Consider the following 72,089-nt stretch of genomic DNA (forward strand, 5'->3'; position numbering starts at 1 on the left):
TTTAGTTATAAATCTAACAAAATATTTATAACATCTATATGAGGAAAATTATAAAACCCAAAGGTAATATGTCAGAAAAGCTAAATAAATGAAGAGATATTCCATGTTTATGGATAGGAAGACTCAATATTGTCACAATGTCTATAGACTCAACAAAATCCCAATAAAAGTTCCAAAAATTTATTTTGTGGATATCAACAAACTGATTCTATATTTCATGTAAAGATGTCAAAGACTCAGAAAAACCAACACAATACTGAAGAAGAGCAAAGTCTTACTGATAAAAATCAACTTTAAGACTTACTACAAAGCTATCAAGACAGTACGATTGGCAAAAAATAGACGAGTAGATCAATGAAACAGAATAAACAGCTCATAAATATACCTACATAAATATAGTCATATAGTCAACTGATCTTTGACAAAGAAGCAAAAATATTCTTTTCAACAAATGGTGCTGGAACAACTGGATAACCACATATATTTAAAAAGAAAAATCTAGGGGCACCTTGGTGGCTCAATGGGTTAAGCCTCTGCCTTCAGCTCAGGTCATGATCTCAAGGTCCTGGGATCGAGCATCAGGCTCTCTGCTCGGCAGGGAGTCTGCTTCCCCCTCTCTCTCTGTCTGCCTCTGCCTACTTGTGATCTCTCTCTCTCTCTGTCAAATAAATAAATAGAATCTTAAAAAAAGTAATCTAGACAGAGCCCTTACACCCTTCAAAATTAACTCAAAATGGATCATAGTCCTAAATATAAATCCAATCATGAAACGATGACAACATTGGAGAAAACCTAAATGACCTTGGATATGACAAAGATGTTTTTTGTTTCTTTTAGATATACACCAAAGGCACACTCCATGAAAGAAAATATCAATAAGCTGGGCTTCGTTAAAACTGAAGGCTTCTGCTTCACAAAAGAGATTGCCAAGAAGATAAAAAGATAAGCCACACACTGGGAGAAAAAAAAATTTGCAAAAGACATACCTGATAGTGGACTGTTATTAAAAATATATACGAGATTGGGGAGGAGTCAAGATGGTGGAGAAGTAGCAGGCTGAGACTTCTTCAGCTAGCAGGAGATGAGCTAGATAGCTTATCTAAAGATTGTAAACACCTACAAATCCAATGAGAGATCCAAGAGAAGAAGAACAGCAATTCTAGAAACAGAAAATCAACCACTTTCTGAAAGGTAGGACTGGCAGAGAAGTGAATCCAAAGCGACGGGAAGATTGACCACGGGGGGAGGGGCCAGCTCCCAGCAAGCGGTGGAGCAACGGAGCACAAAATCAGGACTTTTAAAAGTCTGTTCCGCTGGGGGACATCGCTCCAGAGGCTAAACCGGGGTGAAGCCCACGCGGGGTCAGCATGGCCTCAGGTCCCGCAGGGTCACAGAAGGATTGGGGGAGTCTGAGTGTCACAGAGCTTGCAGGTATTAGAACAGGGAAGCCGGCTACAGAGACAGAGCCGAGGAGTGAGCGCTCAGCTCGGTGTTACCTTGAACCGGTCGCAGGCTGGGTGAGCTCGGAGTGCAGCCAGAGGCCAGGGAAACAGGAGTAATTGGGCGCTGTTCTCTGAGGGTGCACTGAGGAGTGGGGCCCCGGGCTCTCAGCTCCTCCAGGCAGGGGACCAAGAGGCCGCCATTTTCATTCCCGACCTCTGGAACTGTATGGAAAGCGCTCAGGGAACAAAAGCTCCCGAAAGCAAACCCAAGCGGATTACTCAGCCCGGTGCCTGGCAAGGGTGGTGCAATTCCGCCTGGGGCAAAGACACTTGCAAATCACTACAACAGGCCCCCTCCCCAGAATATCAACAAGAAATCCAGCCACGACCAAGTTCACCTACCAAGGAGTGCAGTTTCAATACCAAGGAGAGCATCGGAATTCCAGAAGAGGAGAAAGCAAAGCACGAAATTCTTGGCTTTATGCCATGATTCTTTAGTCTTGCAGTTAATTTAATTTTTTATTCTTTTTCAATTTTTTTCCCCTCTGCTAAATTTTTTTTACCTTTTACCCTTTTCTTTTTTAACGTTTTTTTAACTAGTTTATCTAATATATATATATATATATATATATATATATATATATACTTTTTTATATTTTTTCTTCATTCGTTTTCTTTTTTTAATTGTTTTTTCTTTTCTTTCTGAACCTCTTTTTACCCACTTTCTCCCCGCTCATGATTTGGCATCTCTTCTGATTTGGTTAAAGTATATTTTCCTGGGGTTGTTGCCACCCTTTTAGTATTTTACTTGCTCCTTCATAAATGCTTTCTTTTTTAAGATTTTTATTTATTTATTTGAGAGAGAGTGAGAGAGCGTGAGCGAGGAGAAGGTCAGAGGGAGAACAAGACTCCCCGTGGAGCTGGGAGCCCGATGTGGGACTCGATCCCGGGACTCCGGGATCATGACCTGAGCCGAAGGAAGTTGCCCAACCAACTGAGCCACCAGGCGTCCCTCCTTCATATACTCTTATCTAGACAAAATGACAAGGTGGAAAAATTCACCACAAAAAAAAAAGAACAAGAGGCAGCACCAAAGGCTAGGGACCTAATCAATACAGACATTGGTAATATGTCAGATCTAGAGTTCAGAATGACAATTCTCAAGGTTCTAGCCGGGCTTGAAAAAGGCATGGAAGATATTAGGGAAACCCTCTCGGGAGATATAAAAGCCTTTTCTGGAGAAATAAAAGAACTAAGTTGAAATCAAAAAAGCTATTAATGAGGTGCAATAAAAAATTGAGGCTCTCACTGCTAGGATAAATGAGGCAGAAGAAAGAATTAGCGATATAGAGGACCAAATGACAGAGAATAAAGAAGCTGAGCAAAAGAGGGACAAACAGCTACTGGACCACGAGGGGAGAATTCGAGAGATAAGTGACACCGTAAGACGAAACAGCATTAGAATAATTAGGATTCCAGAAGTAGAAGAAAGAGAGAGGAGTGCAGAAGGTATATTGGAGAGAATTATTGGAGAGAATTTCCCCAATATGGCAAATGGAACAAGCATCAAAATCCAGGAGGTGCAGAGAACCCACCTCAAAATCAATAAGAATAGGCCCACACCCCATCACCTAATAGTAAAATTTACAAGTCATAGTGACAAAGAGAAAATCCTGAAAGCAGCCCGGGAAAAGAAGTCTGTTACATACAATGGTAAAAATATTAGATTGGCAGCAGACTTACCGACAGAGACCTGGCAGGCCAGAAAGAGCTGGCATGATATATTCAGAGCACTAAACGAGTAAAACATGCAGCCAAGAATGCTATATCCAGCTAGGCTATCATTGAAAATAGAAGGAGAGATTAAAAGCTTCCAGGACAAACAAAAACTGAAAGTATTTGAAAACACCAAACCAGCTCTACGGGTAATATTGAAAGGGGTCCCCTAAGCAAAGAGAAAGCCTAAAAGTAGTAGCTCAGAAAGGAACAGAGACAATATACAGGAACAGTCACCTTACAGGCAATACAATAGCACTAAATTCATATCTCTCAATAGTTACCCTGAATGTTAATGGGCTAAATGCCCCAGTAAAAAGACACAGGGTATCAGAATGGATTAAAAAAAAAAAAAAGCAAAACTCATCTATATGTTGCCTACAGGAAACTCATTTTAAACCCGAAGACACCTCCAGATTTAAAGTGAGGGGGTGGAAAAGAATTTAGCCTGCTAATGGACATCAGAAGAAAGCAGGAGTGGCAATCCTTATATCAGATCAATTAGATTTTAATCCAAAGACTATAATAAGAGATGAGGAAGGACACTATATCATACTCAAAGGATCTGTCCAACAAGAAGATCTAACAATTTTAAATATCTATGCCCCTAATCTGGGAGCAGCCAACTATATAAACCTATTAAAAACAAAATCAAGGATACACATCAACAATAATACAATAATAGTAGGGGACTTTAACACTCCCCTCACTGAAATGGACAGATCATCCAAGCAAAAGATCAACAAGGAAATAAAGGCCTTATGCGACACACTAGACCAGATGGACATCACAGATATCTTCAGAACATTGCATCCCAAAGCAACAATACACATTCTTCTCTAGTACACATGGAACATTGTCCAGAATAGATCACATCCTTGGTCCTAAATCAGGCCTCAACTGGTATCTAAAGATTGGGATCATTCCCTGCATATTTTCAGACCAGACTGCTCTGAAGCTAGAACTCGATCACAAGAGGAAATTTGGAAAAAACCCAAATACATGGAGACTAAACAGCATCTTTCTAAAGAATGAATCAGTCAACCAGGAAATTAAAGAAGAATTGAAAAAAATTAATGGAAACAAATGATAATGAAAACACAACAGTTCAAAATCTGTGGGACATAACAAAGGCAGTCCTGAGAGGAAAATATATAGCAGTTCAAGCCTTTCTCATGAAACAATAAAGGTCTCAGGTACACAACCTAACCCTACACCTAAAGGAGCTGGAGATAGAACAAGAAATAAACCCTAATCCCAGCAGGAGAAGAGAAATCATAAAGATCAGAGCAGAAATCAATGAGAAAAAAAAAAATAGAACAAATCAACAACACTAGGAGCTGGTTCTTTGAAAGAATTACTAAGATTGACAAACCCCTGGCCGGACTTATCAAAAAGAAAAGAGAAAGGACCCAAATAAATAAAATCATGAATGAAAGAGGATAGATCACAACTAACACCAAGGAAATACAGACAAGTATAAGAACATATTATGAGCAACTCTATACGAACAAATTTGACAATCTGGGAGAAATGGATGCATTCCTAGAGACATATAAACTACCACAGCTGAACCAGGAAGAAGAAGAATTAGAATGCATGAACAGACCCATAACCAGTAAGGAGATTGAAACAGTCATCAAAAATCTCCAAACAAAGAAAAGCCCAGGGCCAGACAGCTTCCTGGGGGAATTCTACCAAACATTTAAAGAACTAATTCCTATTCCCCTAAAACTGTTCCCAAACAATAGAAATGGAAGGAAAACTTCCAAAGTCATTTTATGTGGCCAGCATCACCTTGATCCCAAAGCCAGACAAGGATCCCATCAAAAAAGAGAACTACAGACCAATATCCTTGATGAACACAGATGCAAAAATTCTCACCAAAATACTAGCCAATAGGATTCAACAGTACATTAAAAGGATTATTCACCACGACCAAGTGGGATTTATTCCAGGGCTGCAAAATTGGTACAACATCTGCAAATCAATCAATGTCATACAACACATTAATAAAGAACAAGAACCATATGATACTCTCAATAGATGCTGAAAAAGCATTTGGCAAAGTACAGCATCCCTTCCTGCTCAAAACTCTTCAACGTGCAGGGATAGAAGGCACATATCATCAATATATCATCAATATCATCAATATCATCAAAGCCATTTATGAAAACCCACTGCAAATATCATTCTCAATGGAAAAAAACTGAAAGCTTTTCTGCTAAGGTCAGGAACGCGGCAGGGATGTCCGTTATCACCTCTGCTATTCAACATAGTACTAGAAGTCCTAGCCTCAGCAATCAGACAACAAAAGGAAATTAAAGGCATCCAAATCAGCAAAGAAGAAGTCAAACTATCGCTCTTTGCAGATGATATGATACTATATGTAAAAAAACCAAAAGACTCCACTCCAAAACTGCTAGAACTTGTACAGGAATTTAGTCAAGTATCAGGTTATAAAATCAATGCACAGAAATCAGTTGCATTTCTCTACACCAACAACACGACAGAAGAAAGAGAAATTAAGGAATCAATCCCATTTACAATTGCACCCAAAACTATAAGATACCTAGGAATAAACCTAACCAAAAAGGCTAAGAATCTATAGTCGGAAAACTATAGCGTACTCATAAAGAAATTTAGGAAGACACAAAGAAATGGGAAATGTTCCATGCTCCTGGATGGGAAGAATAAATATTGTGAAAATGTCTATGCTACCTAAAGCAATCTACATATTTAATGCAATTCCTACCAAAATACCATCCATTTTCTTCAAAGAAGTGGAACAAATAATCCTAAAATTTATATGGAACCAGAAAAGACATCGAATAGCCAAAGGAATATTGAAAAAGAAAGCCAAAGTCGGTGGCATCACAATTCCAGACTTCAAGCTCTATTACAAAGCTGTCATCATCAAGACAGCATGGTATTGGCACAAAAACAAACACATAGATTAATGGAACAGAATAGAGAGCCCAGAAATAGACCCTCAACTCTATGGTCAACTAATCTTCTACAAAGCAGGAAAGAATGACCAATGGACAAAAGACAGCGTCTTCAATAAATGGTGTTGGGAAAATTGGACAGCCATATGCAGAAAAATGAAATTGGACCATTTCCTTACACCACACACAAAAATAGACTCAAAATGGATGAAGGACCTCAATGTGCAAAAGGAATCCATCAAAATCCTTGAGGAGAACACAAGCAGCAACTTCTTCTACCTCAACCGCAGCAACGTCTTCCTAGGAACATCACCAAAGGAAAGGGAAGCAAGGGCAAAAATGAACTTTTGGGATTTCATCAAGATCAAAAGCTTTTGCACAGCAAAGTAAACAGTTAACAAAATCAAAAGACAACTGACAGAATGGGAGAAGATATTTGCAAATGACATATCAGATAAAGGGCTAGTGTCCAAAATTTATAAAGAACTTAGCAAACTCATCACCCAAAGAACAAATAATCCAATCAAGAAATGGGCAGAAGACATGAACAGACATTTCTGCAAAGAAGACATCCAGATGGCCAACAGACACATGAAAAAGTGCTCCACATCACTCAGCATCAGGGAAATACAGATCAAAACCACAATGAGATATCACCTCACACCAGTCAGAATTGCTAAAATGAACAAGTCAGGAAATGACAGATGCTGGCGAGGATGTGGAGAAAGGGGAACCCTCCTACACTGTTGGTGGCAATGCAAGCTGGTGCAAGCACTCTGGAAAACAGTATGGAGATTCCTCAAAATGTTGAAAATAGAACTGCCCTATGACCCAGGAATTGCACTACTGGGTATTTACCCCAAAGATACAAACGTAGTGATCCGAAGGAGCACGTGCACCCGAATGTTTATAGCAGCAATGTCTACAATAGCCAAACTATGGAAAGAACCTAGATGTCCATGAACAGATAAATGGATAAAGAAGATGTGGTATATATACAGAATGGAATACTATGCAGCCATCAAAAGAAATGAAATCTTGCCATTTGCGACAATGTGGATGGAAGTAGAGGGTATCATGCTTAGTGAAATAAGTCCAGCGGAGAAAGACAACTATCATATGATCTCCCTGATATGAGGAAGTGGAGATGCAACATGGGGGTTAAGGGGGTAGGAGAAGAATAAATGAAACAAGATGGGATTGGGAGGGAGACAAACCATAAGTGACTCTTAATCTCACAAAACAAACTGAGGGTTGCCGGGGGGAGGAGGGTTGCGAGAAGGTGGGTGGAGTTATGGACTTTGGGAAGGGTGTGTGCTATGGTGAGTGCTGTGAAGTGTGTAAACCTGGCGATTCATAGACCTGTACCCCTGGGGATAAAATATATATCGTGATAAAATAATAATAATAATTAAATATATATATATATATGATACTAAAACTCAAACATAAGAAAATGAACGACATGATTGAAAAATTGGGAAGGACTGGAACAGACACCTCACTGAAGAAGATATAGAGATGGCAATAATGATATGAAAAGATGCTGAGATGATCCACAGCATGTATAATTAAGGAAGTGTAAATTAAAAGAAAGATGAGGGGCGCCTGGGTGGCTCAGTGGGTTAAGCTGGTGCCTTTGGCTCAGGTCATGATCTCAGGGTCCTTGGTTCAAATTCCACGTCGGGCTCTCTGCTCAGCAGGAGCCTGCTTCCCTTTCTCCCTCTCTCTGCCTGCCCCTCCGTCTTCTTGTGATCTCTCTCTGTCAAATAAATAAATAAAATAATTTTTAAAAATAAATAAAGCAATGATATATCACTACACATCTATCAGAATGGCTAAAATCCAAAATAGTGACAACATAAAATGCTTTTGAGGATGTGAAACAAGAGAAACTCTCATTCATTCTGGTGAGAGCACCAAAATGGTGCTACCACTTTGGAAGACAGTTGGGCAGTTTCTTACAAAACTAAACATATTCTTACCATATGATCCAGTAATCATGCTCCTTGGTACTCAACCAAAAGAGCTGAAAACTTTGTGTACACAAAAACATGCATATAAACCTGTGTTTATAACAGCTTTACCCATAAGTGTCAAGAGTTGGAAGTAACCAAGATGTCCTTCAGGAGGAGAATGGATAGATAAACTGTGGTCCATTGAGACAATGGGATATGATTCAGTGATAAAGAGAAATGGCTATCAAGCAATGAAAAGACATGGAACAAACTTAAAATTCATCATAATAAGTGAAAGAAGTCGGGGCGCCTGGGTGGCTCAGTGGGTTAAGTCACTGCCTTTGACTCAGATCGTGATCTCAGGGTCCTGGGATCGAGCCCCGCATCGGGCTCTCTGCTCAGCGGGGAGCCTGCTTCCTCCTCTCTCTCTGCCTGCCTCTCTGCCTGCTTGTCATCTCTCTCTGTCAAATAAATAAATAAAATTTCTAAAAAAAATTTTAAAAAAATAAGTGAAAGAAGTCAATTTGAAAAAGCTTCATGTTGCAAGGTTCCAACTATATGACCTTCTAAAAAAGGCAGAACTATGCAAATGGTATAAAGGTCAGCGTTTTGTAGCAGTTAGGAGACAGGAGGATGAATAGGCAGAACACAGAGGATTTTTAGGGCCTTGAAAATGTTCTGTATGATATGTATGATATTTTAGATATATATCACTACACAGTTGTCAAAATGCATAAGGTACTATACCAAGAGTGAACTCTATGAGAAAAGTTTTTTTTTTAAGATTTTATTTATTTATTTGACAGGCATCAAAGCAGCCAGAGAGGCAGGCGGGGAAAGCAGGGGTTGGGGGAAAGCAGGCTCCCTGCCAAGCAGAGAGTCTGGTCTGGGGCTCGATCCCAGGACTGTGAGATTATGACCTGAGCCGAAGGCAGCAGCCTTAACCCACTGAGCCACCCTGGTGCCCCACCAAGAGTGAACTCTAATGTAAACTGTGGACTTTGGGGTGATAGTGATGTGTCAGTGTAGGGTCAGTGAGGGTGACAAATTATCACCGTGCTACAGGATGTTGATAATGGGGAAGGCTGTGTGTATGTGGGGAAAGGGAATTTTACTTTGATCCCCAAACTACTCTAAAAAATGCAGTCTTTTTTTTTTTAAAAAACTTTATAATGCAATACAATACAAAACAAGAATGCATATCAAGAGGGAAATAATGTTTAAAGGGAACGAAGAACTTCAGTAATGTGTACCTAGGGATTTTGATTGCACATTTGTAGGAAGTTCACATTGTCATTAGCAATTGTTTATCTGTGAAGTAGAAGTAACATAAATAGTGATGAAAACTCAAAAATGCAACATTTAAAAATGCCATCTATGGGCTCTTAAAAAATGGAACAAAATTTGCTTGGCTTTTTAAGTGTTGTGGCGAATGAAGGGACAGAATTTAAATTCAGCTTTATGATTTTTAAAAGATTGGATAATATGTTTCTACAAAGAAGGCTCCTCTGAGTAACATAGAAATGAACATGGTAGCAGAAAGTGGAAAAAAGGCTACATCTCTTGTGAGCTCACGTTCTCTGAAGCCCTGTCACTTAGTGGAGACAGTAACTATTCGATGAATAGCAAATAGTAGTCTTTCAGATTCCCGAGATTTTCACTAAGGATCGTGAATGGATTTTTTTTTAAATATGTAAAGAATGTCTATAGTGCAAGTACCTGCAAATAACAGATTTTGGAGAGAATATTTTAATCAGCAGAGAAGGTCAAAATGACAAAGTTCCAGGATCAGAGTAAACATATGGGATTAAAAAATAAAAAATAAAAAAAAAGATTTTTTTAAAAGGACTTTTTTTTTTTAAAGGACTTTAAACAAAAGTCCTTTTTAAGAAACAGTTGGCTGTTTAAACCAAAAGTACAACTCACTGAGAGAATCACCACATTATTTATTTGGGTAGAAAGGACCTGGGAGCCCATTCTGCAGAGGAAAAAATAGAATCACTAACAGGCCTCATGCCTTGCACAGCCAGTGGCTAGAATCCCTGCCTCATGATACCCTTTGCTAGAATGCCGCTAGAACCATCTAGAACTATGTTAGTCTTTCTATGAAGCCACCAAGTGTGTTTGACCAGTTAAGAGCACAGTAACAATAAGTCATGTTAAGTTATAATGATTATCGATATCTTTAAAAGCCTTGTAAAGTTCCTTTTTGAGTAACCCTCACACCACCCTTAGAGAAATTTATCTGTGGTTCACCTCTTTGAAATACCTCATTGTTGTTACACATTTGCCATAGCCAAAAAAAAAAAAAAAAAAAAAAAAGCTTTTTATTAACAAAGTGTTCAGAAGAGGGCGCCACTGAAAATAATGAGAGTTTTCACAGCCGGGACAATTTTGTTGCAGAAACAGCTGTAGTACCTCACCTCCTCGGCACAGGGAGCTACCGGAGGATTTAAAATATCAGAATCATAACCATAATAGAGTATTTAATTGCATCCTAGCTTTCATCAAGGGTAAGATGCACTATAGTTTATGTTCGACTAAGAAAGAGAAATGCTGTCAGTTAAACTAGGATATGTCATCAAGTGCAAGGTGAGTGCCACCTTAAGAGATTAAAATTGGGGGGGGGGAGGACAAATCTTAGAACAAGTAAATTGTGGTACTAGAATAATTAAGAAAAATTGAACACTTGGATCAACAAAAAAAGTGATTATTGCTTACCATGTGCCCCAAACTATATTAAGTCTTAGAACAAGAGACGTTCTCGTCTTGATGCCCCGCAGCTGTTAGACCCAAGGTACAGAGGGCAGTAGCCAACTCCAGCAGGCCCCAAGTGCCATGTGCAGACTCTAAGAGCAACTGCCTTTGAGAGAGGAAACGGTTGAGAGTGGCCTTTCTGAGGTAAAGAATTACTAGCTGGGAAAGTAGGAAAATTGACACAGAATCAGAATTGATGCCACTACATGACAGAGTTGGTGAAACTTCCCTTCTCAGAGATCTTGAGGCTCCTCAGAAATGTATTTTTCATTTTGGACAGAACATTCAGGATAAATATGATCTGTTCGAGTTCCTGGTTCTCTAATCAGGAATGTTTCTTAGGCTTCATGGGCACAAGAAAAGGGTTTTGATAGTCCAGGGTAGATCCTGACAAAAGCAAAGCACGGTATCTATGACAAACTAACCACTCAGAAGAGAACAACAGATAAAAAGCCAGGGCGACCTGACCCTGCAGGATAGGTAAGGTTGGTCCGGCAACAGGGGTAGATGGGAAGTGCCCATCTCCTGCTAGAAGAGCTAGAGAAGACCCCTTCCGGAGAGTCCACCAGGAGAGGAGAGCAGTAGGTGCTGATGATGAAGTCCCAGAACCTAAGTCAGGTTCGGTGGGGTGAGGTTCGGAGCCGACAGCTAAGAAAGAATTCTTAAGACGTCTCTGGTTCAAAAAGGTTGTTTATTAAAGTACGGGGACAGGACCCGTGGGCAGGCGGAGATGCAGCTGCCCCTGGTTGTGAGGGATAGCAGGTTATGTACCCTGTGGTTGGGGGAAGGTGAGGGGAAGGAAGAGGGCCTACAAGGTGCCAGGATGTCCCAGGCCTACCTGAGGCCTTGCCCTTGCAGCTTGATCAATGTTGTCTTGAGACCAGCCATTAAGATTAAGACAGTTGGGAGAATTTTTGTTGGGATGTCACAATCCTGCTATCAATCGTCTTTGTTAGTGAGATTTAGGACATTTGTAAGCCAAGGGAGACTCCTGTCTAGCAGGATTGTGAGCTCTGTAAGTTAACTATTTGTTTATTGTTCATGGCAGTCAGGGCTGCCTAAGGGATGCTACACATAGGACTGAGGGGGAGCGGATGGAGAGTGGGGTGAGGGGGGTGCAAGGCGCCAGCTTTTGCTTTGTCTTCAGCCAACCTCATGCTCCCTCATCACTGAGAGGCACTAAGGACTTTGCCTGTAGGACCTGGGCCTGAAGCTGGCACCAGGGAATTGCAAGGGAGTTGAGCAACCTTTAGCTCTTGAGAACTGGGCTGGAGGGAAAATTCCTTCAAGGAGAAGATCCAAAACTTGTGTAGGGGCTGCAAGAAAAGCAGCTGGGACAGTGGTGAAACCTGGCATCTTACCGTAAGGAGTTCCCTGTTTGAAGCTTGACAGACCAGTGAGGAACCATGCCAGGCATTCCACCTCCAGAATGACCTTGTTATTGTCCCCCATCAAAGGCAGTGAATCTTCTTTAGGAATGAGGAACCATGATGGATTTTTGGTATCACCTGAGTAGCTGTTAGACTCATTAGCTCACACTCAGTGGGAGACAGCTTTTTTTTTTTTCCTTAACAATATGTGTTTTAGTAATACAAAAGTAACCTGAACTTGTAGTGAAAGATTATTGATGTGAAGGACAGGATTCTAAAAAGAAAATAACATCTTAGTATATTTAATTTTAAAACCATATGGACCATCAATTTTTAAGGGAAAGAGTTGATGAAGTTCTAGAACCTAGGTGAGGTTCAGTGGGCTGAGGTCCGAAGCCGATGACCAAGAAAGAATTCTTGAGACATATTTGCTGCAAAACGGTGGTTTATTGAGGCACGGGGACAGGACCTGTGAGCAGGAAGAGCTGCTGCCCCGGGTTGTCAGAGATGGCAGGTTAAGTACACAGTGGTTGGGGGAAGGTAAGGGAAAGGGAGGTTTCAACGGAGTTTTCATATGCTAAAGAGGAGTTGTCTTTTACCAAGCCATTAACATCACGATAGCTGGGAGATGACTGTCTTGCAGGACTGTGATCTCTGCAAGTTAACTCTCTGTTTCTCGTTTATGGCGGTCAGGGGTGCCTGAGGAATGTTACACATATTACCGAGGGGAGCGAGTGGAGAGGGGGTGCAAGGTGCCAGCTTTTGCTTTGTCCTCAGTCAGCCTCCTGCTCCCTCATCAAGTTACAAACCTTAGAGGGTGTTCGTGGGAGTGAGGGAGTGCGAGAGAGCGGGAGGGCTGGAAGGGCAGCGGGCCTAGGGAAAGGCGCCCAACCTGCTCCTGCTCTTGTTTTGGAGATTCACGTGGTCCTGCCTAATTGGCCGCCATAGAGCCTGAGTTCCCAGGGAGGCAGAAGCGTCCTTCACAGCTGTGGTTCCTGGGTTCTTCCAGCTGCCAGCCCCACCTTCCGCAGGAGGCTGGAGGCCCTGGGGGGACCACAACTCCCACAAAGCCCCACACTCCAACAGAGCCTGGCTGATAAAGGGGCGGGGTCTGCATGGAGGGGTGTGCAGGGGCCTTGGGGCTCAGCGTCCCCATGCAGCTTTCTGGAGCTCACAAGCTTTCTTATCGCTGGATTGGCATCTGGCAGCTGGACTCATTGGAGTCCTGGGGCGTCGCCTCGGACCGGCTCTCGATGGGTAGAGTGTAACGAAGTGTTAGCTTAGGAGGTGCAGTGCTAGGGACTGGGTAGCGCTGAAGCTGCTGGTTGTCCTGGGCTTCCTGAGGAGGCTGTCTGAAAAAGTCACAGGTGCTGGTAGGGGAATCCTGGGGGAAAACTGGGGCCCAAACCAGCACTTTGAGCCTCTGAGCCAGAAGCCAACAATAACTGGGAAAAAGTCCAAATGCGCTGATGTGCTTTACTTTTGGCTGAGAAGATAAGCAGGAAAGATAACAAAAATGGGATGTCTGTAGACCTCTACTGGAACTTTTAGGTCTGTATTCTGTAATTCCTTACCTGTCACTCAGAGCTTTTTTCTTTTTCTTCCTTGGGTTGCCTTATTAGAGAATTCCTTAGCTTGATATTCCATCTCTCTGGTTTGGTTTTAAGCAGTGCTCATTCTGCTATTCAACCCATCTCTTTGAAAGGTTTCTTTTTACTGCTGTTGCTATTTGTATTTCCAAGATACCGGCTAATTATTTTTATAACAGCCTGCTCTCATTTCATGATAAGATATTCTGGCTTATCCATATGATTAATTTAATTACATTGATGTTAATGTCTAACACTTTTTTCCCCCCTTAGGTGCATATTCTCTCTTGAAAGAAAGGATAAAACATATTAAAGCTGTTCTTTTTTCACGTGGCTTGATTTTTCTGAAACGTTTGTGATTGTTGGTTTATGTCTCACTCATTTTTATGTACCTCGAGAGTCACTGCTTTGTACTCTCTTTGCAGGAGGGAGGGGCATGAAGAGGATGAACTGCAGGGTATTTTTTTTTCTTTTTAATGAAAATGGGTAGAATCAGGGTTTGTAACCTACTGGTCACCTGGGTACCCCACCCCATTCCTCCAGAGCCTCGTGATCATCGGGATTTTGCTTGTTTCTTTTACCCAAGCTCCCATACTGTCCAAGCTGGAAGCAAACATCCCATTTTCTACTTCCTGGAAGGCTATACTTTGGTGAAGCTTCGGTTCTAGTCTCTCAGCCAGTTCCCCTTTTATTTTCTTTCTTTTTCATTTTCTTTCTTTCCTTTTCATTCTGGGCTCCTCCCTCCAGGTTTGCACTGCCTTTCCTTATGTACAAATGGGGATAGTAGGAAAGAGTGACTGAGGAGCCCTTCCAGTTTTTTAAAAAGATTTTATTTATTTATTTGACAGAGAGAGCACAAGTAGGCAGAGCTTCAGGCAAAGGGAGAGGTACAAGCAGGCTCTCTGCTGAGCAGAGAGACTGAAGATGGACTCGATCCCAGGATCCTGGGATCATGACCTGAGCCGAAGGCAGCCACTAAACCGACTGAACAACCCAGTCACCCCCAAATATTTTTTAGTATCTTCTTTTCAGTACTTCAAGGGGAACCAAACATCTTCACCAGGACTCTCAAAGATGAATGAAAAATCAGTAATAATTTGCTACAAAAATGACAAACATCTGTTTTTTGTACTGCATCTAAACAACTAAATTTTAAAAATTAACATTATGGTAAACATAAGAATTTGCTGGACGTAATCCTTTGAAAGCTGGTGCTTGTATACTTTTATATCTCGGTCAGGCAAGGCACTATAGAATCATGGTGACCATCCATATTCTATACAAAAACTCTCAGTTCTATTAAGAACATGAAACAAGTGGTGCCTGAGTGGCTCAGTTGTTAAGTATCTGTCTTAGGCTCAGGTTATAATCCCATGGTCCTGGGATTGAGACCCACATCGGGCTCCCTGTTTGGTGGGAAGCCTGCTTCTCCCTCTCCCACTCTTTCTGCTTCTGTTCCCTCTCTTGCAGTGTCTCTATGTTAAATATATAAATAAAATATTTTTTAAAAAGGACATGAAAGAAATTCTCCAGGGAGAGGGAAGAGAATAAAGTTCAAAATTAGAATAAGTTCAAATTTAAATTTGTACATCAGAAGCTCTTTCTAACTGCCTCTCTTACACATAATTCTACTAAAATAGCAAACCCAGTAGAGGACAAAATTGTTTGTTTCAAAATACAGAGCCTTGGACTTTTGTGATGTCGATAGAAAATTACCCAGTTGCCTCCATTAATTGGTTAGAATTTTGAGAGGAAGCTTGTGTATAGAAACGGGGATTTCTAGCACCGAGGGGCCAACAAACTGGAGGACGCTAACACTGCCTGCAATCTAGCAGCAACTCTCTGAGGTCACACGCTGATTTTGGATGGTCATCTTTTCCCTCGGGGAGGGTACGACTGTTCAAAGTGAATGTGTGGGGGGAGGGACAAGATGGCGGGGGAGTAGGAGGAGGCGCCTTTTCAGCTGGTACCCCAAAGTGAGCTGATTACCTACCAAAGAACTCCGATCACCCTTGAAATCAGCCTGAGATCAGAATTATACACGTCTGGATCTCTATAGGGGCAGAAGACACCAGTGGGCAGGTAAAGTGAAATGGGAACGGTGGCGGACTGATACCGGAAGATAATCAAAAGGGGGAGGGAGCCACCAGAGACGACCGATTGGAAAGTAATACCCCAATACAAGCGAGAGTGCCCTGCATCTGGGGACCAGCATTAACATGGAGACTGGTTGAAAGCACTCCAAAAGAGCAAAGGATGGCGGGGGGAAATTGTGGGGATCGGGGCAGCTAGGGACAGGGGCTTAAGTCCCTGGTCCCAGGACAGCCTCCCTGGCGCTGAGGCAGAGAGAGTGCGGTAGAGAAACCAGCTCTTGGTCCCTAAGCCACCAGCGTGCCCGAGAATGCATGGGTTCTAGTTCCTGTGAGGGGATGGGAACCACGCTGGTGGGCAGAACGCGCGAGCCCTACCACAAAGCTTGAGATACGCACCCACGTCCCTCATGCTCCCCTGAGTTACAATGGCCCGGCCGGCGCTCTTTGATGCGCGCCATTGTTTCAAAGCCTAAGCTGCGAGCCCCAAACTCTCCCCACAGAGGTGCGAAAAAGCCCAGCCTGGTGCTTACGGACCAGCACCCCGTTCTCGGTGCCCGAGATGCGCGCCGCCTCTGAAAAAGGTGCGCGCAAGCCAGGCACTCCCAGCCCGGGCCAGCGGCAAAATCTCAGTGTGGGATCGCTGCTTGGAACCTCTCTGGCGATTGGGAGCTCCCAGACAGCTGCCACTGACTTGGCTTTGGGTACAAGCAAAAGATCCTGCGCCCCCAGGGGTCTGCAACTTGGAACCCGTTCTTCCAGTGGCCAAGGGGGAACTTATTTAGGCTCTGCACCCAGACTGATGCTTCTCTCTGAGAGGGAGATCAGGGTGTGGTTTGTTTTCCTCTAAAACTACAAAAACCATCAAAGGCGGTTAAGGTGAGAGGGAAAAAAAAGTGTACAAGCATTAAAACCGCCAGAGAACAAAAGCCTGAAAAAAACCAGTTTCCTCAGAGCCCACCCCCTTGAGGGGGTGGGAGGACTTAACTCAGGAAACATCATTGACTGACAACCCACGTGGCAGGCCCCTGCCCCAGAAAACAAACCAAGAAAGAAAAAATAAGAGGAAAAAAAAAAAGGACTACAAGAGAACAACCACTACTTCATGGGAAAACTTGTATTGTTCACTTGTTCCCACTATTCCGGTTCAATTTTTTTTTTTTTTTTTTACACATAGGTAATTTTTTTAACCTATTTACCATCACAGCGAGTTGTACAGTACATCAAATTCCATAATACCTTTCTAACCTGAACTTTTTGATACATACACCTATGTTTTTCTTTTGCATTTTTATTTTTTGAATTCCTTTTTTTAAATTTTAGTTTAGTTTATTCCTTTTTATTTTTATCCTCTAATATTCATATAGAGTTAAACTTCAAAGTAATCCCCTTTCCCCAATCAATACTACCCCTATAGGTAAACCAATTTTTAATCCCCTTTATCTTAGGAAAGTTGAGTCCTTTAACAAAGATATCAAGATACATCCAGGAAGAATCAAAACAACCTTCCTCGCACACACTGAGAATTTATAAGAACTCTCCCATCTTCTTCCACCAGTGTTTCTGTGTTTTTTGTGTTTGTTCTGATAGCATATAAATTTTACACTTGTGGTTCTTTTTGACGAGGTTCTTTCTTTATTTGCATATATATATATATATATATATATATATATATATATATATATATTCTCTTGTCATATACTTGTATCAGTCTTTTTGTTTGTCAGTCTCTTTTTGTTTGTCTACTTCATAAATCTTACCTTGGGGCCCATCTGGGCTGAAACTTCTTTTTCATCTTCCCTTTCTTTCCTGTCTCTCTCTCTCTCTCTCTCTCTTTTTCTTTTTGTTTTTTTTTTTCTTTTGTCTCTCATTTGGGTGGGAATCCTGATTGCTCAAAGTGAATGTGTATATTTGAAGAGAGGACCTCAAGACCTCTGGAAGTCTGCATGCCTCATTCACTGGGCAGGGGACTTCCTGCTTCAGGTATTTGCACAATAGACTCCAGTTAAAGTCCACCTTCAGCTACGAGTCAAAGCCATGATTGTTAAGAACACAGAATAGGGTCCTACGTAGCATACACGATGTGACCAATAGGCATCAATGGTCACTCAAGGGTTCTGGTACATTGTTATCCTCCAGTAGATTATAGAGGTAAAAAACATCTGAAAGAAGGATGAATACCCAACTTTTGTAGCAACATGGATGGGACTGGAAGAGATTATGCTGAGTGAAATAAGTCAAGCAGAGAGAGTCAATGATCATAGGGTTTCCCTTATTTGTGGAGCATAACAAATAGCATGGAGGACAAGGGGAGATGGAGAGGAGAAGGGAGTTGAGGGAAATTGGAAGGGGAGGTGAAAGATGAGACTATGGACTCTGAAAAACAATCTAAGGATTTAGAAGGGGTGGGGGGGAGGTAGGGGGAACGAGGTGGTGGGTATTGGGGAGGGCATGTATTGCATGGAGCACTGGGTGTGATGCAAAAACAATGGATACTGTTACACTGAAAAGAAATAAAAAATAAAAAATAAATTTTAAAAATCTGAAAGTTTCCCAGGAAGCAGTGGGTTTTGTTTTGTTTTGTTTTGTTTTGTTTTGTTTTGTTTTTTAGAAAGAGGAGGAGGATGGGTCACTAGACTTTAAGAGGTCATGAATAAAGCAGGAGAGATAGGAACTGAATCATAAACTTTTGTCATTAGCTTGGCAGGAGTTGAGGTATAGGGTCCCAAGTCTGCATGGAGGTGGGTAGGTCACAGGGAGATAGTGAGGTTAGTACTTCGAAGGGGAGCTGGCATGTGGGCTTGGGTATCAAGAAATAACCAATGTAATTAAGTGGGATAACCATGTTTGTAGTGTGTGTGTGTGTGTGTGTGTGTGTGTGTGTGAATTCTTCATAGCTGGGGATACTGAGTTAGATGGTTATTGATCCCCTATCCAATTCCAACATTCCTAGTATTCATGACTTCTCTGGCTCAAATATTAGCAATGGCTATGGAGAGAAGGGTTAGACCCAAAAGCATGGAGCACAGTGTATAGAAAGTTTCTCCCAAGCTTGAAAGAAGGCTTTATCAGTATATTTTTGTCTACTCAGGCAGCTATACCAAACACAGGCTGGGGGGCTTAAATGACAGAAATATATTTTCTCACAGATCTGGAGGCCAGAAGTTCCAGATCAAGGTGCCAGCAAGGTTGGTCTCCAGTGAGCCTTTTCTTGTTGGTGTATAGATCACTGTCTTTTCAACTGTGCCCTCAGATGACCTCTTCTCTGTGGGCCCCCAGATGGGAGGTAGGGGGAGTGCTTTCATGTGTTTCCCCCTTATGAGGACACCAGTCCTAGCAGATTAGGACTCCCGTGACCTCACCAAGCCTTCAGTACCTCCTTCTAGGTAGGCCCTATCTCCAGATGCAGTCACACTGGAGATTAGGAATTCTACATATGACTTTTGTGGGGACACAATTCAGTCCATAACAATTAGTACAGGAGAAAAACCATGGAGAGAATTCTAGAGGAGTCACACGGTGATGTTATAAGGTAAGTGGGTATAAAAGAGCACCTCTGAAGTCCAATAGGTCATTAGAGCTAGAGGCCGACAGGAAAGTCCCGTACGTGCCACAGTTTTGAGTTTGATGCAAGCGCAACTCTGAAGGGAAGATATTTGGGAGGCCTTAGCCAACCACTACTTCTAGCCAGGGGTGATTCTGGAAGGAATATCTCTCAGAGTGCTGCCTAGAATCAAGACTTTGGGGTTGGAAAAGTGCCACTCCCAAAGCTGGAGAAGGATGGTGCTGTAAGTTACTTGAAGAGTACTGTTCTGGGAGATAGGAGATCTGGGGTGTCCTCTTTGTTCTGCTGCTGACCAGATGTGAAAATGCAGGTTAACTCCCTAACCATCTCAGTTCTACCACCATGTGCTGCTGTCATGTGTCCCAAGCCCCAGAGTTAGTTTTATCCATAACCAGAAGCCAGTCTTTTAGTTCCCAATCTCTTAATCGGGCTGATCGTCATAATATATAGCGGACACGTGACAGCCACAGGGGAGAAGTAAGGGTTGTCTTCCCCTCAGGGAGAGTGGAAAGGCTCTAGGAGAGGGCATACCAGTAGGCCAAAGGCAGCAAGTGCTGGGGAGTGGAGCCACGGGGAAGAGTGTGCTGATGACAGCCTTGTGGAGGGAGGGCAGAAAGAGCCACCACCATGACACTTGAGTTATATAGATCGAGCTTGGGGACAGAGAAGGGATCAGGGCACGGTAGAGCAGCAGCTGGCAAAGTGATTCCGTTGAGCTTAAGCTCATAGTGCCTTAGCGAATTAGAATGGGAAATACCTTGCTATTGTCTGTGACTCTGTGATTGTGTAAGTATGAGTGACAGAGTGGGGACAAAGAGAGAGGGAGAGAGAATACATTAAATTTTAAACAAGGACAATAAGGGATGCCTGGGTAGCTTACTCAGTTAAGCATCTACCTTTGGTTCAGGTCATGATCCCAGGGTCCTGGGATTGGATCCCATACCAGGCTCTAGTGGGGGGCCTGCCTTCCCTCTGCCTGCTGCTCCCCTTGCTTGTGATCTCTCTCTTCCTCTGTAACAAATAATAGTAAAAAATAAACAAGGGCGATAAGTTATGTTTACTTTTGTTTCTGATGCCAGACATAGGTTCAGAGGATTGAAGAGGGAGATCCAAGGAGCTAGCCTCTCAAGAGGAGTGAATACCTAGTCACTGGTAAGACCCCTGGTCCTGCAATACAATATGGCTCCTGTGATCTGGGTCCTGTTAAACGCCTCTCGCCATCCTTAACCCGATAGTTTGATTCTTCATTGCGTTCAGTGTGGGGAACTGGGAGAAGCTATGACACTTGGCCCTTTGTAGGGGAATTTTAGTAGTATAAATAGCAATAGTCATCAGTTCTGGAGCACTTCCATGACTCTGCTGCAGGCACTGTGCTGTGACCTGGGTTTAGAGCAGTGAGATAAACATAGAAATAGATGTGGGCTCTGTTTCCAAGAAGCTGAAACCCACTATTCTCCTTGTCCCCTTCCCATTCTGTCTTCTTCAGTCCTTGTGCAATCCCACCAAGCAGGAAGCTTGCTTCTCCCCCTCCTTCTGCTGCTCCCCCTGCTTGTGCTCTCATTCTCTCTCTCTATGTGTCAAGTAAATGAATCAAATGTTTTAAAAAATTATTTAAAAAGGCAAAACAAATAACCATTTTGGTAGAGTGATTTTCTGAATGCAGTTATGGGCAGTGCTGGGTACTGAAGAAGACGCTCTGCTGACCAGAGGAGTGGGGAAATTACAGAACAAATTCCACAGGTCATTGAATATATCACTTTCATCACCCCACCCATAGCACTCATTAATCTCTATCCCAGCCAATCTGTTGGTTATAAAAATGAGCTTTCTCCAAACTGACAGGCAGTTCTCATTTTAGCAATGTAAATCATTCTGATCTTTATCACTAATGTGATCTAATCCTGTCTAGTAAAGAAAGCTTGAGAGTTCTATAGCTTTGTAAACATTTACGAAAAACAATGGACTCAACTCTAATTACTTTTTAACTAACTTGACTTGCTAAGGGAAGGAGAAAGTAAATATTAGAAATCCTACCACTAAGCTCAAGTTGCAAGTTATACCTGCCAAGATGTGGTTCAAAATATAAGTAGCCAGTCTCCTTAGAAGCCTTTTACCTTCTTATATCTGTTATGTTGGGTAAATGAGTAGTTACTAGAACACAGCTGGCTCAGTGATCGCAATTCAGCTTACCCTCAGAAGTATAAATAGATTACATGTTTATCCCGGTAACTGGACACTGATATAGAATTATTCACTGGCTGATTCCTAGATCAGAAACCACAAAAAAAAATTTTCTTTTTTATGGAAGTATGGCTGTTACAATAGTCTCACCTGTACCACATAGTGATTGACTTAACTACTCTATATGTTACAGCTCTAGATGTAACATTTTAATAAAACAATATCCTTGATGGTTTCATGGAAATGTAAATGCCTTGTGCACTTTTCTTAATGTGTATAATTACCTAAACATCATAGTAAGTGAGTCAAGGCCATTGTCAAGCTTCCGTCAAGGAGAGTCCTTAACTAGAGGGATTTCCCATTGCTCTCAGGATGATAACCTCTGAGTTACAGGTTCCATTAGTTGGCCACACACATTTGGAGCCTTGTGGACTTTCTGACAGCTGAGCAGCATATCTCTGTTTCAAGCATTGTGATCCCTGTTCTTACTGCAACAGTGACAGTTGTCACTTTTCCTGTGACCCCTGTCTTTAGGAAAGTGTCTGACTCAGAAATTCGAATCAGTACCCGCCAAAGGGATTTTCAGGAGAACCACCTCAAAGATGATCACCTGAGATACTGTCAAGAAAAAAAAAACTGAAATTCTAAGCAACATCCATAATAAGTCTTTTCATGTTGATAAGGAAAGATTTTTCCCTAAATACCAGATAGGCTCCATGAAAGTGAGACCTTTACCTGTTTTGTTCACCGTGTCACCAGTCCCTAGAAGAGAGCCTAAGACATCACTCAAGATTAGGTTGCTTTGAATGAATCAAATGAATTAATGAACTGTGGCCTTTGATAGTGAGGTAGGTTATGGTCCTTAGGCAAGAGATGGGATTTGTGTTGGGATTTCAAGAATGAGAGGGGCTTAAGAGAAAATTGAGAAGCTAAATGTAAAAGTATGCAATTTACTGACTGGAGTAGATCTGAATACATTTCAAACATAATTAAACTATGGCTGTGGGTCTATATGGGTTTTCATAATTTTCCCTTGAAAATGTGAGGCATACAGATGTCATCTCCAGTGAATTCTCCTTGTCCGTATACAGAATCACCAAAAAAAAAAAAAAAAAAAAAAGGCATTCTGACTGTTCTCAGCCGATCCACTCCAGGATTGTAACTCTTTTTTCCCTTTTTCTTTCTGACATCATGGACTTTCAGGTTGACCTCTCCCATCTTGGGTCCCACTTTCATTAGCTGTAGAAGTCATGCGATGTTTGCGATGTGAGGGTGGCAATACTCTCTGACCTTTGGTTACAATATGTCTTTGAAAGCCAGTGTTTATTCTGCTTTAACAGCATTTCTCCATTTTAACTGGCCACCTTTTAAGTGGTCATTAGCCACATGTGGCTACTAGCCATGGGACTTGGACAGCAGAGGTGTGGAAAGTCCGCACATTCTTCCACTCAAAGGATATTGTGAGTTATGCTACATCTTTTTTTTTAAGTGTCTTTTTTAGGTATTTAAATTCAATTAGCCATTAGATAGTACATCATTGGTTTCAGAGAATTTAGTAACTCATCAGTTGTGGATAACGCTTGGTGCTCATCACATCACGTGTCCTCTTTAATGCCTATCACCCAGTTACTCCATGTATCCCACTCCCCTCCCCCCCAGCAACCCTCAGTTTGTTTCCTATAGTTAAAGGTGCCTCATGGTTTGTCTACCTTTCTGATGACTCCCATTCAGTTTTCCCTCCCTTCCCTCTGATCCTCTGTACTACATCTTAATCTCAACAGTAAAGTCAAGCAGTGGTAGTAATTCAGTCATGGAGTCATGCATATTCTAAATCTGATGAGATGGATTCCTATACTGCCTTTTTCTCTGCTAGAGCGCTTACATTTGTTATATTATTGCTGCTATTTTCATGTTTCTCGTTCACTGAATGTCTGATAAAAAAATTAGTAAAATGTATGACTGCAGAAAATACAATGGTCATGGATGATGAAGATTTTCTCCTTGACCAGACTTGAGTCAAGTTCCTCTGAGTCCTCTTTCTGTCCAGCCTTGACCTCAGGCTCCGCCCCCTTAGCCCAGTTTTAGCAAGAAACCTGCTTAGTCAATTTTTCAGCAATCTCCTATCCTACTCTTGATATCTGATCAAATTCCTTATCTCTCACCCCTGGTATCGTACCACTCTTTTTTTTTTTAAAGATTTATTTATTTTGACAGAGAGGGAGCCTGAGCTGGGGGAATAGCAGAGGGAGAGAGTGAACCAGACTCCCCACTGAGCAGCAAGCCCAATGCCAGGCTTGATCCTGGGATCAGATCATGACCTAAGCCAAAGCCAGAGAGTTAACCAACTGAGCCACCCAGGTGCTTCAGTATCTATAACGCTTAATATCTGATCAAATCCCTTATTCCCAGGGCACCTGGTTGGTGCAGTTGGTTGAACGTTTGACTCTTGGTTGTGTTCTGGTCATGATCTCGCGGTCCTGAGATTAAGCCTCACCTCAGGCTCTATGCTCAGTAAAGATTAAAATTAAAATTTTAATTTAAATTAAAATTTAATTTAAATTAAATTAAAATTAAAATTCTCTTTCCCTCTCCCTCTACCCCTATCCCTGCTCCCTCTTTCTAAAATGTATTAATAAGTCTTTTAAAAAATTCCTTATCCCCTGCTCTCAATAGTTTATGACCCTAGCCTTCCTTCTACAATATTACTGTCCACATGGTTTAGCCAGAATCCCTTCACCCTTACCCTTGATGTTCCATCTTAATTTTACATTCAGTCACCCCCACCATGCTCTTTACCTATAAATCTCCATTTGTCTGAGCTGAGCCAGATTTCTCTCCCATACTATAAAATAAAATCCCATCATCATAGCATCCCTTGAATAAAATCTTCCTTACTGTCTTTAATGGGTGTCACAATTTTTTTTTTTCTTTAACAGTCAGGAGGGTGCTAATGGAGTACCATGACAAAAGGCCTAACTTCCTATAATGGACATTTCCTGGGTTTACCTGACAAATACTCTTTTTCTCTTCTAAGGAAAATTTCCAGTTCTCAGTATAACTGCCAACTGGCCCAGGGGTGGACAAGTGAGTCAGATGAGACCAAAATGAAAATTCTGTTGAGACACTGGACCTTGAGGATTCAAGCCAAGGACGAAAAAGTGTTGGTACTCCATTATTCTGATGGTCCATTAACTCTTGCTTTTTTGGTTCCTGTGTCGATCACAGCCCCTGCCTTTTTGAAGATAATGACCATTCATCTGGGTACACGGTTCACAGAATCCCTTTGCAGTGGCCCATGCGGGCCAAGGTAGTAGAGCATAATAGATCTCTGTAAGTTTTTAAAAAATGTCTTTGTCCCTGTTGCCCATGGCCATTAAAAACAAAAGGTCGGGGGTAGGTGGATATTGGAAAAGGTGAAGTTATGGCTACTCACTGATTTTGTGATTGGTAGAGAGAAAGAAACACCTACATACAGGGCCAGTGGGTGAGTGGAGGAAACATCTTTGGCTCTAGGAGGAATGGGGGAAGGAGAAATATTAATAATCTTTGTCTTTGAAACTGCCCCTGAAGACTTCCCCACACAGGAAAATGACCTAGTGTGACTCCTAAACTTCGGCAAGCCCCTTAAATTTAACTGACATCTAGATCTGATACTCCCTGCTGGATAACTCTGATCATTATTTGGTTGTTACTTATTTTATTTTAAAATTATTTTTAAAGAAAATTTTAATCTAAATACAATTAATTAACATATAATACTAGTTTCAGACATACAGGTTAGTGATTCATCAGTCTTTTATAACACCCAGTGCTCACTGCCTTCCTTAATGTCCATCACCCAGTTACCCCATCCACCCATCCCCCTCCCCTCCAAGAACCCTCAGTTTGTTTCCTGTGATTAAGAGTCTCTTCTGAGGGGTACCTGGCTGGATCAGTGGGTTAAAGCCTCTGCCTTCAACTCAGGTTATGATCTCAGGGTCCTGGGATCGAGCCCCGCATCAGGCTCTCTGCTCCCTGAGGAGTCTGCGTCCTCCTCTCTCTCTCTTCCTGCCTCTCTGCCTACTTGTGATCTCTGTTTGTCAAAGAAGTAAATAAAAATCTTTTTTTTTAAGTCTCTTCTGGTTTGTCTCCCTCTTTGACTTCATTTTGTTTTATTTTTTTCCTTTCCTCCCCTATGATTCTGTTTTATTTCTTAAACTCTACATATGAGTGAGATCATATGATAATTGTCTTTCTCTGACTGACTTATTTCTCTTGGCATAATACCCTCTACTTTCATCCCTGTCATTGCAAATAATTGCCATTTATTTTAAATCGACAGAGAAGGCCACTAGAAACAGCAGGCTCCTGTCCCTCCATGCAGAACATCTGTCAACAACTATGGACATCTTTTCCTCCCCCATTCCTATGAATGTTGCTCAGTTGTTACATGGCATGGACAAATGCTGCTGGCTGGTGGCATGGACACACTGGACAAGCTTGGCCTTCGGTAAAACAAAGACTGGATTCAATTACTCAAACTGAAACAGGAATGCTTGGATGAACAAGCCTGCCAGGAAGTCCCACTGGAGGTACTCAACCTGTGCCCCTTCCCTCTTTGGACCAAGAACCTGAACTTGAGAGATGAATGGCTTATCCAATGTTATGGCAAGGTTACACAGAGCTGAAACTAGACACAGGTGTACATGCTTATTGATCAAGGCTGGCTGTGAAGTCGAACTGCCTCAAATCTTGATTCTTTTTGCCACTTCTTATTCTCTGACCCTGTTTTCCATAGTTTAGGATGTAGGAATAATAAAAATATCAGCTAATGGGGTATCCTGACTTTTTGATGTTTTAGTTCTTGTCAGACATTTACCATAATGCTTAGCACATGGATATGTGTGTGCACACACATGCACATGCTTGACACTCAAAAAATTGTTCCCTGGTATTAACTTTATCAGTGCACTTTGCATCCACCATCAATTGGCTGTTTTGTCACAAACTGATTAAAGCAGAACTGTCAAGTGAGGAACTTCAAAGCCAGAACATTAAGTGCTTTGAAAAACCAGCACCTGGGTGGATTTGTCTCAGCATCTGTAATTAGAAGGCAGCAAAAAGAGACTTTGGGGACACAGTTCACTCCTTCATGAAGCAGCCATTCAGAACTTTCTCAGAAGGGCTAATGCCTAATCTTCCAAAGACCAGCAAGAGCAAGCTTATGGTCTGTTAAAATCAGATTTTTAAAAGATTTTTATTTATTTATTTGAGAGAGAGAGTGAGAGAGAGCATGAGAGGGGAGAAGGTCAGAGGGAGAAGCGGACTCCCCATGAAGCTGGGAGCCTGATGCAGGCCGTGATCCTGGGACTCCAGAATCAAAATCAGATTGATTGACTCAATACAGTCAGGGAGGACATTCCCCAGGAGTCACAGAATGCTGGTTGCCATGAGGGAGGAGTCTTTTACAAAGTCTGGGCTCTCACAGAAGGAGTCTGAAGCATGTGTATGGAAAGCAGAGGTCAGTTTTGGTTTAGAAGCTCTTTCTGAGGGGAAATGAGTAGAAGCAGGGATTAACCAGGACTTGGGCTCTGCCTTATTCAGTTCAGGCTGCTGCAACAAATGATGACAGACTGGGTGGCTGAAACAGCAAAACATGTACTATTCCTTGCAGTTCTAGAGGCTGAGAAGTCCAAAAGCAAGATCCTGGGAGATCTGATATCTAGCAAGAGACTGCTTCATTATCTATAGATGCCCATATTTCTGTTGTAGCCTTGCATGGCTGACAGCTGGCAGAACAATCTCTCGGGTCTTTTCTCAGAAGTGCTTTTATCTCATTCATAAGGGTTCCAATCTCATGACCTCATCACCTCTCAAAGCCCATACCTCCTGATGGCACTCCTTGAGGGTCAGGGCTTCAACATCTGAATTGGGACAAGACACAAACATTCAGTCCATTAGCAAGTGTTGTCATGAGGATAGTGTAGCTTACCAACTGGGTATCCCCAGGAATCCATGGGACTAGCAAAGCAGAATCTGGGGGTGTCACTGGTAGGAAAGCAGGAGTTCCCCAAGAGAGAGTCCTCATAGCATTTTACAGAGACAGCATGACCCTTGAGAAACAATAGTTTCCATGACTCATACACCAGCCTTTATCTATGCCTGTCCTCCCTGCTGGATTCAACAGCAAGCCTGCTTCTTTCTTTTCCAGTATAAATGGATTTCCACTCTCTGAATCCTGATGAATTTTCACTCTTTTGCAGTTAGTAGGTTGTCCCTCAGGATTCTGCATGTCTGGATTTGCAATCGTGGAAACTTCCAAAGGTCTAGGGACCTGCGTGGCAGAACCCGGCCTCTACCACTGCCCAAGGTAGGGACTCTGGTCCCTTGAGCGTCCTGTGCTGCTGTCAGAGGTCTGTGTGCATTGGCTTGTTGTTTTTTTAAAAAATATATAATTGCTTATTCGTGTGTTTGATCATGCTCAAAGGGCAAGGGCAAGACCTGAGAAATCCCAGAGATTTCAGCTTGCCACCCAGAAGGAAACCAGGCTATTTGGAATGCTGGAAAGGATTCAGAGTAGGGGAAATCGGCTTGGACATCTGAGACCACCCCCACATTCAGCGGTCCCCTGGACACAAACCCAGACCTTGATACTGATCCTGAACCATGCTCTCAAGTCAGACCCCTGTGATCCTCACCACAGTGCTTTCATATCAGTGCAGCCATGCCCATAGGCACAAACTCTTAAGCCTAGATTCTGTCCTGAGAGGTCTGTCCCCAACGACCTGGCTCCAAAGCCTCAGAGATTGGGGAGAGTGAGGAACACCATAGGACTCACCCTGCCACCCCGAAAGAAACCATGCCATTTGGAACTCCAGAAAGGATTCAGAGGAACTGAAATCTGCATTCCTACCTCTGGACACCCCCATATTCCGCAGGCCCCTGGATGCAAACCTGGAGCTTGACACTCACCCTGAACCAATCCCGCCACTGCCCCCCCCCCCAGAAAGATGGACAGAGTGCTGGCAGATCGGGCCTGCCATGTGGTGGGCCCTAACCATAACCTTTGGTTTGGTTCTCAGAATTCTGACCCCAAAGGCCTTGCAGTAGATGCCCTACATTTGGGGACACCTGAGCAATCCCAGAGGACTCAGCCTGCTGCCCAGAAGGAAACTGTGCCATTTGGAACTCCAGAAAGGATTCAGAGGAGCAGAAATCTGCATGCCCAGCTGAGGACACACCCACACAGAGCTGACTCCTGGACACAAAGCCAGAGCCAGACACTCACCCTCACCTACACTGTCAACTCAGCCACCCAGACAGCTCTCCATGGGGTCTTCAGGTCAGTCCTGCCATGTCCCTGGTCCCTAACACTAACCCTTGGATGGGTTCTGTAATGATCTCCTCATTTCAGGTTATGTGGTGGTTCTGCAGGACATTGTCCTGGTGTGGGGTCAAACACACTGAAGCATCCCGTGTGAAGTGGCAAACGTGGTAAAGAAATGATGGCTGGGGAATCTGAGTGTGGAGACAGCACGTATTTGTGCTGCTATAACAAGCTGATTGCACTTTGAAATCACCGCAGAGGAAATGAGTCTTCCAAACATCCATGTTAGCACGACGACACGGAAGCAGAGAGGACATCAGACTTTGGGATGGAGGCCAAGCCCTCCCAGATCCAGGTCACTCAACATGGAGAGGACACATGTTAGCAAGAGACTCGTGGGAGGATTAAATCATGGGCCCCTGTATCTCAGGTGCAGTAGAGGCAGTGGATTTGGAATTCCAGTTTTCCACAACGTTCCACCACAAGCTGGTTAGAACTGTGCAAAAGCAGGAAGGGAAGCCCCAGTAAAGTGGACTGGGGATGCCAGAAGGGGAGGCTGGAAGGGGGCGCCTGGTGCTCAGTGCCCATTACAGACCCCACATTGCAATCCCCCACAGGAGAGACTCACTAATTCCAGGCTCCACAGGGGAAGTTGGAGGTTCATCTCCTGACTTTTTTTTATTATTATTTTTGAATTTATTTATTTATTTGACAGAGAGAGATGACAAGCAGGCAGAGAGGCAGGCAGAGAGAGGGGAGGAAGCAGGCTCCCTGCTGAGCAGAGAGCCCGATGCGGGGCTCGATCCTAGGACTCTGGGATCATGACCTGAGCCGAAGGCAGCGGCTTAACCCACTGAGCCACCCAGGCACCCCAATCATCTCCTGACTTTTTGTAGGAGCTTTGCAGCTCAGCTGGTGAGAATTCTCCATCACCCTGCCTTTCTCCAGGGGACTTTCCTTCCAAGAACCCCTCCCAACCTCTTCCTCCTCCATGAAATAATGTTCCTCTCCCTTGTTTCTCGCACTTGCCTGTGATGGGACCGTAGCTTGCTCAGCCCAGACTGCCATTCCCTGCTCTTCCCAAATAAACCCATGCTGCTGATCAAATAACTGGCAGATTGAATTTAAGGCAAATTGAACTAATAAATTCAAGAACTTGCAAGGAACAAAATCAATATGCACAAATTAGTGGCACTCCTACGTGCTCGGAAGGAACCATCAGAAAGAGACTATGGAGAACAATCTCATTTACACCTGCATCCAAGAGAGCAAGATACCCGGGAGACCCCTGAACCAAGAAGGTGACAGACCTGTCCTCTGACAGCCCTGCAACAATGACGACAGACAGGAAGGGGGACACACGGAGATGGGGAGGCACTGTGCTCAGGGAAGAACCTACACTGGGAAAATACATACTCCCCCCAAAACCGTCTACAGAGTCCTCACTGTGGCTCCCGAACTTCCGGACTCGGCGCCAGCCCAGAGTGGGTGTGGACACGGGAAGGACCGCGCAGGGCTGAGGTGGGGGGAGCACAAGCACCGAGGCAGGCGGACGCTCCCTGACTGCAGACCATCTGAGGAACCCCAGGAACCGAATCCGCGAGCACACAAACACAGACGAGGACCGAGGAGCACCCGAGCCCAGAAAGGGGGGACCCCACAGCCCCACGCACAGCTCAGCAGGAGGCCACATCTCCTCACACAAAACGACGGAAGCCCCAGTGTCTACACAGGGCGCCCTTCCTCTGTGGGGTCCTGAGACCACGAACCCCTTGACAGTCCACTCAGGCGGCTTCTTCTCACCTCCTCCAGCATCTGGTCCTTAGGAGGTTGGACTGCTGTCAGTGTGGGCGTGTCCTCCACAATGGGTCCGGTCAGTGTGGATGCAGAGCCACACCCTCCTCAGCTTGTCCTGTCAGGGTGGGAGCCGCCCCACATTCTCCAGAAGTCTCCACAGTGGGTCCTGAAGAGTCGGGGCTCCGGTCCCAGCTGTGGCTGCCCAGCCTGGGCTCAGGGCGGGAGCTGAGGTCTGGAGCCCTCTGCAGGCGGTGGAAGGCAGTGCAGGACTGTGAGAGCTCACCTTTCAGTGGAAGGTCCTGCTCCCTCCCGGGGTCCAACTGACACCATTTCATTCCAGAAATTCGAGCTGCATGGAGCCCAATATCCCCCAACTTCCCCCCAAATAGCTAAGGAACAATGAATTGGAAACAATGTGGAATTACAACAGTCCTTGACCCAAACAGTGGCACTGAACATGGCCCTGATGCAGACCCACACTCTTACCTCAACTTGGTCTCAAGCCTGGACCCTACCCTAATCCAAGGCCCTAACCCTAGCCCCCAACCCAAACAATATTCACAAGAATCAAAATGTAGAAACTGCAAATATCCATCAATGGCAGGTGCATAAGCAAAGTGTGGTGAAGGGTTTGAATTTGGGTTCAGGTTCAGGTTTTAGTCAGAGTTCTAGATCAGGCTTTGGGTTTAGTGTTAAGGTGAGGATTTAGAGTGAAGGACAAGGGAACAGAGTGATAGTTTAGGGCTTTAAGTTTATGATTTAGGCTTTAAGACTCAGGGCTTATGGGATAAAGTTCAAGGTCAAATTTGGGGTTTGGCTTCATGCTGAGATTTGGGTTCAGGGTTCATGACTTGGAGGTCTGGTTTAGGGTTTGGGTTCGTGGTTCAGGGCTTGGATCCAGGGCTCAGGTACAGGCTTTGGGTTCCATTTCAGGTTTGGGATTCAGGGTTCTAGTTTGGGCTTTAAGGTCAGCTTAGGTTTCAGCGTTGTTAGGGATTAAGGTTAGGTTTAGGGAATACACATTTTCTTCAGTTGTCATCATGGACAAAAAATTTCGATCTGAAGTTTCTAAGTCAGAAATGTATTTCAACTGGGGGCGCCTGGGTGGCTCCACGTGTTAAGCCTCTGCCTTGGGCTCAGGTCATGATCTCAGGGTCCTGGGATCGAGCCCTTCATCAGGCTCTCTGCTTGGCGGGGAGCCTGCTTCCCCATCTTTCTCTCTGCTCACCTCTCTGCCTACTTGTGATCTCTGTCTGTCAAATAAATAGAATCTTAAGAAAAAAAAGAAATTTATTTTATCTGGGTGTCAGGAGCTGGTTTGGAATTTAAGATCCCAGTAACTCCCTACCAACAGCATTCTGATCCTAGAGTCTCCCAGTCCCCAAGAAGCGGCTCTTGTCTTGGCTCAAACTTGGCTCTCTGCCCTTGACAGAGAAGGGCAAGTTGGTGCCAAAGTTGGGATTTCACAATGGTAGAGGTGTGAAACCAGATATTGTGGAACTATCATGGAAAATGAGACAGGACACAAATAACTGGTTGACTCGTGATTCTTCCACAAAAACAAAGACCAAGCTTCCAATAGAATCTGATAATGTTCCCTAGGAAGGCCTATGGTACTCATTACCAGTACCAAAAGAGGACCCCTCCCCTGGTTTAAATTAAGAATCACAGCAGGATATTTCCTACTTAGTGTCAAAAATAAAATTTTATTTTTTGGCTGTTCCAGTGGACAATTTGTGGAAGCACTGACAACCTTTTCATGCTCAAATTCCCATCAATGCAATGCAGGCAACGTTGTAATGCATTGTTTCTTGGAATACCAAGTACAAGGAGGGCTATTAGAAGTAGTAAAAAGATACCAAATATGAAATTCAGAAAAAGCACCATTTATGGGCACCTAATGTAGATCCCTAACCATAAGATCTAACATATCATCCTATAGATTTCACTTACAAAAATCATCAATAACAGTAGTCTACTGACCACTGTAACCACCCCACCATTGACCTCTAGGCCTGTAATACACACTCCAACCACTGGAGACACAATTCTCAGCAGCAGAATGGGACTTGCCCAGTCCGGGTGGACCAACTCTTAATGTAAAGCCAAAAAATCCTGCTCCTTGGAAATCCCAGCCATTAGGACACAGTCACAGAAACCATACCCAGAACTCAATAAAGGACAGACATCCCATGGGGCAGATGCTTCAGATCACCCCCACTCCCATGAAGTAGCTCTACAGCAGACTCCAGGTCTGTTCTCTTCCCGGGATCACACGTGGCACCACTCCCTCCTCAGAACAAAACCGTAAACTGTCCTCATCAGGCCTGTGTGCAGGCTCACAGAAAGCCAGACACTTTCTTGAGAGCACTCAGCCTCTCATGCCTATTCCAGCAGATGGAGGGTACTGTCTTCCCGACTTCCGTACCAACTAGAGAAGACTTGGAACAAGTCTTGCAAGACTCTATGCAAAGGCATATTCTCCATCTGCAAAATGATGGATGGTGAAACACCACGGATTCCCTGAACCTTCTTGAACCTAGGTAAGTTGGAGCTATAGCTTGCCCAGAGCTATTATCCCCAATCCCCTAAACACACACACTTCTCTTGTGCACTTTGGGCCAGTTTCCATCCACTTTGCTCCTCAGCCATTGTCTCTGCAGAGAAGTACATCAGTACTGAGGTGCTGGGACTGAGGTGCTAGGTGCTAAGCCAGCACCTTGGACCCACTTACTATCAGAAATTAATATTCGTTTTATTAACAGATGCATCCCATAAGATCTTGCCACCACAGCCATTAGAAAAGTCATTACAACAGAGGTCCTAGCAATATGTGCCAACCTCCATGGCTCCACTCCCTGGCTCCAGGGATTGGTTCATTCATAGGCATGTGACCTGGTCCCAGCCAATGAGGTGGGAGGAACCTTGGGTCTTAGCCTGCAGGGCCAAAGATGGGGTGAACTGCCCAGGCCAGGGGGGTTTTCCATCATGACTGCAGAAGTGGCCTCAGCCAGGCTTGTGCCAGTGCCACAGAGAGCTCAGGAAGCCAGATGCTCTATTACATTGCTGAGGGCTGAATCAGACTTGCCCTGAAGCCCACACATGCTACAACCTCTGCTAACTCAGGAGAACCCTAAATGTGCTCATGGTCTTGGCCTGAACAAGATGACCATCTATGTGGTATATAACCTGCAAGATATGCCCACCAGGCAATGGGGACTGTCTCAGCCAAACAATACCTACATGGAATTCAACCACAGACAAACGTCTTGTGGCAAACTTGAGGCCTACAGAGAAAGGCAGGAGAATTCCTGAGGCCTTCATTGTTGGCCAATCTCACTATCATCTTTTTTTCCTTTCAAGTGGAGGGGCCAGGGTCAGGCAGGATATGTCCCAGTGTACTCCCACTCTGCTACTGGAAAAGAAGAGCCCTCTCCCCCATCATCCATCATGTTGCAGATCTGGAGTGTGGGAAACTATCACCCATGGGCCAAATGGGACCTCTCCCTGTATTCTGTCAATAAAGTGTGGCTGGAACATGAGTTATGGATGGTCTGTGGCTGCTCTCAAGCCACAGTGCAAGAGTGGAGTCATTGTCAGAGACACCACATGGACAGCAAACCTGACAGAAAATTTTTACAGAGACCTTATGGAAAGGTCTGTGTCGATCCCTGGTCTCAAAGGTCCTAGGATCATGTCACTTCTTTGAACAGAGCATAGCGCCTTCAGGGTAAAATGTAATTTCTTCACCCCCAGAGGCAAGGACTTCCATCCTTTTAGCCAGAACTCCATCTCCATCCTCCTCTATTTAAACCTTAAATGACACATCTACATGTCTGCAGCCCAACAGGAATTCACTGTACATGATAGTGATGCGCAGAAACAAAGGTGTAAGTGTGAACTTATGAGGGTGAGTGTGTGCTTCCCCTTTGTTAGCCACAGTGTGCAAGGAGGATATAATACAGTAGCATGCTTTCTGTCCCACAGGAGTGGCAAAAAAAATTAACTCTAGCACAACCCTAAACCTACTCCTACCTCAACCCCTGACCCTAACCCTACCCCAAACCCCTAACCTTAACCCCTGACCTTAACCTGTGACCCTAAACCCTGACTGTAAACTTGACCCCAACCCTGACCCTAGGTTGGGCTCAGAGGGGTCTGTTCTCAGAGACCTGATGCCAAAGCCCCAGGGACTAAGGACACCTGAGCAAATCCAGAGGATTCCACCTGCCACCCAGAAGGAAACCATGCCATTTGGAATTCCAGAAATGGTTCAGAGCAGGAGACATCTGCATGCCCACCTTAAGCAATCCCCACATTCAGTGATGGCTGGATTCAAACCTGGAGCCTGACACTCACCCTGACCATGCCCTGAACTCAGCCCTTCAGTAGTCTTGCCACACAGCTGGCAGATTGAACCTGCCATGATCCTAGGCCCCAACCCTTACCCTAGATTGGCTTTTTAAAGGACCATGCCCAGAGGCCTGGCTCCAGATCCCCAGGGAATTGGGGCACCTAAGCAAAGCAGAGGGCTCATCCTACAACAAAGTCAGAAATCATGCCTTTTGGAACTGCAGAAAGGATTTAGAGAAGAAATCTGAATGAAATCTTGAACCAATCCCTGCTTATTTATAGTTCCAAACCATACTGAATGCAAAGCCTGAGCCTGATACTCTCCTTAACACTAGCCCTCAATTCAGACATCTGTGAAGGTCTCCACACCTAAGCAGATCACATCTTCCATGCTTCTTGGACCACCCCTATCCTAGATTAAGACGTAGGTATAAACATAAACACAACTTTCTACCAAAAGGACATACAAGAGATCAAAAGACCCATGAAAAAGTGCTCCGCATCACTTAGCATCAGGGAAATTTTAAATATATGTGGTTATCCAGTTGTTCCAGCACCATTTGTTGAAAAGAATATTTTTGCTTCTTTGTCAAAGATCAGTTGACTATATGACTATATTTACGTAGGTATATTTATGAGCTGTTTATTCTGTTTCATTGATCTACTCGTCTATTTTTTGCCAATCGTACTGTCTTGATAGCTTTGTAGTAAGTCTTGAAGTTGATTTTTATCAGTAAGACTTTGCTCTTCTTCAGTATTGTGTTGGTTTTTCTGAGTCTTTGACATCTCTACATGAAATATAGAATCAGTTTGTTGATATCCACAAAATAACTTTTTGGAACTTTTATTGGGATTTTGTTGAGTCTATAGATCAAGGTGAGAATAACTGACATTGTGACAATATTGAATCTTCCTATCCATAAACATGGAATATCTCTTCATTTATTTAGCTTTTCTGACATATTACCTTTGGGTTTTATAATTTTCCTCATATAGATGTTATAAATATTTTGTTAGATTTATAACTAAAAATTTCATTTTAGGGGTGCTAATGTAAATGGTATTGTGTTTTTAATTTCAAATTCCATTTTTCCATTGCTAGTATACAGGAGAGTGATTGACTTTTGTATATCAACATTGTATACTGGAACTTTGCAATTAATATGATAATTGCTTATTATTTCCAGGAATTTTTTGACAGTTTTGTTCCCTACATAAATGATCATGTCACTTACAAACAAAGACAGTTTTATTTCATCCTTCCCAATCAGTATAATTTTTATTTCCTTTTATTGTTTTATTGCATTACCTAAGACCTCCAATATGGTGTTGAGAAGGGACACTCTTGTCTTGTTCCTAATCTAGCAGGACAACTTATAGTTTCTCACCATTAAGTGTAATGTTAATTATGGGGGATTTTTTGTATATGTTCTTTATCCAGAATGTGTATTCTGTTGTGTTTGAATGAGATAGTTGATAAATGTTGACTAGGTCCACTTGACTAATGGTGTTCAACTATGTCCTTACTGGTTTTCTACTGGCTCTGCCCATTTCTTTTTTTTTTTTTCTCCCTACTGAGCAGGGAGCCCCATATGGGACTCGATCCTTGGACTCTATCCTGGGACTCCAGGATCATGCCCTGAGCCAAAGGCAGTTGCTTAACCAACTGAACCATCCAGGCACCCAGATCCTCTGATTTCTGAAGAAGGTGTTGAATTCTTCAGCTGTAATAATGAATTCATCTATTTCTCCCTGTAGTTCTAGTAGTTTTTGCCTCAGGCATTTTGACATCTGTTGTTAGACATATATATTTTAAGAGTTGTTAAGTTTTCTTGGAAAATTGACTGCTTTATTATTATGTAATGCCCCTCTTTATCTCTGAAAACTTTCTTTGCTCTGGAGTCTGCTCTGTCAAAAATTAATGTAGCTATTCCTGCTTTCTTTTTATTAGTGTTTAGGTTTTCATAAATGTCCTTTATCATATTAAGGAGTTTCCTACTGTTTCTGGTTTGCTGAGTTTGTTGGGTTTTATATCAAGTGCTTTTTCTATACTTCTTGAAATTATTGGGTGAGTTTCTCATTTAGTTTAATACAGTGATTTCAGTTGTAGATGTTTAAATATTAAACCAATATTGCATTCTTCAGGTGAATGCTATTTGCTAATAATGTATTATCTTTTGAATATATTGCTGAATTCTGTTAAGGTTTTGTGTGGGTATGTGTGTTCATGAGGAATATTGGTCTATAATTACTTTTCTTATAGTGTCATCTTCAAATTTCAGTTAAAAGATTATTCTGGCCTTATAAAACCCATTAAGATGCATCCCTTCCCCCTTATTTTCCAGAAATCTTTGTGTGATACATATTTTTTTGTTTTAAATTTTGGATAGAATTTAACCTGAGCCAGGTGTCTGAGTAAGGAATTTTCTTTGAGGAAATTTTGAATTACAAATTGAATTTCTTTAACTTAGATACTTTTCTTCAGATTAGATATCTTCTTGTATGCACTTTGGAAATAATATTTCTCAAAGAATTTTTCCACTTAATCTATGTTATTAAAATTGTTGGCATAGAGCTTTTCATAGCTTATTTTCTTATTTTCTTTTTAAGGATCTGTGGTGATAGTCCTGCTTTCATTCTTGATTTTGGCATTTACAAAAATTATCAGTTTTGATAGAAGTTTATTAATCTTATTAATATTTTAGAAAAACCAAGTTTTGATTCTTTCAAAGTTGTTAATTTTCTTATTATAAGTGTGTATTCATATTGGTAACATACATTTCAGTCTTATATTATTATTCATTCTGATAATCTGTTTTTTATTGCCATTTTTAATACAATCATATTTAATATAGGAATTAATATAGTTCAATTGGGTGCATTCTGTTTTTTTTTCCTTTATCTTTCCATGGTAAGTTTCCTTTTGTCATATATTTTCTAAATAGGTTCCTAGGTGTCATCTTCTTGGCTTAGGCTGCTTCTCCCTCTCTCAAGAAAAGTAGATCAATACAACACGTATGTCTTAAATATAATCAAATAAGTAGGTAAATGAAAAATAAGTGAATTAGGAACTTAGTCTAGGGTGGATCACACAACTCATGGTCATTTTGCAGAGAGGACTTATCAGTGGATCAGTGTCAACATTGGTGGTACTACTCTGAGGCCAACACCAGCCCTGACACTGCTAAATATGTTCCTTGGTGATTTGTGAGAATAATAATGATGGCAGTAAATTATTGCTGCCAGGTGGAAAGGTTTGTTAGTCCATGGCTGCCCAGATTATAAAAATAAAACAATACGTTGGAGAAATAATATGTAGCAAACAAAATGAATGTTAATTAGATATGTCTTTAGCTGATACACATAAAAAAAAGTTGAAAAAATTTAAAGTTTAAGTCTGAGGGAGATTATCAGGAAAAGGTCCACATGGATCTTAAATAATTCTTTCACCCTTTACATCCAATAATTTTAAAATATTATGAGACCAGGATTCAGAGATAGTAATACAGCATGCCACAGTGATGAACTAATTTCTGTATTCAGCACCAGCATGCTGTGACCAGTTGCAGCTTCCCTAACTAAGATGGATAAACTAGACAGATTTCAGGGAAGCATCAGAAATTTGGTTTTAGAGATGGATGAATAGTTAAAGGTAATTGTGTCCAAACTCCACATTTCACTGATGACAAAGCTCAGAAAGTGGAAGTATATTATCCAAGGGCAGACAGTTAATTTGTGGAGAACTGTGACCACAGCCTTACCTCTCAATTTCTTATCTGTTGTTCCTTCCAATTCTCAGAGAGAACTAAGGGGTTCTGAAACGAGAGTAGATGAGGAAAGATGCAGGGAAGTGAGATTGTTTATTGTAGAGAAGAAAATGTTTAGATTATATACAACACTTATCATCAAGCCTATGAAAATTTCTTATTTAAAGGTTGGTAACTAGACACTCTTCATCTCCTCTAATAAGGAGCTTCATTTGTTACTGAGGACTAAATGGGAGAAAATGCACAATAAAGTGCAACTGGAAGAATTTAGGAAACGCATAAGAAAACTATTTTATGCAGCGATAATCATTACTTATTAGTGTGGTAACTGAGAAAATCTGTTACAGTCCAACATCATTCCCAGAGTGAACTGACTCCCTGTTGAGCCTTTATTTTATGATTTCAGCTTTCATCTTCTACTGTGAACTACAGGGCTGTGGTGTTAGGTGAGACAATTTACCTAAGTGCTCCCTTGGTTGCTCAAGATCTGTTGGCGAATATGACACTGCCTGTGAGCAGCCAATGGAATTATTGATGGATGCTATAGCAAAATTTTAAATTGCCAAGATTTTAATTGTTCAAAATAATAATTTGTTGCCAGTTTACTGAGGAAATGGAAAAACAAACAAACAAACAAAAAAAAAACCCTAGATACTACAAACTACATGAAAAAGTACAATTAGAAGTCATTAGAGGGTGGGAGTCAAGATGGCAGAGAAGTAGCAGGCTGAGACTACTTCAGCTAGCCGGAGATCAGCTAGATAGCTTATCTAAAGATTGCAAACACCTGAAAATCCATCGGCAGATCGAAGAGAAGAAGAACAGCAATTCTGGAAACAGAAAAACAACCACTTTCTGAAAGGTAGGACCAGCGGAGAAGTGAATCCAAAGCGAATGGAAGCTAGACCCCGGGGGGAGGGGCCAGCTCCCGGCAAGCGGCGGAGCAACCGCGCACAAAATCAGGACTTTTAAAAGTCTGTTCCGCTGAGGGACATCACTCCAGAGGCTAAACCGGGGCGAAGCCCACGCGGGGTCCGTGTGGCCTCAGGTCCCGCAGGGTCACAGAAGGATCAGAGGTGTCTGAGTGTCACAGAGCTTGCGGGCATTGGAACGGGAAAGCCGGCTACAGAGACAGAGCCGACAGTAAGCTCGCAGCTCGGGGTTACTTTGAACCGGTGGCAGGCTCAGTGAGCTTGGAGCGCGGCCGGAGGTCAGGCAGACGGGAGTAACTGGGCGCTGTTCTCTGAGGGCGCACTGAAGAGTGCGGCCCTGGGCTCTCGGCTCCTCGGGGCCGGAGACCAGGAGGCCGCCATTTGTATTCCTGTCCTCCGGAACTCTATCGAAAGCGCTCAGGGAACAAAAGCTCCTGAGAGCAAACCCGAGCGAATTACTCACCCCGGCCCCGGGTAAGGGCGGTGTAATTCCGCCTGGGGCAAAGACACTTGAGAATCACTACAACAGGCCCCTCCCCCAGAAGATCAACAAGAAATCCAGCCGAGACCAAGTTCACCTACCAAGAAGTGCGGTTTCAATACCAAGGAGAGCAGCAGAATTCCAGAGGAGGAGAAAGCCAAGCACGGAACTCAAGGCTTTTTCCCTGTGATTTTTTTTAGTCTTGCAGTTAATTTAATTTTTTTCTTTTTCATTTTTTGTTTTTTTTTTTTTCTCGCCTTCGGGTAAAATTTTTTTTTTAACTGTTACCTTTTTCTTTTTTAATGATTTTTTACTAGTTTATCTAATATATATATTTTTTCTTTTTTACATTTTTCTTAGGTGTTTTCTTTTTTTTAATTCTTTTCTTTTCTTTTTTTTTTTTTTCTTTCTTCCTTTTTGAACCTCTTTTTATCCCCTTTCTCCCCCCTCACGATTTTGGATCTCTTCTAATTTGGTTAAAGCACATTTTCCTGGGGTTGTTGCAACCGTTTTAGTATTTTACTTGCCCCTTCATATACTCTTATCTGGACAAAATGACAAGACGGAAAAATTCAACGCAAAAAAAAGAACAAGAGGCAGTACCGAAGGCTAGGGACCTAATCAATACAGACATTGGTAATATGTCAGATATAGAGTTCAGAATGACAATTCTCAAGGTTCTAGCCGGGCTCGAAAAAGGCATGGATGATATTAGAGAAACCCTCTCGAGAGATATAAAAGCCCTTTCTGGAGAAATAAAAGAACTAAAATCTAACCAAGTTGAAATCAAAAAAGCTATTAATGAGGTGCAATCAAAAGTGGAGGCTCTCACTGCTAGGATAAATGAAGCAGAAGAAAGAATTAGTGATATAGAAGACCAAATGACAGAGAATAAAGAAGCTGAGCAAAAGAGGGACAAAAAGCTACTGGACCATGAGGGGAGAATTCGAGAGATAAGTGACACCATAAGACGAAACAATATTAGAATAATTGGGATTCCAGAAGAAGAAGAAAGAGAGAGGGGAGCAGAAGGTATACTGGAGAGAATTATTGGGGAGAATTTCCCTAATATGGCAAAGGGAACGTGCATCAAAATTCAGGAGGTTCAGCGAACGCCCCTCAAAATCAATAAGAATAGGCCCACACCCTGTCACCTAACAGTAAAATTCACAAGTCTCAGTGACAAAGAGAAAATCCTGAAAGCAGCCCGGGAAAAGAAGTCTGTAACATACAATGATAAAAATATTAGATTGGCAGCTGACTTATCCACAGAGACCCCGCAGGCCAGAAAGAGCTGGCATGATATTTTCAGAAAACTAAATGAGAAAAACATGCAGCCAAGAATACTATATCCAGCTAGGCTATCATTGAAAATAGAAGGAGAGATTAAAAGCTTCCAGGACAAACAAGAACTGAAAGAATTTGCAAATACCAAACCAGCTCTACAGGAAATATTGAAAGGGGTCCTCTAAGCAAAGAGAGAGCCTACAAGTGGTAGATCAGAAAGGAACAGAGACCATATACAGTAACAGTCACCTTACAGGCAATACAATGGCACTAAATTCATATCTCTCAATAGTTACCCTGAATATTAATGGGCTAAATGTCCCTGTCATAAGACACAGGGTATCAGAATGGATAAAAAACCAAAACCCATCTATATGTTGCCTCCAAGAAACTCATTTTAAGCCCGAAGACACCTCCAGATTTAAAGTGAGGGGGTGGAAAAGAACTTACCATGCTAATGGACATCAGAAGAAAGCAGGAGTGGCAATCCTTATATCAGATCAATTAGATTTTAAGCCAAAGACTATAATAAGAGATGAGGAAGGACACTATATCATATTCAAAGGGTCTGTCCAACAAGAAGATTTAACAATTTTAAATATCAATGCCCCCAACCTGGGAGCAGCCAACTATATAAACCAATTAATAACAAAAACAAAGAAACACATCAACAATAATACAATAATAGTAGGGGACTTTAACACTCCCCTCACTGAAATGGACAGATCATCCAAGCAAAAGATCAGCAAGGAAATAAAGGCCTTAAACGACACACTGGACCAGATGGACATCACAGATATATTCAGAATATTTCATCCCAAAGCAACAGAATACACATTCTTCTCTAGTGCACATGGAATATTCTCCAGAATAGATCATATCCTCGGTCCTAAATCAGGACTCAACCGGTATCAAAAGATTGGGATCATTCCCTGCATATTTTCAGACCACAATGCTCTAAAGCTAGAACTCAACCACAAAAGGAAGTTTGGTAAGAACCCAAATACATAGAGACTAAACAGCATCCTTCTAAAGAATGAATAGGTCAACCGGGAAATTAAAGAAGAATTGAAAAAAATCATGGAAACAAATGATAATGAAAATACAACGGTTCAAAATCTGTGGGACACAACAAAGGCAGTCCTGAGAGGAAAATATATAGCGGTACAGGCCTTTCTCAAGAAACAAGAATGGTCTCAGGTACAGAACCTAACCCTACACCTAAAGGAGCTGGAGAAAGAACAAGAAAGAAACCCTAAGCCCAGCAGGAGAAGAGAAATCATAAAGATCAGAGCAGAAATCAATGAAATAGAAACCAAAAAAACAATAGAACAAATCAATGAAACTAGGAGCTGGTTCATTGAAAGAATTAATAAAATTGATAAACCCCTGGCCCGACTTATCAAAAAGAAAAGAGAAAGGACCCAAATAAATAAAATCATGAATGAAAGAGGAGAGATTACAACTAACACCAAAGAAATACAAACTATTATAAGAACATACTATGAGCAACTCTACGCCAATAAATTTGACAATCTGGAAGAAATAGATGCATTCCTAGAAACATATAAACTACCACAACTGAACCAGGAAGAAATAGAAAGCCTGAACAGACCCATAACCAGTAAGGAGATTGAAACAGTCATTAAAAATCTCCAAACAAACAAAATCCCAGGGCCAGACGGCTTCCTGGGGGAATTCTACCAAACATTTAAAGAAGAACTAATTCCTATTCTCCTGAAACTGTTCCAAAAAATAGAAATGGAAGGAAAACTTCCAAACTCATTTTATGAGGCCAGCATCACCTTGATCCCAAAACCAGACAAGGATCCCACCAAAAAAGAGACCTATAGACCAATATCCTTGATGAACACAGATGTAGAAATACTCAACAAAATACTAGCCAATAGGATTCAACAGTACATTAAAAGGATTATTCACCACGACCAAGTGGGATTTATTCCAGGGCTGCAAGGTTGGATCAACATCCGCAAATCAGTCAATGTAATACAACACATCAATAAAAGAAAGAACAAGAACCATATGATACTCTCAATAGATGCTGAAAAAGCATTTGACAAAGTACAGCATCCCTTCCTGATCAAAACTATTCAAAGTGTAGGTATAGAGGGCACATACCTCAATATCATCAAAGCCATCTATGAAAAACCCACCGCAAATATCATTCTCAATGGAGAAAAACTGAAAGCTTTTCCGCTAATGTCAGGAACACGGCAGGGATGTCCATTATCACCACTGCTATTCAACATAGTACTAGAGGTCCTAGCCTCAGCAATCAGACAACAAAAGGAAATTAAAGGCATCCAAATCGGCAAAGAAGAAGTCCAATTATCACTCTTCGCAGATGATATGATACTATATGTGGAAAACCCAAAAGACTCCACTCCAAAACTGCTAGAACTTATACAGGAATTCAGTAAAGTGTCAGGATATAAAATCAATGCACAGAAATCAGTTGCATTTCTCTACACCAACAGCAAGACAGAAGAAACGGAAATTAAGGAGTCAATCCCATTTACAATTGCACCCAAAACCATAAGATACCTAGGAATAAACCTAACCAAAGAGACACAGAATCTATACTCAGAAAACTATAAAGTACTCATGAAAGAAATTGAGGAAGACACAAAGAAATGGAAAAACGTTCCATGCTCCTGGATTGGGAGAATAAATATTGTGAAAATGTCTATGCTACCTAAAGCAATCTACACATTTAATGCAATTCCTATCAAAGTACCATCCATCTTTTTCAAAGAAATGGAACAAATAATGCTAAAATTTATATGGAACCAGAAAAGACCTCGAATAGCCAAAGGGATATTGAAAAAGAAAGCCAACGTTGGTGGCATCACAATTCCGGACTTCAAGCTCTATTACAAAGCTGTCATCATCAAGACAGCATGGTACTGGCACAAAAACAGACACATAGATCAATGGAACAGAATAGAGAGCCTAGAAATAGACCCTCAACTCTATGGCCAACTAATCTTCGACAAAGCAGGAAAGAATGTCCAATGGAAAAAAGACAGCCTCTTCAATAAATGGTGCTGGGAAAATTGGACAGCCACATGCAGAAAAATGAAATTGGACAATTTCCTTACACCACACACAAAAATAGACTCAAAATGGATGAAGGACCTCAATGTGCGAAAGTAATCCATCAAAATCCTTGAGGAGAACACAGGCAGCAACCTCTTTGACCTCAGCCGCAGCAACATCTTCCTAGGAACAACGCAAAAGGCAAGGGAAGCAAGGGAAAAAATGAACTATTGGGATTTCATCAAGATCAAAAGCTTTTGCACAGCAAAGGAAACAGTTAACAAAATCAAAAGATAACTGACAGAAAGGGAGAAGATATTTGCAAATGACATATCAGATAAAGGACTAGTGTCCAGAATCTATAAAGAACTTAGCAAACTCAACACCCAAAGAACAAATATTCCAATCAGAAATGGGCAGAGGACATGAACATACATTTCTGCAAAGAAGACATCCAGATGGCCAACAGACACATGAAAAAGTGCTCCATATCACTCGGCATCAGGGAAATACAAATCAAAACCACAATGAGATATCACCTCACACCAGTCAGAATGGCTAAAATCAACAAGTCAGGAAATGGCAGATGCTGGCGAGGATGCGGAGAAAGGGGAACCCTCCTCCACTGTTGGTGGGAATGCAAGCTGGTGCAGCCACTCTGTTAAACAGCATGGAGGTTCCTCAAAATGTTGAAAATAGAACTGCCCTATGACCCAGCAATTGCACTGTTGGGTATTTACCCTAAAGATACAAACGTAGTGATCCAAAGGGGCACGTGCACCTGAATGTTTATAGCAGCAATGTCCACAATAGCCAAACTATGGAAAGAACCTAGATGTCCATCAACAGATGAATGGATCCAGAAGATGTGGTATATATACACAATGGAATACTATGCAGCCATCAAAAGAAATGAAATCTTGCCATTTGCGACAACATGGATGGAACTAGAGCGTATCATGCTTAGCGAAATAAGTCAAGCAGAGAAAGACAACTATCATATGATCTCCCTGATATGAGGAAGTGGGGATGCAACATGGGGGCTTAAGTGGATAGGAGAAGAATAAATGAAACAAGATGGGATTGGGAGGGAGACAAACCATAAGTGACTCTTAATCTCTCAAAACAAACTGAGGGTTGCTGGGGGGAGGGGGTTTGGGAGAAGGGGGTGGGATCATGGACATTGGGGAGGGTATGTGCTTTGGTGAGTGCTGTGAAGTGTGTAAACCTGGTGATTCACAGACCTGTACCCCTTGGGGATAAAAATATATGTTTATAAAAAATAAAAAATTAATAAAAAAAAGGGGAGTTCCATGTGCACTTGAAGAGTGTATTCTGTGGTTACTGGATGTAGTGTTCTATAAATACCATTTAGGTTAAGATGACTGGTAATGTTGTTCAAATTTCCCATCCCCACACTGATTTTTTTCCCCACTTGTTCTGGCAATTACTGAAAGAGGGTTATTAAAATATTTAACTATCTTATATGTTTATATTTAATATTTGTTAAAATTGTCTATTTTTTCCTTTGGTTCTGTCAAATTTTGTTTTATATGTTTTGAAACTTTGTTATTAAGTACATGGATACTAGAATTGTTATGTCTCTTTTTTCTATAGTAAGAATTTTAAAAATTAATTGAGATAATAACATGACAGTATAAAGGTAAACATATTTTGTTACTTTTAAAACATAAAGATGAACATGCTGTTACATGAACAAAACTATTTTAAATACCATCCATGGTATAACAGATAAAGAGATGAATGAAAAAATAAATAAAACAATAAACATAATATCAGCATGGTCATCTCTTAAAGTCTGATGACTCTGAAGATGGGCTTTTGTCTATATAAGAGTTTTCAGCTAATTTAATTCAATACAGTCTATGACTAAAGCAGAATAAATGGCTGAAACCAGTAGGTGTGTGATATAGTGCATTACTCAATGGAAATCATTTCAATAACCTTCCAGGTCACCTTTCTTCTTTTCCTTTTTAATGACTTTATTGAAATATCATTTATCTACCATGTAATTCTCACATTTAAACTATACAATTAAATGGTTTTTAGTATACCCCCAAAAAAAAAAAAAAAAAAAAAAAAAACAAGAAGTCATTACCTGTGGTGGATTTTGCTTCTGAGACAAAGTTTTTAAATGGAAAGCAGGTTCAATTAACATTAAAATCTGTATTATTTAAGTTCAGAATATAAATTTGGAGCAATCATAAGGATCTTAGAAATTCAGAGAATGTTTTTTGTTGTTATTTATTTTCTTCCCCAAAGATCCTATGCTACGAATAAAATAAATTTCTCCCCTTCCCCCTTTCTTTTCTTTTTATTTTATTTATACGAGATGACGGACGTTAGCTGAACCTATTGTGGTTATCAATTCATGGTACATGTAAGTCAAACCATCATATTGTAGGTATTAAATTTATACAGTAATGTATGTCAATTATTTCTCAATAAAACTGAAAGAATATAGCATCCTTAATAGTTGAAAGTGAATTGAAATTCTTTTTTAGGCATGTGCTTTCAGTCAAGAAAAATAACTCTGTTTTAGTTTATTTCAAGGTTGCTTCTTTTCCATATGGAAGAGTGTTTACAAATGATTTTAACAAACATCGCACAACCCAAATCATTATTTTTCTTTCAAGAATGTACCTCTATAAGAGATAACAAAATAAGAACCAGCCAAGGAAAGTAAATGCGTTTGTTGACTTCTCCTGAATATACATGAGGACCATTTGACTGGTCCACCTCCCAGATAATTTAAGAAGGAAGGAAAACAGTTACACGCTAATATGCAGCTGTTTGAAATGGCTTCAGTGTTAAAAAATATCTCATATTTCAGGTTGTTTTACATTGGGTAACATGCACCCATTATATGATATTACGAAGCATTTTGTTAGGCCATGGAATCTGTGGCACAGATTTTGTATGCTCAGTCATAGACTTCATGTAGCTAGAGGAGTTATGTGTAGTGGATGGGTAAGAGCATGGACGATGTAAGTCAAGAGACTGGGTTTCAGATTTTGACTATTTCTGGGGGTATAGCTCAGTGGCAGAGCATTTGACTGCAGATTTTGACTATTTCCTGTGAATGAGCACTGTGGGCAAATCACTTAACCTTTAGGTTCTCTGTGCTTGTGGATGATGACTCAATTACATTCTTTTGTTTCTAGTAATCATCTCTGACTTCTGTAAATGTTTTCTGTTTGTCTCTATGCTTACTCACATGAAAGAAGGCAGAACAACCTCTGCAAATCCAGGAAAGTTGGTCCTGACGATGTTATAACTGCACAGCTCTCCTACAGTGTTCTCAGGCTGGAGGGAGCAGCTCTCTCTATCTTGGGCAAAATGAATCCTAAAGAATCCTCTTAAGTGGTGGTGAATAGACAGACTGGGCCATTGTTTAGTTTAAAATGATGCATTTGGTTTACGTTCCTGGAATATTAATCCCACAATGTCTTATGCTAATTAGAGCTATACCATGTTTAGAGCTTCCTTCTGACCACCCAATAAAGTGATTTTTTAGAGCTCCATGTCATGATTTACAACAGCCAAGCATTCTAGACAGAACCACATGACAGCTATTCTGAAGGCTTGGGCTGCCATAACAAAACGCCACAGACTATATGACTTTAAAGAGTAGAAATTTATTTTCCTGTAGCTCTGCAGACTGGAGAGTCTAAGCTCAAGGTCTGACAGGGTTCTGTTTCTGATGAAGCCTCTCTTCCTCATTTTTAGGTGACCATCTTCTTACTGGATCCTCACATGGCCTTTCCTCTGTTTGCAGAGAAAGAGGTCTCTATCTCTTCTTCCAAGACTATCAATCCCATCTGATTAAGGCTCCACCATTATGATGCCACTACCTCCTTAAACACCAATCTCCAAATACAGTCACATGGGCCATTAGGGCTTTGATATATTACTTTGGGGGGCATAATTAATCCATAGCCAATAATAAATATGGAGATTTATTGACATTGTCTCAATTTCTTAATGCGTTTTTCTAAAGAAAAACAATTATTTAAATTCATGGCTAGATATGGTTTGACTTTTTTTATTTTACTGGATTTTTCTTAATGATAAAATACTTCTGCATCTTTGCTTGACACTGCTAGTCTTATACTTATAAAGTATATTTAGATACATTATAAATCTGAAGGTCAGCTTTGTTACATCACCAGCTGTTGAGGTCAAAAGATCACCATAGTTTTATAAAGTGCCATTAAAAAAACTGTATGGGGAGCAAGAAACAGGAGCACCATCTTGTAAGGCCAGAGAAATTGAGTTCGGTACCTCCTAAAAACTGTAAAGCTTGTGAACCCGAGGTCCAAGGAAAATCACAGACAAATAAGTAACTTCTGCAAACTTGATCAGCTTTCAGACTCTCACTGAACTTTGCCTTCCTCATTAATTCACCCACAATCCTTTCTTGTACCCATGTTCTTTCATGGTCAAGAATTAAATGTAAAACCCTTCCATGGAATGCATCCAAAGCATAACCCGAGCCTCTAGCAGGAGAAATTCTTGTGCTGGGAAGTAGTGGAACAACTTTGACCTTATATATTGATCCAATAAATCTGAACTTTTAGGTGAGTAGAGATTCTTAGGCACAAGATGGGTCACAAGATGACCTTATTTAGAAGAACAAATAATGTAATCATATATAGCCCTGAAGAGAAAGACATCAACTCTGGACTGAAGCAAGTTATTTAATACTTGAATTGCTGGCATGTTTAACACTCATCAGATAGACCAGAATAATGAGAAAGTATTATAGGGGTTATTTTATAAAGTACATTTCTAGCAGTTATCTGATCGATAATTGCTGTTGATGGAGTACCTACTAGGAAACAGTATCAAATAGAAAAAAGCATAGATGCTCTGCTTTCCACATTGAGACAACCTTCCAAGGTCACTTAAAGTATTTTAAACTAATATGAAACATATATGCATTGTCTTATAAACAAAGGATTTCATAAGAAGGGCAAAATAATTAAAATGTTACTTATTTTTTAAAATGTTTTACTTACTTGAGAGAGAGGGGGCCTGAGAGGGAGAGAGAGCATGAGTGTGTGGGGAGAGGTAGGGGGAGAAGCAGAGGGAAAGAGAGAAGCAGACTCCCCACTGAGCAGGGAGCCTGACATGGAACTTTATCCCAGGACCATGACCTGAGCCAAAGGCAGCTGCCTAGCCAACTGAGCCACCAAGGCACCCCTAAAATTTTAAAATGAAAATCATAGACAGTGATATTTTATTCCATCCCAAATTACTGAGTTCCATTGTAGTGACCGCTGTCAATTCACTATTCAGAATAGGTCAAACATGGGGGTGAAGAGGTACCAAGGGAAAAGAAAGAGCTCTAAATAAATGCTGTCCTTGCTAAAGAGTTACTCAGGTCTCTCTTTGGGGTGCTGAAATCCACCTGCCCCCACCATACTCTTTCCCTTAACTGCCATTTGTCTCTTACCTCGGTTTGAGTGCCTTGGTGAGAGAGTGGAGAGAAGTAACTCTGGGGATTAGCTGTGTGTTGTAAAGTACTTTCGCTAATAGTGTAGATAAGCACCTGGTTCAGAGGTGGTTAAATCAAGGCCATGGAGCATTCTTACTTTTCGTGGCAGAAATCTCCAAGTTGTTACTGAGCTTACATGTAATGTAAACTGCTAAAAATCAATAATTAAACTTACACCTTTAACTGTTAAGTGACTGATCTAAAAACTCCACCCCTCTCTCTGAAAAAACATAAATTAAATAGCAGAAGTCTGCTGTTGGCAACTGCAGTGACTATATGGGACATGCAGTTTTGGAGTATTTGGATTAGGAATAAATTGTATGGTCTACGGCCATACCACCCTGAACGCGCCCGATCTCATCTGATCTCAGAAGCTAAGCAGGGTCGGGCCTGGTTAGTACTTGGATGGGAGGAATAAATTGTATGCATGGAGTGTTCAACCACTGAGAAAATATTATGAGTCTTCTAGGACATGTTCACTATTAAATGATATGAATATATATCAGATAAAGCCAAAATCTCCCCAGAAAGGAAACAATTCACAATTCACAAGACTGTACATCCAAAACAGTAAGAAAAAATTAAATGTGCTTTCTTTTGGGTCCTAAAATAATAAAATTCTCTATTACAAAATTTCCTTTAATGCCACTTGGAAGGAAAATATTATCATAAAGGCCAAGTGGAGGGAAAGTCAAGATTTATATCCAAACTATATTGAACTGTATTCAAACTATACTAAACTATATTAAAAAGTGTTAAGTTTTTTGTAATATGAAGGCAACAAACCTCACTAGAACACCTCAAGAAACCAAAGAAACAGAGACCTCATTTAATCCAAGAGAGAGATTGATGGATAACAACAGTCAGGTGTTCCATTCAGCACCTTCTGTTGAGGGTAGAGTTGGCCCTGTGTTTTTCCTTCAAATTCTGGCTAAATCATATGTGTATGTTCGTGCACAATGAAGAATTTCATTAGGCCTCAGATTCAGCTCCTGCCTCCTTCCTTTATATGGATTTGTCTTTTAATGTAGATTACAAAATTCTCTCTGGCAGACACCCTAGAACTTTGTGTGCTGTGGTACACACTTCCATTGAGCACTCAGTACACCAGACCTGGTTATCCATGCGTACCTTCTCTCTGGAAGCAAGAGTGCCCTCTACTACTTGATCTTTTCTAGAGCACTAAAGAGTAATCTTCCTGGGAGAAGTGATTCTGCTCAACTAGGTGAGATGATTTTGCTGGGGAAGAGTTTGCCCTCCGTGCTTCTCCGCTGGCATGGCATTAACAGAATTCTTTGAAGGCCATGGCCTCACCAGTGCTCAGTCACCCCACATTCTTTAGATAATACCACACAGTCATCTAGAGGCATCTCAACTAAGTGAGCATGACTATCCCAAGTAGGCAAGGGTCCTCCCTATTAAATATTATTAGATGTAATTTGGTGCCCTGGGAAAGTCTTGAGGAAACCCATCCCACTAAGGACAGGGCATTGTAAAGGCACAACAACATGCTTGGAAAACACCTCGACAGTCATGCTGAATAAGTCACAAACAAGATCCTTTGGTGACATGGTCACTAGATATATAGAAACATGAACCATGACAGCCAGAAGGAACTTTGGCAATGTCATCACATCCGACCCAATGCCAGTTTACAGATGAGGAAATAAAAGTCCATGGTAGTGTGGTGGACTAGTTAGGAGAAATGAGGCTCAATCGTAGGCTTTCTGACTCTTCCTGCCCTGGGCTTTTTACACAACACCAGCATGCATCCTAAAACACACTAGTGATTGAAAGCACATCTCTAAAGCTGTGATCTCTGAATGTTGTTGTTGACAGAGGAATTACAGTCCTTGGTTTTGCATTTCTAACCAGTGTTTTACCCTTGAGGAATTCAATCTGACTGCATCTCATTTTTAATTTTAAATTAGAGAGAATTCTGTCTCTCTCAAGGAGTTCTGGTAAAAACGTAACACATATTGCATGACAAGGTGCATTCTGTAAATATAATGTTAAAATGAAAATGAAAATTTTTCTTTGGAAGCTTATCTGTGACTTTTGTTTCCAGAAGGTGGGTTGAATACATGTTTTGTTTTATGCAATGGGCAAGCCTGATAGCTCACTACTGTCTTAAGTATTAGTGGAATTTATCTTCTGTTCATGTGCTTATTAACCATTTGTATTTTTTATTCCTATCTTTCAATTAAAACTATTTTCTTATTTAGCTGTTTGTGGTTTTCTTGCTGTTTTGTATTTTTTTAAATCTCTTAGAAATATTTGTTTTTTTTTTATATATATAAGTATTTTCACCCAGGCTGTTTGTTTTTTGTGTTTTTAATTTGTAAGTGTCACAAACTGCCTATGGATTATCAGAGAAGAAGTCATAGAGGGAAAAGAGCTGGTTTGTTATTTCTGAGAGTTATTTATTTATTTATTATATATATATATATATATATATATATATATATATATATTTTTTTTTTTTTTTAACACATCACGACCAGTGCTTTTTTGTGAGTCAGTCTGAAGGTACAGGAGTGGGCAGGCCCCACAGCGTCTTGCTGGTGCTGAGGCTCACTTGGCACCCCTGCCACCTCAGATGGGAGTTCCAGGGCTGGAACCCTGTGGCAAAAGCCCCAAGGCAGGAAAGTTCTTAATATTTTATACACATCAGTTTGCCTTGACTATTGAATTTTTACTATATACGAATACTATATGACTCACATCTCATCTGCAACTTCTTAGTATATATCACATTAAATTAAAAACAAAATTTAATAAAACTCTTTTCAGATTCCATTTCCAAAGCAAAAATTTTCAGAAGTTTTCAAGCATTTATCTTCCACAAAATGAGAGATGGGACCAAGAAAAAACAAAAGCATGAACTCAAGTGTATCCAAAAAGGGAGAACAGTTGAAGGAAGACCAAGAAGGGCAACTGCCCAGCAGGCTCACAGAGCAATCAATGCAGATGGAAGGAAGAAGGACCTTCTCCTGATGTACGATGTGATTTTTTTTTAAGTATATGCATGTATTACATTCACTAGAAATACTTGAGAAAAAAAGTGGTATGTTTAATGTTGCTAACTTTAAGCACACAAAGCTCTACCTCTGCATTTTTATTTTTAGAACATTGTGTTTTTAAAAATTTAATTAAGTGTCGAAGTGCCTGGGTGGCTCAGTCGGTTTAGGGAAATGAATTTGGTTTTCACTCAGGTCATGATCTCAGGGTCTGAGAATTGAGCCTTGCATGGGGCTTTATTGTCAGCGTGGAGTCTGTTTGAGATTTTCTCTCTCTCTCTCTTGTCTATCTCTCTCTCCCTCTGTGCCTCCCACTCTCCCTCTCTCCCTCTAAATAAATAAATAAAATCCTCAAAGGAATTTAATATCAGTCAATGCAAAAGTAAGTATAGGGAAGTAAAATCAAAGTCTCTGGCCACCTCCTACCTGCTCAGAAGTCAGTAACTATTTTCATTATGCATCTTCTCAAACTCTAGTATGCATACTTTTTATTAAGATTATGTTTTACTAAAAAAAAAAAAAGGATCATACTATCTATATTCTTTCACAACTGTTGTTTTCCCACAAGGCCATGTCACAGATATACTCCCTTATCAATGAATACATGATCAGCTTAGTCTTTTTTATAATTGTACAGATTTCTGCAGATGGGCAGAACACAATTTATTTAACCTGCACCTTACTAATAGATATTTAGATTGCCTCCAATTTTTCACTAATGCAACAAATGCTGCCAGAAACATTCAGACACATGCTTTTTTGAACAAATATTTTCTTAAGGTAAATTTCAAGATATAAAATTGCTGGCTCAAAGGTTAGATGTGTTTTAAATTTTAATAGATTAGAAAGTGAAAATTCCTTCCCCAAAAAAGGGCTGTACTGTTTTACACTCACACTAAAAATAGATAAGTAGTCATTGCCCCACATTTTACCAATTGCTCATATGACTAATCTTTTAAAGCTCTGTGTCATAAACCACCAAACATGATAAGCTCACTATTCTTTTCAATTTTTTTTATTATTAGTGGGGTTTATCTTCTTTTCATATGCTTATTAGCCATTGATATTTTTAAATTCATATCTTCCAATTATTATTATTTTCCCATTGGGCTGTTTGTGATTTTCTTGTTATTTTATAGTTATTGGTTTCTTAGGTGTACTCCTTTTATTACATACTCTGCAAATATTTTCTTCCAGGCTATTGTCTTTCTTTTAAGTTTTTTTTTAATCTTTTATTTTATTTTATTTTTTAAATTAAATTAATTTATTTATTTTCAGAAAAACAGTATTCATTGTTTTTTTTACCACACCCAGTGCTCCATGCAATCCGTGCCCTCTACAATACCCACCACCTGGTACTCCAACCTCCCACCCCCCCGCCACTTCAAACCCCTCAGATTGTTTTTCAGAGTCCTTTTAAGTGCCCTAATATCACCATCCAGAGCTTGAAAAAGTTCAATTAAAACAGACTTTTCTCTTTTTCTGCATTAAAAATAACTCAAAGCAAAACTAAGCTATTGAGCAAATGTTATTGAAGGCCCAGTATATTCGGTAATCACAAAGGATACTAAGGTAGAAAGATGAGCCCTGATAATAAAGATCACCTATTACAAGGAGGAGATAGACCTGAAAATAGCACAAGTTCACTAAAATAAATTTATAACATAATATACATTGGAGACAGGGGAGAATGAATGCCAAAAACTACCTGTGGGTTATCATTATCAGAGAAGAACTCAGAGAGAGGAAAGAGCTAGTTTGTGATTTCTATGAGTTCTTAACTTTTTTGGACACATGAGTTTGCCTCAATTGTTGAATTCTTATTATATGCTAAAAGTGTATGGATCAAATATATTTTGCAGCACCTTAGTATATTTCATTTTTTAAAATTGTTCTCAAAATTTTAGTAAGCAAATTCTTCAAAGTGTATGTATCTTATTGCCATTAAATCATGTAGATTTTTTAAAGAACAATTAAAGAGTGAGTCATATGAATGTGAAACACAAAACCTATTTCACTTTTAAAGTATTCGTTCTACATCAGAGAAGGAGACAAACCATGAAAGGCTCTGTACTCCAGGAACGAAACTGAGAGTCACAGAAGGGAGGGATGTGGGAGGATGGGGTAAACAGGTGACAGGTATTAAGGAGGCATGTGCGAGGTGATGAGGACTTGGTGTTATGCACAACTAAGGAATCATTGAATACTACATCAAAAACTAATAATGTCCCATATGTTAGCTAATTGAACATAATAGAAAATAAAATACTCTAATATTTCAAACTTAATAATTTTTAATAATCTGAAATTCTTCATATTTACCAAAATATGACCCATCTAGCAATATTTTCTAGGAACAATTTATCAAATCATGTTATATGAAAAATAACTTTCCCTCCCAACACCCTACACAGTCCCTCCATCTAAACATCCCCACTTTAAAGGAGGAAAGTATGATAAAGTGTTTCTTTTAAATCACTGAAAACTTTCTTTTATTGGCTCCCCTTCTCTGACTCTGGCATTTGCCTTGTCTTGCATGAACTATTCCACAACAAACTCATAAAGTAATGACTCCAACTGCTCATAGTATCTCAAAAACCTCTTCCATTATTTGAGGTGTGAAATACAATTGGAAGGCTAGCCTACCATCAACAACAAGAAACCACAAGGCACTGAAACACTTACTGCATGGCAATCCACAGCCCTCTTCTGCTCCTGTGACCTTTATAGCATTTTCCATTCTTCTTTACCCCATCCCCTGCTTGGTTCAGTTCTTTTCCAGTATTCATCTGAAAAAGACTTTCAAGGAAACTTCTGCTGCATGTAGAAGGTAAAGTGCTGACCTTGGCAAGTTTTCTTTTCTAAATATCTCTCTTTTACCCATCCCTAGAAAGATGGAAAATAACCTTTGAATACCTTGAATTTTTTAATAATAATTATAAAAAGTCCAAGTAAACTTGCTCTACCTATACTTCTAATCAATGAGAGATTTGTTTCTAAACAGCTCTGGGGGATTTCACCATATGACTCCTATTAATTGGAAATTGCTGAGCTAATCTCTCCATGTGACATTACAAATATTAGCTTCCCATCCAACTTTGTTTGAAACTCTTCTGTATTTCTTTTGCTGTTAGAACAAGAACTGTAAACCTGGAAAGAATTTTTAAGGTCAATCCATTTAGTCTTCTAATATTACATATGAAGGAATAGATGGCTAGAGGTTGTTACTGATTATCGAATAGCTGTATGAGTTTGGGCAATTTGATCTGCTGACTTTAAAGACCAGCTTGGAATTGAGCAAGCTGTTTGTAGGCATCATCTACATAAAAGATAAGAAGTAAGGAAGCTTGAAGAACCATCTAGATGTTCAATTCTGTGTTGCAAGGGTTTTCTTTTATCCTACAAAGATTATTACTAATGATTGTGTCAATATTTGGAAGCAGTCCATGTAAAAGACTATATTGGAAGAACATGGGAAGGGTCACCAGGTCAGTCAACTAAAGGGTGATTATTATGAATAGGGAATAACCTTGTGGAATGATCTTTCTAGAATATATTTTGCAATGGCTGCCTGAATTTTAAAAAATGCACATTGCAGCAACATCATAAAAGCTTAGTTTTAGGGGCACCTGGGTGGCTCAGTCAGCTAAGCGTCTGCCTTCAGCTCAGGTTATGATCTCTAGGTCCAGGCTCCCTGCTCAGTGGAGGGTTTGCTTCTCTCTCTCCCACTGCTTCCCTTCAATCTCTCTCTCTCTCTCTCTCTCTCTCTCTCTCTCTCTGTATCTCTCTGTCTCAAATGAATAAATATTTTAAAAATCTTAAAAAAATATTTTTTAATGCTAAATTTTAATAAGCTTTGGTTCAGTGGGCTCCTACAGCATAGGTCACTTTGTAAAGCTTTCAAATGCATGATGAACCATTCACTCCATGGTGTAAGATGCTCAGTGGGTATTTTGCCTGCCAATAATTCTCAGTCACATTGCAATCCCCCTTGCAGAAATGGAAATTCTTCCACATTTATAGCTTCAGTCCTTTTATTTAGAGCAAATGAGATGCCTGTTTTTCTTTTGTGATATTCTGCTTCTACTTATTTATTTATTGGTTTTTGGTATGGAAGAAATAGGTTTTCTTCTGGTGACCTTTTTACAACTGAATATTTTCATACATTAGTCAAATTACACAGGGCATATGGCATACTTTACAAGCTATTGTTGTCTATTCAAATGTCTCCTCAGGTGGAGAGAAAACATTTGGTGCTCATTCCTCTATGATTCATGATCTTCTGACCTTGTTTTTGTGGTGGCCATAGTGAACCAGGTGTGAAAAAAGGACAATTCGAATCTGACTCTTATGTTTGTCTCTTTAGCTTCTATTCCAATAAAAGTGGAATATTGTGAAAACCAATAATTCATGCAGTTAGTTTTTCCTCAGGGAAGGGCAAATGTCTGACTAATTAAAAGAAAGCCCATCAGTACTGGTGCTGGATGTTTAAACCTAACAATTTCTAGAAAAGATATATTTCTTGTATAGATATTTGTGTCTGGAAAATTGTTTGTTCATCAAAATATTTCTTCTGAATAATGAGTGATACCATACTGAAAGCCACAAATATCACAATGTTACATGTGGACATTTTTTAGTGTTTTTAGAGACCTTATTTTCTCTCACTGCATACAGAACTGATGATTTTTATTTTACCATATATGGGGCTTTATCACAGTGGAAACATTATTTAGTAACTGAAGCATAACTCTTCACTTATTTCTACTTTGTAGTTCCTTAGAAATGGCTCATGACATGACACCAAATGACATCAAAGCCAAATTCTGCAATTAGAAGAGGGTTTGCATCAACTGGACTTTGAAAACAGAAAACAACAACAAAACCACCCCCAAACTCTTGAAATAACAAAAGAAAAAATGCAGCCAAAAAGGGGGGGAAATTAGTCTTGGCATTTGCTCATCTCTTTTAACCCTTGTTCCTTCATCAATAAAAACGCATCAGAAAAATTGTTGTGAACAAAGGGTCTTCATTGCAAACAACTCTTTAGGAATGTTTGCAAAGAAATGGCAGAGTACATTTATTGAGCCTGGATCAAACCCACTTATCTTCTATGATTTAGCTTTGATAGACTTAAATTTTCATTGAGAATTGACATTATGGGACTCTTTCACATAGGCTATGTGCAGACTAGCAGTGAACACGAGACACCAACCAACCAAAGAAAGAAAAGCATATTTAGAAGCACAAGTTGTGAGGCACATCTCACGCAAAGAGATTTCATCTCTAGGTATGTATGCCCTTGAAGGCAAGAATCAGCACCTGAAAGCCAGAGCCCTTGTGCTGTTAGGAATGAGCCTGGCTCCTGGCAGTGCCAGAATTCTTTTTTCCCAAAGTAGTTACTTGGTGTGGACAACCTAGTTTCAAACACATCAGACATGTGGAAAATTGGGGTCTTCTCCTTCTTGAACTTCACAGGGTAAAAATCTCTGTCCTTCCACTGCATTCTGCAGGCATAGCTACAAAGCTGGTCTGAACAACTTAGAAAAGCCTTAGTTTCATCGGCATCTGTCTTAGGAAGACATGGGCATGTGACTTAGCTGGACTTATCAGTATATGAACTTGAGCACATATTACAAATGCAAATCAAGTCACTTTTTTTTTTTCAGCGTAAACGGCATGAACATAAATTTCTAAGATGATCCCACATTAAACAACGTGGGATAACATTAGTATGTCCTTCTATGGACCTGTTTCTCCTCCCATACAACTTAAAACTTCTTTACCTCTCTTGAGCTTGTCAGCGCAAGCCCATATGCATTTACCTGTGTATCCTAACTAGATACAATACAATATAATTTGTACATAATAATGCATATAATATATAATAAATATAATCCTAATACATATCATAAATAAAATATAATTTTAATCCTTCCACAAGTAATTATATTGCGTATTATTCAACCCTTCACAAGAAATCCCTTTAAGATCTAAGGGATGACAGCCTCATCAAGTTTTCATTGCCTACCTGGATGCATTTCCATTTTCGGAAGTATCCTCTCACTTTCTGCTTCACATACAGGAACACAAAAAGAAATTCAAAGGAAGGCACCTTGAAAGAAGAACTTCACCAAATAATTATCAAATGAGAAAATTACATATCCAGATATCCCACACATTCTAATAAGACGAGATATACATGTGTTTGCATGTCTAGATGGGATATACAGTCTCGGCATATAGAAATATGCATAATTTTCTCCTACAACATCATTAGAGCCAATTACATATCTAGCCAATTAGTCTTCAGAGCAATTTTCTTCATATTTTCTTTCTCGTCAGCTAAAATAGCTCTACAAGCACACGGCAACCTCCATGTTCAGCAGTCTGACTCTTCCCCACTCCCCGCTGTCAGCTCTCCTCCACCATGCTTAATATTTTTTGCCTTCCTTGCAGGGCCACCTTCCTCCTCCTTCTCCGCTTCTGTTCATTCTCCCACCCTCTTCTCGAGTCTCAGATACTGGGAAAGACTCCAGCTGTTTGTAGGTGGACAAAACAGTTACATAGAAATTCTAATAGAAACAAAGAAGACTCCCTGTCTGATGTCATGGATGGCCCCAGACCTCTGCTGGTTATCTCCATTTGTTTGTCCCTCAGTTACAAAGAAGAGACTATGTCATCACTCCATGCCGAATTTGGTTACCAAAGTGTTCTTCCATTCCAGCCTGCTTCTTGAATCTCTCCCTACCCCATGAGAAGGGAGACTTGCTGGTTCTGGAGAGAGAGAGCATTCATGGCTAAGCTCAGCATTGCACATTTGTCCCCAAGTACAGAGCAATATCAGGGAAACCCAGCCCTGTCTTGTAAGCCTGAACTCTAATGTGGGCCCTGGGAAATTCCCACCTTCAAGTCGAACACACATTTGTAAGCTGGCGGAGCCTGCCCCTTCCTCATCCGAGGCTCAGCCAGCTCACTCCAGAGCCTGGGAAGACCCGGGTAGCTCATATCCTGCTCTCAGCTCTCTGAACACCTACCTCAGCCTTATCAGAGAAGACGTTAAGTATCAGGACAGCTCTGCCTTGGCTCAGAGGATAGAATCAATGTGGGCTTACAGATTTCCCTGTCTCCCACGGTCCATTTCCACAGGGGCAAGTCTGAGGCTCCTATGCTTCTATGATAGTGCTTATCAATCTTTTTTTCATCCTTGTTCTCCTAAGGTGCTTCATAAGACATGCTTTTTAAATTTTCCTTAATAAATTAGTAAGTTAATTAAATTTCCCTCATGATACTTTAATACCACTGATATACCATTCTGTTTATATACCATATGTGTTTCTGTGTTTTATACATACCACAAATATGAGGCTTTTCCTTCCTAAGAACCAATCTTCACCCTTTGGAGGTGATATCATCCCCAATAATTGGCACACTCTGTGGATTTGTGTCTCCAAGTTACGACTGGCTCTGAGTTTGACGTAAGCAAGGGTCTCTAGCCTTTAGATTTTCTACTTGAGATATTCTCCTGTGTGCCTCACCCCACAGCCTTCTCAGCCATGGTGCATTTCACTTTATAACCTCTCAGCATTAGGAAGTACCAGGAATGTCCATGAGGTTTCTTGGCAGAGGTAGGGCTATGGGGAAACAATGAAATGTGGACAACATTTCTCTGCAGTTAACCACTAGACTAGCCAGAAATCATCTGCTGATACCAGGCTAATTGTCTCCTGGTTCCTTATCTAAATGCCTGGAGAAACAGATATGTGGCCCAGCACATGCACTGTTTATGAAACCCTCCCATTAGAATAGAATCAATGTTGGAGGGGCTTATCTGGACAGCCAGCACAGGAAAACTGGCTGGGGGGCTATTCAGAGTGAGGAAAGAAATGTGGGGCAACATAAAGACTAAGGAGATGACAGTCCAGTCCATTCCCCACATAGATCCTTCTGAAGATCACCTCCTCTTAACCCCCGACTTTGCACTTGCTGTAGACAATGTTCCTTGTGTTCAAGATACAATATGGTCAGGACTGCATTTTTAAAAACTCAACCTTTTTAACAAGCCATTTAATGACTTTCAATTATCTACAGATTGAAATGCATTCTTACTGAATCAGCATTTTTGACTATCCATAGAATGACTCTACTTATTTTTTGACTACTTTTCTCCGACCTGTGATCTACCCCTTCTAGAACACTAACTCCAAACTCATTAGGACCACTACCAGCTCCCACACCTTTGCTGGTGCTATGTCCTCTGCTTGTAATAAGCTGCCCTTCTGTTGCCACTTATGCAAATCCTGCCCTTTCTACTCTTTCAAGGAAAGTCTTCAAATAACTAATTTCTGAATTTTCCAAATAGATATGAATTCTTTGTCCTTCATACTCTCACTTCATCCCTTGTACAAGCACCAAAAACGAAATCCAATTACAACAAAAGATAAAATAGCTAAGGTGTTTAGCTCTTCAGCTAAGCTGTGTGTTCCCGGAGAACAAGGACTCAATTACACCCAACTGTGGGCCTTATACAATGTCAAGCATCCTGAGGACACAATAGATGTATTGAATGTCTTGTGTTTATTAGGTTGTGCCATTGTTTCTTGGCCAGAATGGGGCAGAACTTTGCTGGAAACACCCACCCATAACATTCCCATAACAGATAATGAGACCTGAGCCAACTCTAATACCAGAAACCTAGACCCATTTAATAAACAGAGACAAGGCGTATGCTTTATTGTCCTTCTCAGTCTTTTTGTTTTGATTTGTTTGCCTCACTTTCTTATGTTTTCTTTGAAGAAAAAAGAATTGGTAGGACCAATGGCCTGTATAACCTAGGTGTTTTTTCCTCTCCTGTCTTAATATTTCCTGTTTACTACTAATATTCCCTTTCCCATGCCTTATTAGTCTCAGCAATCCAGTTCAAGGAATAATTCATTGCATTTCTTCATCTCGTTATTTCAAAAATCTTCTTAAATCACTTGTGTTCTTCCTAGGAGAGCTTCCTGCTGCACAATTCTCTCAGATTATTTAAAATTAAACAATATAGCTAGTTGAAAAAATCTAACTTTTATTATGCTGCATGCAGAAGATATGTATTTTGTTATTTCTTTGCAGTATTTTTTTCATTGTTTTAAAAATTAAGTCATATCCAGAATCAAATGAGAAATACTGAAGCCATCCAGAAGACACTGCTCTGGTGAGGGTCACTCAGTGCTTGGGACTCAACAGCATAACAGTTGACATTTGAAGTATGTTTCCCCCCCACACACCCATTTGGTTACCATGGGAATAGCAGAATATCTTAAATATAAAGCTTATGGGAAGGAACAATGTTGGAAGTTCTTCTACTGAAGAATGATTTAAGGCCTTCTCTGACATGAATCATAGGGTAGGGCTTTCTGTCAACATTGTTTGCTCTTCAGAACCAGAAAAGCCAATATATATGTCCCAAACTTTGTGGTACTGTTTTTATTCACTCCAACTTCCCACCCCACAGTGAATTTTTGCTGGTCTACCCCATCACTGCAAACTTTTTGGAGGAATGGGCAATAAGAAAAACTAAAAGACGAGGCTGGTTTTAATGAGAATAACTCCATCTCTGAATAAGCTAATATCCACTCAGATTTGAATGATTAATAGCATTTTAAATTCTTCTGTTATTTGCATTTTGATGACCTGTCCCATAGCAAAGTATATCAGTTCCTGCTTTTTCATAGATTCCTTCCTCCACATTTATACTACACAACTTTCTCCAAGTTCTGCCTGTTTGTTTATTGCTGTGAGGTGTGTGCATGTGTGGGGGGAATTGTCTGTGTCTTTGTCTTGGCAGAATCACCAGGTTCTTTAGCATAAGAGAAAAGATAACATGGAAGAAGAAAGATTATAATAGATTTAAGTATGGGCCATTGGGATATCAGGTGTTTAACACCAAAAAATGGCTTACACATTTAACTATCCTTCACAATGTCTACATTAGGAATCAAAAAATACAATTTTTGTAAAGGTGAATGTGGGTTTTGTGGAGACAGTGAGCTTAGAATTCCATGAGCCAAAAACTCTTATCCATGACTTTGTGTTTAGAAGTCAGGAATGTGTAGTCCTTGGGAAAGCATAATTGGAGCTCAGATCTCATTTTGGTTTCCACTTCATAGACTTTGCGGCTTAAAAAAATAATCCACTGAAAATATTTGGTAGGGAATGTGGCCTTCAAACAAATTTTCTTTATTCTTCTGTGATTCTAGAAATTTGATTATATCAATTAGGGAGAGTTCACATTTCCTAAATGTCCCTAGGGAGTTTCATGTTATGTTCTTTAGGAATTTACATAAAGTTTGGGTACAAGTAAACCTCAGACATCAGAGAACATCACCAGCTTCCTTGAAGAGTCTATAAGAAAAGAATGTTCTGGGCACCTGGGTGGCTCAGTGAGTTAAAGCCTCTGCCTTCGGCTCAGGTTATGATCCCAGGGTCTTGGGATCGAGTCCTGCATCGATTGGGCTCTCTGCTCAGCAGGGAGCCTGCTTCTTCCTCTCTCTCTGTCTGCCTCTCTGCCTACTTGTGATCTCTGTCTGTCAACCAAATAAATAAAATCTTAAAAAAAAAAGAATGTTCTTTGGGTCAATAATATATGATAGAAAAGGACTTTGTGAACTGCAATGATATTGGTCTCCTTTATAAATATTGTAAATCTCTCTATATAGAGCAATTTATATAACATCACAAATCTAATTTGTTATATATACACAAATTTATACACAGAATGTAAAAATATATACTGAACAAACATACATGAACAAATATGTATTTGTTACATTAAAGTTGTCTATATTTATATATATTATATATATATGTATATATATATATATTTCTTTGTAGACAAACAGAAATATATTTACCTCTGAAGCACACCAATTATGTTAACACTAGATATTTGAATATAAATTAACTTATAGGCTTGGAACCAAGTCCAGCCCAGCTCCTCTTCACAAAAAGGAAGGTGCTGGGAAGGACACAGGCTGAACAGCTGTGTGATTGAACACATTATCAGCTCCTTCTTGCCCTCCACCATGTACTTTCAATTCATTTTGCAGATGGATTAAAATAGGGCTTGGTCTTATTATTGTATCCTGTTGACATAGTCCTCCTTGCTCAGCTGCCATCCTTCTGCAGTCTAAAACCAGACTCTGCTGTAACTACGTTTCTTCCTGTTATTTTTAATCATGTTTTCTTTGTTCACCAAATATTTTACAAGGCCTACTATGCATAGATACCATAATAAGGAAGACATTCTTCATGCCTTTAGGGAGCTCATTATCTGAGAGTTACTTCCTTTATTGTATTATGTATTTATAACTTTGAAATACAAACTGTGTGCTCAGGTTTACAGATTTAGGGGTTTTCTGTAAAGGTCTTTATGTTCATATGTACTCAAATATAAGATAGTTACATCACATACTTGTTTTCAATGGATTCTAACTATAGAGCTAGAAACCAGTTTCTTTTTGAAAATCACTGTAATGAGAAGATAAAATAAATCTTATAAACAAAAAACTGAGCTTTTAACCTGTAAAAAGAAAAAAAAATAGTGTGCATTTTTCTGACAGTAACTGGTGAGTTTCCCAAAATTCTCTAGCCTAATTTATTAAAGATAAATAGTAAAACAATGTATTTTCAGAAGTCCTTAAGCAACTTTGACTCTATAACTAACTGTGTTATTGATCAAATGTGGTTTCCTTTTACTATGAAAGAAAGGCTTTTTAAAAATCTCATATAACTTATTGGTGATCAAGTACTTTAAAGAGAATAACAATTTGATTTAAAAGAAAAAGATAGAGTAACTTGGGAACACATTTATCTCCAAATGCATAAACTTTTAAAGAAGTTATAAGGGAAATTTCTGGCAAAAATGTCCCTTGATTTGAAGCATGAAATGTATCAAAAAAGATAAAAAGGTGGGTAGCAGGATAATTTAATATACAGAATCTACAAGAAGTTGAATTGTTTCTTATTCAAAAATGTCTAGGACTAAAAATACACAGCCAACTCCTGGAATGACTGCCCTGTGATCAAAAGTTAATTATGAGTGAAATTTGTGGAGTGGCCCAAGGGGAAGCCAGTTGCACAATTGCACAAATATCACCCTGAATAATACAGGATTTCTGGCATGTAACTTGGAAAAGCTTCTTCTAGTGGCTAGGGGAGTGTACACGGTGCTTGTGTGTATGCATGCATGTAAAACACCTTCTAGCAACATGCTTTGGGAAATGGAGCAACTCTATGCCAATGATGCATTCTCTAATCACTTTCTATGATGCAGCTGCATGAATTTCACTTACATCTGCAAGGTTAGTCACTTTTTTTTTCCTTTACCCAGTTAGATGTCTAATAACCTTCCTGAGTGGTGGGGGCACACACCTGTGCAATTGGAAGGAGAGGAGGGTGAAACTAAAGCACTCATCCTCCCAAGTAGGGACGGTGGCATCGTCTGTGGGCTTCCTCTCCTCTCTGCTCTACTCTCAGTCACCAGACACCAGGGATGAGTGATTTCAGGGTTTCTGAAGGAATACCCAGACAACTTCTGGAAACTACTCACAGCAGGATGATTACAGGTGTTCTGTGACTCTTCATGCAACCAGTGTGTCCCCCCTTCTCTCTTCTGTTTCCTCCTAAGCCAGAGGAGAGAAGGGAGGAGAGAAGTATTCAGAAAACAAAGCAGAAGAAAGGTAGTAAGATGGCGGCACAGTGGCGGAGGCTGCTCAGGCCTGACGGGTTTGTGATTAAAGTCTGGAGAACCGAGGAGGTGGGGCTGGCTCCACACATGATGGGGCCTCCTAGCTTTGCTTCCCCATAATTTCCAAAGCACTGGGCACCAGGGCAGACTCTAAACTTCAAGGAATTGCTCTTGTGGACTTAAAAACTGAAGCTGAGGCTAACACTGAGTGGTGCTCAGAATGTCCCAGGGCATCATCTCTTGACATTGAGGTGAACCAGCTGCCTCTCCTCTGTGCTGGTTCCTCTGAGAGCCTCAGCTTCCCGAGGGCCCAAGATGTGAAAAGAGCTGGCTTACTGACCACGAGGAGTATGCTGAGCTTTGCCCACACTCCCACAGAAACCTCTCACATGCGAGTTCTTCATTTGGGTGAGTGTTTCTTTTGTTAGTAAGGACAATTCCACCTTCTTGGATGGTAACAATACTATTACATTTTCTGATAATGCCTGACATTCATCACTTTCTGTTGCTTGTGTCCTGATTAAACATTCTTTCCCTAGAACGCTGTAGGGTTTTGGATCTCACCCCTGTTTTGGAATTTACAAAACATCTGTCTCCTTCTTTTCTCAGCCAGAAAATACAGAGAATGTGATTTTTGCTTTGGCCCCATGAAAGAACTAACACCACAGCCTTTGATGCACAGGCAAGAGGAACACATATTTTGATGCCTCCAACCACAGATCTAGATCTCTCTTCCTCCCAGCTTCTCCTCCAGTGTCACTGACAGTGTGTGCAAATCCTGGATCAGGAACCTCATAGGCAAATTCTAGAACTTCCTGGCAACTGTATCAGCAGCAGGATCACCAAGAGCACCTGGCAGTTGGCCCACCCATCCCAAACACTCTAGGGCCTGTGGACATGTGTATGGCCACTCTATTGGTTGGCCCTGAGCTTGGGCACCACCTAGACCACTGCGTCCAAGGCTGAGTTTCTCTATTTTCCCTGGTGTTCAGCCACAGAAACACCTGCAGAGAATAGGCTTTTGGCCTCGGAAAGCCCTGTCTTCCAGTTTCCTACAAAGGGCAAAGCTGGAAGGACCACATGATTCCTTGCTATGAGACTCTAGACACATCTTCCAGCCTGCTACTTCTCCACCTTATTCTCTCTCAATGGGTCTCAAAGATTTTTGACCATGGCCCACAGAAATGTATGCTCAGCATGAATCTGCATGTGTAATGATAAACATACTAGGTATAACAGAAATGGTAATTTCACAAAACATCACTTAGCTTGGAGGTGCTCTATATGATGGGGCTTACTTGCACACTGGAAAACATTTTAATAATATAACAATGACACTTGTGATTTACATAGCATCTGCCAGCAGTGAGAGAATGACCTAAGTGCTTTACATATATTACTCAAATCTGTACAATAATTTTTAAGTTATATGCTATGCTTATTTTGTAAAAGAGATATGCAGCTTTAAATACCTTCAACTATTTTCTTTAAAATGTTAGGACTTTGTAGCGTAGTTCAGCTTTATGAAAAATTTATCTTCACAATGACTGAGTGAGGGTTATATTGGTGTGTGTGCGTATATGTATACAGGTGTACATAATATACATATCTTATCAGACAGAGGGAATCAGGAGATAGATTGCATTGGTCAGAGAGGGTCTCTGGAGAAAAATGATCCAGTGAACTTTGTACAGTAATTCCTGAAACAATTTTAAGGCCTGAGGTAGTGCAGCTATAAAAGGGAAGCCTGTCATGTATCAACCAGGACAATTTTTGTAGGCTAAAATTTTTCTCTTTCTAAAGACAAAATTTAACATATTTGACTTTGTCTTTCTTTTGCAATTTCATAAGCTATTTCTTGGACGTTATGTATAGAAGTGAGAGTGCTACCTAAACTTATTTCAATGTGTTGCCAAAAGACTAATTAAAAGTAGAAATATACACCAGAGTTCTGACATTGTTGGAGCAGCTTGTCTCTCTACACACATGGTCAGGCCAACCCTCTTCAACGGAAATGATTCAAAAGCAGCAATAGTTACAGCTTTTGCTTTTGTCCTGTTTTGTTTCTAATCTCCTCAATACCATGGATGCTGTAGAGTGAATTGAAGTGATGTTTACAAATATTACATCTCTCTGGCCAACTTGTGGGATCACAGAGGAAAGCTGCCCCTTACATGAATGTCCCTGGCAGTGTTGCTGGCTCCTGGAATTCATATTCTGTGTTGGGGTAGATGTCAACAAATGCATAGCTTTTTCCCAGCCTTGATGTTTACATCTACCTATATTGCATCCCAGCCTGCATCTACCTCTTATACTTTGTAGGTGACATAAAAGAGCAAGCAATGTGTCTGGATTGTTCTTTATGCCCTGGAATGAGCTTTTGTGGTCAACAGCCAGTCAAACACAACCCTCTGTGGGTCTCCAGCCAAATGCTAACTTCCTTATCCACCTCCTCCTGATTCATGACGCTACCCTCCCTCCTACTTAGAACTTCTCAATGACACCTGAACTCTGTAGGGCCAATGGCAATCACAAGACACCAAATAAATCAGAAGCTGTCCAACCTTAACATAATTTGTAGAACTAAAACCACAGTATGGAAGTCAGCAGGAATCTTTTGATCATTCTTCTTCTACCCCCACCTTTTTTTGTGGGGGAAGGAGTAAAGTAGGAAACCAGTCATGATTAAATTGGAAAGAAGTGACACATATAGGGTTTTAAGGCACTTTCAGGCCTTCATGTGACTTTTCAGGAAGAGCCAACCAGGAAGGCCAATTGAGACCTAAACATCTGTGGGATAGGATCTGTATGGGCCAAGGGATCCAATGTGATGGAAAAGGAACAGGAAAGAAGTAAGCCCTGCCATACTGAAATAAGACACTCCCCAGAAGAGAGCGGAATGTGCTACCTTAGAAAAATGAGACAAGCATGGATGCAAGTAAAGTCTTGGATATGGTGATCTTAATGAAAACATCTACCCACACAAGGAGTTTACTCTAGAACAGTTATGAGAAGTAAATCGACTTCCAGCACATCATCAGTAATATCTTTCTAAAAGTCTAATTGTTATTTATCCTGAATTCCTGCCACAGTGCTAGAGTAGAGCCAGGTAGGAGCACGCATGTGCTTATTTATCTCTTGAATGACAGTCAAAGTTAAAGGATCCAGGAAGTATCTTTAATTTTACCTTCTTGGAGGTTCCCTTGTACTATTTTTCATAGAAGAGTAAACCCTAAGATATTTTTTCCTTTGTTTATCACACAAGCTTCCTTGGATTACAAAAGAACTATTTTTCATCTTCTTGCCCCCTAAATCATAATCCACTGATGGGTTACTCAGGTCAATCCCCTTGTCCTCTCTTCTTCTGTTAATGGGACTCTCCTTTATCAGGGCCTTAGAAGGACAAACCTTCTCTCCCTCATTCAGTAATAATCACAAAACACGAAGAAAATCACAACTCGTCAAGTACATAAATTGTTGAAAGGGAGCCTGACAAAATGTTAAGAAGAAATTAAGCCTCCACAAGGCCAACTGCAGTTGGCAATTTAGGACGACACATGGTGAACAGTAGCCGTCACTTCCCTGGAGCAGGAGCTATCAATAATATCCCAGAAATGCTACCAAAAGCCTGGAGACAATGACTGTTAAGGCTTATTACTTTACACAGGATGTACTCTAGGTTTGACCATCAAATCTTACCTACATTTATTCACTCAAAAGGCCATTCACTGAAAGTACAATTTGAATCTTTTCTTGCTGGTGATGCCAGCATGGTCAGACCCCACTGAAAGATCAGAGACCGGAGTAATTATCATCAAAGCTGGCCAAGGCTGTACATGCCTCAGGGTTATTTTTTAACTTAATGGAAAAGTTTTGTCTTAATTTTGTAAAACAAAAACAAAAACAAAACAAAACAAAACAAAAAAAACTTTTAAGCCTCAATAGTTAATTCAAGTCATGTGTACATTTTGTAACTTCTCTCAGGAAATTTCTCATAATAGCTGTATTTTAAGACTGTTTCATGTAATATGACATCATGCAAAATAAACCAAAACAGATTTTCTGAACATCCTACACATGACAACAAACGCCAAGATATGGCTTGTGTCCAACATGGGCTCTGCTTCAAACATCTGCCTGGAGGAGCAAAGAAATTATAATGGAAGAAAAAAAAAGCTGGAATTATTTTTACATAAAACAGAGAGCAGTTACTGAAGTCCCAATTTTTTTTTTTGTTTTGCCTTTAGCAGGGCTGGGTTTTCAGAATTTTTTTTTTGTCACATTTGTCTGTATTTTAGATACAGGATGTAAGAAAGCCAAAAGCTACATTCCGTACTCACGTGAGATCTCATGATGAGCAATAACAGAAGTCATGGCAAGAAGAAAACAAGCCCTTTCTCTAATTGAGGTCCTTCATTCATTTTGAATCTATTTTCATGTATAGTGTAATGAAATGGTCCGATTTCATTTTTCTGCATGTGGCTGTCCAGTTCTTCCAACACCATTTGTTGAAGAGACTGTCTTTTCTCTATTGGACATTCTTTCCTGCTTTGTCAAAGATCAGTTGACCATAGAGTTGAGAGTCTATTTCTGGGCTCTCTATTCTGTTCCACTGATCAATGTGTCTGTTTTTGTGCCAGTACCATACCATCTTGTTGATGACAGCTTTGTAATACAGCTTGAAGTCTGGAATTGTGATTCCACCAAATTTAGCTTTCTTTTTCAATATTCCTTTGATTATTCAAGGTCTTTTCTGGTTGCATATAAATTTTAAGATTATTTGTTCCATTTCTTTGAAAAAATGGATGCGATTTTGACAGGGATTGCATTAAATGTGTAGATTGCTTTAGGTAGCATAGACATTGTCACAATATTTGTTCTTCCAATTCAGGAGCATGGAATAGTTTTCCATTTCTTTGTGTCTTCCTCAATTTCTTTCATGAGTACTTTATAGTTTTCTGAGTATAGATTCTTTGTCTCTTTGGTTATGTTTATTCCTAGGTATCTTATGGTTTTGGAAAGGAATCCATCAAAATCCTTGAGGAGAACACAGGCAGCAACTTCTTTGACCTCAGCTGCAGCAACTTCTTCTTAGGAACATTGCCAAAGGCAAGGGAAGCAAGGGAAAAAATGAACTTATTGGGATTTTATCAAGATCAAAAGCTTTTGCACAGCAAAGGAAACAGTTAACAAAACCAAAAGACAACTGACAGATTGGGAGACGTTATTTGCAAATGACATATCAGACAAAGGGCTAGTATCCAAAATCTATAAAGAGCTTAGCAAACAAATACTCCAATCAAGAAATGGGCAGAGGACATGAACAGACATTTCTGCAAAGAAGACATCCAGATTGCCAACAGACACAAGAAAAAATGCTCCACATCACTCGGTATCAGGAAAATACAAATCAAAACCATAATGAGATACCACCTCACACCAGTCAGAATGACTAAAATTAACAAGTTGTGAAATGACAGATGCTGGCAAGGATGCGGAGAAAGGGGAACCCTTTTACACTGTTGGTGGGAATACAAGCTGGTGCAGCCACTCTGGAAAACAGCATGGAGGTTCCTCAAAAAGTTAAAAATAGAGCTACCCTATGACCCAGCAATTGCACTGCTGGGTATTGACCCTAAAGATATAAATGTAGTGATCCGATGGGGCACGTGCACCTGAATGTTTATAGCAGCAATGTCCACAATAGCCAAACTATGGAAAGAACCTAGATGTCCATCAACAGATGAATGGATTACACACACACACACACACACACTGGAATACTATGCAGCCATCAAAAGAAAAGAAATCTTGCCATTTGTGATGACATGGATGGAACTAGAGGGTAATATGCCGAGGGAAATAAATCAGAGAAAGACAACTATCATATGATCTCCCTGATATGAGGAAGTGGAGATGCAATGTGGGGGGTTTGGGGGTAGGAAAAGAGTAAATGAAACAAGATGGGATAGGGAGGGAGACAAATCATCAGGGCCTCTTAATCTCACAAAACAAACTGAGGGTTGCTGGGGGGAAGGGTGTCGGGAGAGGGTGGTGGGGTTATTGGCATTGGGGAGGGCATGTGCTATGGTGAGTGCTCTGATTTTTTTAAACTAAAAATAAAACAAGCCCATGACCCTCAAAACCATGGATTTTAAT

This window comes from Mustela nivalis (assembly GCF_964662115.1).
Source record: "Mustela nivalis genome assembly, chromosome: X".
NCBI lineage: Eukaryota > Metazoa > Chordata > Mammalia > Carnivora > Mustelidae > Mustela > Mustela nivalis.